This window comes from Gossypium raimondii, chromosome 12 (assembly GCF_025698545.1).
Source record: "Gossypium raimondii isolate GPD5lz chromosome 12, ASM2569854v1, whole genome shotgun sequence".
Taxonomy (NCBI): Eukaryota; Viridiplantae; Streptophyta; class Magnoliopsida; order Malvales; family Malvaceae; genus Gossypium; species Gossypium raimondii.
This window is the reverse complement of record NC_068576.1, coordinates 9397716-9460370: the sequence shown is the minus strand read 5'-3', so window position 1 is coordinate 9460370 and position 62655 is coordinate 9397716. Positions and strand designations below refer to the sequence as shown.

General features: G+C 32.7%; 5 protein-coding genes across 5 annotated transcripts; 3 read left to right on the top strand and 2 right to left on the bottom strand.

Moving 5' to 3' along the window:
• The first annotated feature begins 8742 nt into the window (after positions 1-8742).
• LOC105763177 (amino acid transporter AVT6A) lies at positions 8743-10873 on the top strand. The gene is made up of 5 exons (XM_012581305.2): positions 8743-9245; positions 9347-9499; positions 9851-10054; positions 10150-10615; positions 10716-10873. Exons 1-5 carry the CDS (start codon positions 8819-8821, stop codon positions 10840-10842), a joined length of 1377 nt encoding a protein of 458 aa, XP_012436759.1. The 5' UTR covers positions 8743-8818; the 3' UTR covers positions 10843-10873.
• A 6340-nt stretch (positions 10874-17213) lies between these two features.
• Positions 17214-17978, top strand: LOC105763179 (biogenesis of lysosome-related organelles complex 1 subunit 2). Its single transcript, XM_012581312.2, has 2 exons — positions 17214-17392; positions 17519-17978. The coding sequence occupies exons 1-2, from the start codon at positions 17297-17299 to the stop codon at positions 17783-17785; spliced, it is 363 nt and encodes a 120-aa protein (XP_012436766.1). The 5' UTR covers positions 17214-17296; the 3' UTR covers positions 17786-17978.
• A 10836-nt stretch (positions 17979-28814) lies between these two features.
• On the top strand, positions 28815-30522 carry LOC105763176 (cytochrome P450 81Q32). The gene is made up of 2 exons (XM_012581303.2): positions 28815-29742; positions 29820-30522. The coding sequence occupies exons 1-2, from the start codon at positions 28858-28860 to the stop codon at positions 30435-30437; spliced, it is 1503 nt and encodes a 500-aa protein (XP_012436757.1). The 5' UTR covers positions 28815-28857; the 3' UTR covers positions 30438-30522.
• Positions 30523-32066: 1544 nt separating this feature from the next.
• On the bottom strand, positions 32067-32882 carry LOC105763178 (probable transcription factor At5g28040). The gene has a single exon (XM_012581309.2). It carries the CDS (start codon positions 32880-32882, stop codon positions 32067-32069), a length of 816 nt encoding a protein of 271 aa, XP_012436763.2.
• Positions 32883-36429: 3547 nt separating this feature from the next.
• On the bottom strand, positions 36430-44592 carry LOC105763181 (uncharacterized). The gene is made up of 4 exons (XM_052625182.1): positions 44314-44592; positions 43559-44082; positions 36818-36953; positions 36430-36453 (listed from the first exon to the last, which is right to left on the bottom strand). Exons 1-4 carry the CDS (start codon positions 44590-44592, stop codon positions 36430-36432), a joined length of 963 nt encoding a protein of 320 aa, XP_052481142.1.
• Between the last annotated feature and the right edge of the window lie 18063 nt (positions 44593-62655).

Here is a 62655-nt window from a genome sequence, read left to right as displayed (position 1 = left end):
ATAACCCAAACAGACCAACAATGCTTTCGTCTATTAGTATATTTAGCTAATGTTCTCATACATTAAGAATTTCATTTGAAGATATTCGGCCACATATACCTCTGAAAGTAGACAAACACATAGAGTACCCAGAAGAAATCGTCGTAAACTATTCGACTATAACCATTGTACTCAACTATCTTTACAATTCAAACATTATTCTACTGTCTATCTCTGACATTACTGATTTCTCATTATCCCATCATTAACAGAAATCAATTCAGAAGAACTTCCAGTTAATATAATCTTTAGATATCACAGCTGAATATTTTGTTTCATCGAATTTAACTTCTTATTTAACAATGACTTTGCATAATCCGAATGGCCTTCAAAACAATCCACTATCTCTTCTGTACTATCTTTACTTGCTGACTCATTCTCTTATCTGATCATAGTATTAATCCTTCAATTTCGGAACTCTGTAATTCCAGACTTGTGAGCTTTTTCAATCTAAATCTTACGGATTTGATTGTAACACTTTACTAATGAAGGGGGTGAGGGTTGTAAAGCCTCAAATTTAACTTTCACATATACATGCACATAACATAAAATTTATCAATAACAAATATCATGCACTCTCATTCATACCTTTATGAATTTCAACTCATCATAAACACATTTTCACTCAAATATTTGAATGTCACACTCTGTACTATCGGAATTAGCTCGGTTGGAAAGCACATCTGTCTAAATAAACAAATTTCATCAGAGTCGGGAGATATCACACTATCACAAGTTAAATATGGCATGTATAGTTAGACTCACATAAGCTACGTTAGTCCTAGAATCGACTAAACCGTAGCTTTGATACCAATAAATGTAACACCCTTAACCCGTATCCGTCGCCGGACTAGGGTTAAGAGGCATTATCGAACAATTCACATCATTATACAAATATTTCATATACATTGATCATGTATCATTATATCACATTCATTCATAATCACATTGTCCCTTAAATAGGTCTACGAGATCTAAAACATGCTTTTAAGAAGGTTTGGGACTAAACTGGTTACACATAAAAATTTTCGAAGCTTTAAGAATTTTCTAAGTAACAGAATTCACACACCCGTGTGAACAGCCGTGTGGACGAATATAGACCATTTGCAAGGCCAATTCGCCACCCATAAGGGTCAACCCCACACAAGCACAAAATATACCATTTTTATACATAATAGACAGCTTAAACATTGTGAATTCATGCATCAAACATGCCATACCAATTCAACCATTTCATCTATTCATACACAAATTTTTGCCTAACCACAAACATACTAAATCAATATGATTTATTATTTAGCCAAACAATAATCATTTAAACCAATTTAACAAGGCATGTAAATCAATGTCTTTTAGACCTAAAATACTCTATTCCTTTTTCATTATCTCAATTGCAACCTAACCTCTCAATACCAATATAAACAAATGCATAAATACCATTATTCATCAATCGTGAATATCAATTTGCACACTTCCACTAATACATCAATAACTTTACTAAAGCTTACCACATAACCACAATCACATACCAATTATAAGGCCATCTACATATCAAACCTCACATTATAAACAAGCCAAATCTCATGGCTCAATACATTTCAAACATATAGGCACCAATAGCCAAAATCACTTATACACTTAATAAACCAACTAGCCTATACATGCCACATAACCAAAATTATAAATCTTTTAAGTACCGAAACCATAGCTGGATAGTGTGATGGGATCTCTGATGACTTCCAGCCTGAGTGAGCCTTCGAAACACTATAAACATAGAAAAAAATAACACAAAGTAAGCTATAAAGCTTAGTAAGTTCGTACGGCTAATAAACTAATATTAGCAACTAAACACATTTTAAGTAATTACATAAAGTATAACCCAATTCATATGATCTCACAATTCAATCACATAATCACCCACATAGCTATCCTTAGCTTTCATAAGTTTAATCAATTTAATTCTCATACAACATTCAATTTATACTTCCATATAGCCAAATAAGCACATTTTGGTATACAACATATCTAAACACATATCTTTCTCGTTTCATATACATGATATGGTATGAACTCACCAATTCGCTTTCATTTGGTTCTCACATAGGTTCTGTACATACCTATCTTGCTTAACTCGATCGTACTTTCATTCTCAACTTTCACTTACTTGTTGATTTCTATCACGAATACCTTTCTTTCTTTGTACCATCACTTATAACCATGTTTCATTCACTTTTCTCGTTGAACCATTTGGAATGATAAAGGATACTCGGGGATCTCGTACACATAGTACCGTAACAATGTCATATCCCAGATATGGTCTTACATGTAATCTCGTATCGATGCCAATAGCCTAGCCATGGTCTTACACGAAATCACATATCCATGCCAATGTCCCAGACATGGTCTTACACGAAGTCTCATAGCGATGCCATATCACAGATATGGTCTTACATGTAGTCTCGGTAACCCTAATATCATGACATTTGTATTTCATCTATTCCTAAAGTTCAACCGGGACTTTTACTTTGTCGAATCTCTGTCGAACATTTCCAAAGCATTGTAATCACAAATGAATTAAATATTTAAGCATTCACCATAATTATCTCAATTAAGCATTTAAACATGTATAATTTAATGCTTATTAAACATACGAACTTACCTCGTTCGCTGTAACAACGAATTAGGTCGACTAATTTGATACTTTATTTTCCCCCCGTTCTAGATCCAAATCCCGTTTATCTCAGTCTATAAAATATCAAAATTTACTTATTTAATCATCATTTCATTCAATTTAGCACAATTTACACATTTTGGAAAAATTACTTTGTTACCCCTATTATTTCACATTTTTACAATTTAGTCCTTATTAAAAAATCACAAATTAATGAAATTCCCAATAGACCCATGCTAGAAAAATTACCATAATGCCCCTAGCAGCACATAATTTTTATTTATTTCACATTTTAACCACTAACTTTACACTTTTATCAATTTAATCCCTATTTTACATTTTTACTAAAAATCACTTTATAGAACTTGTATAATTCACAACAAACTTTCATAATCTATCATCAAACATCATAACACATATGTATTCAATAATGGCAACATTCAAATACTTTAACAGTTTTGAAATCGGAGATACGGGCTAACTAGATTAAGCTGCAACGACCTCAAAAACATAGAAATTATTAAAAATCGAGTAAAAAATGAACTTACAATTAAACCTTGAGATGGCCGAATATTCAAGATCCCATGGCTGTGTTTCTTTAGCAACTTTCGGCTAGAAAAGATGAATGGAGAAGAAATTATTTTGTTTTATTTTATTTAGCCTTTAGTTACCAATTTACAAAATTAACCTTTAATAAGTTTAATAACTACTCCAAATGCCATGCTACTAACTTCCACTATCTTATTAATGGACTAATTACCAATTAAGGGTCTTTACTTTAATAATCCATAGCTATTAGACACCTTTTTCTAATAGAATGCAAGTTTTACACTTTACGCGATTTAGTCCTTTTTACCGAATTAAGCCTTTAAACGGTAAAATTTCTTTATGAAAATTTCACACAATAATTATATCATGTTTTAAACCATAATAAAATAATAAAATAAATATTTTGACTTCAAATTTGTGGTCCCAAAACCACTGTTCCTATTAACCCTAAAAACGGGTTGTTACATGTATGCCCAAATATTTTTGTTTCTATTAATATTTTTAAGGAAGGATATGAGAATGTAGTAATGAATTTTATCATTATAGATAGAAAATATTTATCTTATTTGGTACTAAAATAAACAAATATATTCTAATAGTTGATAGTACAAAATTATTTGAAAGCTCCAAAAGAGCTAATATATCAATATCTAAAAAGCACCAAGTTTGTGATGATAAAATTATATGTCATATGAATCTCATATTGGGATTGTGAATGAGAAAAAAGATTATACTTCATATGAATCAAAAGAGGATTGGGTTATTTATATTTTGAATCGAACTCGGGACCTCTCGCCTCTAAGTGAGAATCATTCCATTAGACAAAATGCTTTATATTTGAATATTTTGACATATTCTCTGAAGCGAATATTACATATAATTGTTTGAAAATTATATTTATTTATTAACTTAGTGGCATTATAGACTTCACATTGATTTAAACATTTTCGTAGTAAATGTCACAATAGTATTTATATGTGGATACAAAATAAAAGAATGAAAATAAAATTATCAATTGTCAAAATTTATATTTACATTATTAGTAAAATTGAAAAACATGTTAAAGTAAACCAAAAGTTTACTAATACAAATACATTTACTATTTACCGTGACCAGTTAGACCATCCTGGACCATATATGATGCGAAAATTAATTGAAAATTCATATGGATATTCATTAAAGAACCAGAAGATTCTTTAATTTAAAGAATTCTCATTTGTTGTTTGTTCCCAATGAAAATTGATTCTTAGAAACTCAGTAGCTAAAGTTAAGATATAATGTCTTGCATTTCTGAAATAAATATGGGCCCATTCATCCACCATGTGGATGGTTTTGATATTATATGATTTTGGTAAATACATCTACAAAATAATCACGTATGTGTTATCAACTTGCAACCTATCGTTTGCAAGATTGCTTGTTTAAATAATTAATTTTAGATCATGCAACTAAGAAAATTCATCTTGCTAATACTGATGAGTTTATATCTCAGTCTTTTATTGATTGAGTTTGAAAAACTTTTGTAAAAGTTTATTATTTATGCGCATAATGGTTTAGAGAAATTATTGATTCAACGCCTCTGGTTAATGTCTAAACCATTACTTATGAGAACAAAACTTCCTATTTCAGCATGAGATTGTATTGATTTACATGATGTACACATCAAGCAAATAAATTATAAATACTTCCAATTACAATTGATTTTTGGTCAAGAGCCAAATATTTCACATCTTACAATTTTTGGATGTGTGGTATATGTTGCAACTGCTCCAACGTAACGCACAAAGATGGGTCATAATAAAAATTGGAAATGTATATTTATATGAGTCTCCTTATAATATTTTTGAGCTATTAATTCAAGATTTAATTATGACATGAGTTGTCAGTTTTCCCAACATTAGGGGGAGAGGATGAAAAGTTGGATTAATAAAGTACTTGAAATGAATTATCAATGTCTAAGATCCTCATATAAAGCAATGTGAACCAGAAGTTGAACAGATAATTCATTTTGCAAATGAACCGCCAGATTCATTAAATCTCACATACCAACAGAAAATGCTCCAATACGAATTGATATCCTAATAGGACAAACTGTTAGTGCAAAAGAAAATAATCCATGCCTGAAGCATGGAAGACCGGTCGGTTCCAAAGATAAAAATCCTTGTAAAAGAAAAGGAGCAAACATTTAAGATGGTCATATAGTAGAGTCGGGGGTTCCTGAAGAGACCCATGACATAACTAATTATAAAACTCAAGAAGATATTTAGGTACCTAAAAGTGAAAAAGAAAATGATGAAAATAAAGAAATCTCAATAAGTTATGTCAATACGAGAAAAAGATGGAACCAAAAATAAATGTAGTTGTCGACAACAATTTTGCTTATAATGTTGTTATTGAAATAACAAAAGAAAATGAGGATCCTGAGCCTAGATCTACTGAAGAATGTAAAAATAGAAAAAATTGGCAAAAATAGAATTCAAGCAGAATTGAATTCATTTTCTAAACGTGAAGTTTTTGGACCTGTCGTCCAAACATATAAAGGTGTAAAGCTGGTAGGATATAAATTGGTATTTGTGCGAAAACGAAATGAAATTAATGAAGTCATAAGATATAAAGCTCGCCTTGTAGCACAAGGATTTTCACAAAGGCTCGACATTGATTATGAAAAGACATATTCTCTTGTGGTGGATGCAATCACGTTTAGATATCTTATTAGTCTGATAGTATGTGAAAAACTTGGCATGCATCTAATGGATGTTGTTACATACTATTTATATGGTACACTTGATAGTGAAATTTATATGAAAATCCCTAAAGGATTTAAAATCCCAAAAGGATATAGAGTTTCTCAGGAAAATTGCTCGATCAGATTAAAGTAAAGTTTATATGGATTAAAACAATCTGGACGTATGTGGTACAATTGTCTTAGTGAATAATTGTTAAAAGAATGTTACAAAAATGATCCAATTTGTCCATGTGTATTTATAAAAAGGTTTGGATCAGATTTTGTGATAATTGTTGTTTATGTTGATGATCTAAATATTATTGGAATTCCTGAAGAGCTTCAAAAGATAATAAATTGTTTAAAGAAAGAATTTGAGATGAAAGATTTTGGAAAAATAAAGTTTTATCTTGACTTACAAATCGAGGATTTAAAAGATGAAATTCATGTTCATTAATCAACTTATACGAAAAAGCTACTAACGAAATTTTACATGGATAAAACACACCCATTAATTACTTCGATGGTTGTACGATTATTAGATGTGAATAAAGGTTAATTTCGTCCTTGCAAGGATGGTGAAGAGTTTCTTGGTCCTGAAGTACTATATTTAAGTGTCATAGAGGTATTGATGTATCTTGCAAACAACACAAGACCTGATATAGCTTTCGCTATAAACTTGTTAGCAATATTTAGTTCTTCTCCAACACGTAGACATTGGAATGGAATTAAACATGTAATTAAATATTTCAGAGGGACTACTGGTATGGGGTTATTTTATTCAAATGATCCAAAATCCCTATTAGTCGGCTATGCTAGTGTTGGATACTTATCGGATCCACATAAAGGTTGATCTCAAACATGATATTTATTTACATGTGGGGGTACTGCCATATCATGACGTTCAACAAAACAAACATTAGCTGCTGCTTCTTCAAATCATACAGAAATAATTGCAATGCATGAGGCAAGTCGAGAGTGTGTTTGGCTAAGGTTATTGACCCAATATATCCATAAGATATGTAATTTGCCTTTACAGGAAAAGATGTCAACTATCTTATACGAAGATAATGCAACATGTATAGCTCAATTAAAGGGTTTGTTATATCAAAGGTGACAGAACGAAACATAGGTGATATAAATGTTCAACAAATTCATTCTAGTGCCAACTTCAATATTTGAAAGACTACTACACAAGATTGGAATGTGTCGACTTAAAGATGTAATGTAATGTTGTCACTAGGGCGAGTATAAAAACAAGTTGTACTCTTTTCCTTTAACCAAGGTTTTGTCCCATTGGGTTTTCTTGGTAAAGGTTTTTAACGAGGCAGCTTGTAATAGAAAATTATGTACTCTTTTTTCTTCATTAGGTTTTTATCCCACAGGATTTTTCCTAATAAGGTTTTAACAAGGCACATTATCTACTAATGGACATCCAAGGGAGAGTGTTATGAATATCTTATTAAATGATGTCCATCATGATCAAGATAAAATTTTGATCTACTTTAAATTCTAATAGCTATTAGAATTAGATCTCTATTTCTTTTATACTTCTTATGCCTATAAATAGAGACTTTGATGAAACATTGTAATTATCCCTTTGATCAATAAAGTACATTCTCTATTATTTCATATTTTCTTTGTTTTTATTCTCTCCATATCTCTTTATTTTATAACATAATTAAAGTTTTAAGATATTTACATAAATTTTCAAAATAGTGTTGTTCTTTTATCTTTACTTAAACGTATTCAATTATAAGAAATAAAAATATTTCATTAAATAATAAAAATATAAAAGCATGTATTTAGGTGCAACGCACGTGATACCGTAAGCTAGTATATATATAAAAGCACATGTTGATTATATTACTTTAGCTTTAAATAATAATTTATATAATTTATATAATAAACATCTTTATATATGAATATATAAAATTTTATAAATAGTATAGTTATATAGCAATATAATATAATTATATTAATTACTAATTATCTATTGACTATTAAAAAAATAAAAAATGAAGAAATTGAAGTGATAACGTATTGGCCAAAGGGTCACACTTCCCAAAAATAAAATGAAAATTTTCATGCAAACTTGGATGGAAGTAGATGAACCGATCTTCCTCATGCCTTACTCGATTACCATCCGTAATTAAGATATTAAAATTTAGCTAAGTAAACTCGCCAGTCGAATTTGTTTATGTTTTCTCCCTTCAAATTTGCATGGAAAGGTCGAGCGGCTGAAGGGTTTCCCAATGGTAGAAACAGTATCCATGCATAAGTAGCAAGAAAGTCAAAGAACGGGAGAAAGAGCTCAGCCATTACAATTGCTAATGCGCAACGGCGGAAAGTTGATAACATGCACCATCCTTCTATCGGGCTTCCTTGAAATAAAATATCCCAAATCATTCTATTATTAGTACTAGATTCTAATTTTAGATTCTGTGTCCGGTGAAATTTTGATCTTCCTTTTTTGGGGTTGTCTTCGATTTAATTCAAGGAAATATAAATTGGGTTTTTAAGCTTTTGTTGTCTGGAATTTTGTATTAATATATTTGGAAAAGGTATACCTTTAGCTGCAGAAGAGAAATCTTCTCTTTTTTTCAACCTCAAAAGGGTGCAAATTAAAGTTTAGATTTTGTTAGAGGTTAGGACTATTAATGCATTTTTAAAAGAAAAAAAGTTATCCAGGGAATTAATGTTTTGGCACCTAAAGCTTTTGTCTTTTTTGTGCGAATCAGATTCTTGGAGCGTGCTCAAGGCTGGTTTTACCCTGTAATGTGGTTGAGATTTCTATGAAAATTAGGAAATTTTGAGAGTTTTTGGTGATTTTGAAGATGACAGTTGGGGATATAACACCAAATAAAGAGAAGGGTTCAGGGAGAAGCAAACATGTTGCTGATGAGAAAGCTCCCTTGCTACCTAAACAACAAGATGAAGATGCTGTTCATGATGAATTTAATGGAGCCTCTTTTATTGGGGCAGTGTTTAACTTGTCAACAACAATTGTTGGTGCAGGGATCATGGCCTTGCCCGCTACAATGAAAGTCCTGGGACTGATTCTTGGTGTTGCTCTTATCATCTTTATGGCCTTCTTAACTGATGCCTCTATTGAGTTCTTGATAAGGTTTAGTAAGGCTGGAAAAATAACTTCTTATGGAGGTCTTATGGGGGATGCATTTGGAAAGTATGGAAAAATCATGTTGCAAATCTGTGTTTTAGTCAACAACATTGGAGTTCTCATTGTGTATATGATTATTATTGGTATGGTTTCATTTCATTCTACTTAAAATTGCATATCTGGTTGTTCTTTTACATTCAATTGAGCTATAAACTTATTATGATTCATTAATTGTTTCTTGAAGGTGATGTGCTTTCTGGAACATCATCAAGTGGAGTTCACCATGCTGGTGTCCTTGAAGGTTGGTTCGGGCAACATTGGTGGAACGGGCGTACCTTTGTTCTTCTCATCTCAACAATCGGCATCTTCTCTCCTTTGGCATGTTTTAAACGCATTGGTTAGTGGTCTTGTTGTGCTAATGTTTGCTGAATTTTATCTGTCTTGCTTGTTCTTAAGAGATATTAGAACTTAGTATGTCGACACAATTAAAGCAGAAAGCACCCAAGTTAATCGGTAAACATATTAGATGTATAACTATTTTGGTATTTTAGAGCAGCTCTACGAAGAACTTTCGTTCATTTATCATGGATGGAATTTACAAATCCTGTAAGTGTTTGTTATTTCGATTATCTCGGAGAATCAGCAGTGCTCTTTTACTTATTAAATCCAAACTCAAACATCCTGTCTTTGAATTGTATAGCTTTTATTGCATTTCACTAACTTGCTGTTGTGCATTCTCATATTTTAGACTCCTTAAGATTTTCGTCAGCATTATCAGTTGCTCTTGCTGTTGCGTTTCTTGTCATTATTCTGGCCATAGCAATTTTCAAGTTGATTAGCGGAACTGTAGTGATGCCGAGATTGCTACCGGATGTCACTGATTTGACCTCATTCTGGAAACTCTTCACTGTATTCCCTGTTCTAGTCACCGCATTTATCTGCCACTACAATGGTATGCGACTTGATTAAAGTAACTTGTTTTTCATCTGGACTTCAGTGCAGGTTAATCAGAATACTTAAGATTCATGTGTTTTTAACAATTTGCAGTTCACAATATAGCCAATGAACTCAAAAACACAACCCAGATAGGAGCAGTTGTTCGAACTTCTCTCGCTTCATGCTCAATTGTTTACATAATGACAAGTGTCTGCGGATTCCTTCTATTCGGTGATGCAACATTGGCTGATGTGCTTGCCAACTTCGATACTGACCTTGGCATTCCCTATAGCTACCTACTTAATGATGCTGTCCGTGTGAGCTATGCTGCTCACCTCATGCTTGTATTTCCCATCGTCTTTTATCCGCTTAGAATCAACATAGATGGCCTCTTCTTCCCTTCCGCCAGCCCTTTACCCCAGTCTACCACGAGGTTTGCTTTTATTACTTCCGGACTCTTGATACTTATCTTCTTGGGTGCAAATTTCATACCCAGCATCTGGGTTGCTTTCCAATTCACTGGAGCAACCGCTGCAGTTTGCCTTGGATTCATTTTTCCCGCCGCTGTAACGCTTAGGTGAGGTTTTTAATTCCATTCAGTTCATCATCTTTGGTTTTAAAGTCGATGTTACCATTATTGTTTGGTTTCCATCAAATCATACTCCATCCGGTTTCAGGGATCGCCATGTTATATCGAGAAAGGAGGACAGGATGTTAGCTATTGTCATGATTGTCCTTTCTGTGTTTTCAAATATGGTGCTCGTATATGGCAATGCCATATCTTTGTTGAAGAAGAATCAATGAGCATGAGCCCCTAAAGAGAACCCGGGTTATAGAATCATCCAACCCAGGCTTCGGTTTCTCAAGCCATTTAATTAGATCAACTTCTCCTCTCTTCAACTGTATAAAAATGTTAGATTTTTAGGGAAGTGCATGTAATTTTATATTTCATTGCACTGTATGCAATAATCATCTTGTGGAGGCTTGCAATCAAAGTTGTAAAATTATAAATATGGTAAATCTTAGACTTGTAAAATGTGAGCATCATCATACATCACTCCGAGAGTTTGGTGGTTTACATTTGATTACAAAGACAATAACTTTTTTTTATCAATTTTATTATATGTTCTGATCATATTTGATTTTTCAACACATAGCCTCTCCCTAATCCATAAATAAGAGGATATTGTACTTCAGCGTATTTGAACTCACGTCCTCCTGTATTGACAACAATAGCTATGCTAATCAAGTTAAAACTTAACCGACAAGACAATAATTATTAAATATGAAGTTTAATTAAATGTATTAAAGCAACTTGTAAAATTTTAAATATATGTGAGCTATTTTAGACCCAACAGTTTACTAAAATCTTTAAAGATAGACTTGAATAACTCATATTTGGGCATACCAAAAGATTTATCAATATTCATGAAGTTATATCAAAATATATAAAGTTTTACCAAAATTTTTAATGTTGTATCAAATCTCCAAAGGTGTTACTAAAGTTTTTAAGGTTATATCAAAATTTTTAAAATTTTCTTAGTATCTCGACTCGATGAACTCAATATTTTGTGTTTAAGGTTATATCGAAATATCTAAGATTTACCAAAATTGCTAAAGTCTTGCCAAAACTTCTAAGGTTATACCAAAATTTCTATGGGTTTACCAAATTTCTAAAGATTTCATTAATGCCCAAACTTAATCAACTAAAACATTTTGGCATACCAATATTTTTAAGAATTTACCAAAATTTCTAAGGTTATATCACAATATCTTTAGATTTTTAAAATGTAACACCCCAAACTCGGCGTAGACGTTATGGCCGAATCCAGGAGTGTCACGAAGAAGGGTTTTGAAACTAATGATCCTTCAATAAAACGTCCAAGTTTAATAAAACGTGTTCATTTATAAATTTATTATTGACCTGTAATACCCAATTATTGCCCTGGGCCCAAAACCATTTGCACATCCCAATAAACTAAATACATTAGGCCCAACATGGCCCAATTTCATTAACTCAAGCCCAAATGTAGCCTAACCCAATTAACCTAATGCTAAACTGTTTCCAGAAACCCTAAGTCTTCCCTCACACAAGACGTTCTCCACGTCAGCAAGAAATTCCAGCGCCACAGACGCCCATGTCACAAAGAACCCCACGTCGTTTTCACGTTCTTCCTACAAACAAACCACGAACCACAGCACAACGAGCAAGTGATAGGATTTTTATTTGTTTATTTAATTATTATTAGTTTTCGGTATAAAAGGGCTGATTGTAAACTGAATTTGGGGGGGGGAGACAAATTTTGTATTGAAAAAAATTAAAGAAAATAAAAAAGAAAAACAGAAAAGCAAGGATTTTGGAGGTGACGGATTTTGTTTTTTTTCTCTGTTCTTTTTACTGTTTTTTATTTTATTTTATTTTGTTTTTTTCTTTTGTTTCTTAAAACAAAAACTAAACGTAAAAGAAAGGAAGAGAGGACTTACCGTCGAGGCGCCGTCGTCGTCGTTGTGGCTGATCAGAAATGGGTCCGAAACAAAAGAGGGGAGATGGCAACGGCGCGATTGAAAAATGGCAGAGAAGAATGATTTTTAGGGTTTTAAGAGGGGCTTTTATAGGGCTTAAAACGATGTCGTTTGGGGCCTGTTTCAGTGGCCCCAAAACGGCGCCGTATAGCCAATAGCCCGTGCAACCCGACCCATTTCCATAGGATCCGCATCTTTTGTTACAAATGGACTATTTGCGCAATTAGTCCTCCTGACTTTATAGTTTGTCTAAATTAAAATTTTTATTTCTTTTAAATTTTCTGGCACATTTTATTTCTGTTTCAAATTGATCCAAATGATGCGCAGCGTTTTGGGCGGTTTGGGTAATTTGCTATTTCGGTCCTCGTTCTATTGCGCGTGTTTTAATTTGCTCCCTTTCTCGTTTTCTATTTTTGAATTCAACCTTTAAAATTTGTTTATTTTCAAATTAATCCTTAATTTGTCATTTTATGGTTTTTATTATTATTTGTTTTTTTATTAATACTGTTAAATTGTATTATTATTACTGTATTATTATTAGTATTTATTATTATGGTTATTTCAATACATATATATATATATGCATATATGTATCTTATTATATATATATGTATATATTTTAAATGTTTTTAATATATATACATATCTTATATTTTATTGTTATTTTATTTTTCTTATTTTTATATACATATATATATACGTACATATATTTATATGTTATAATATTTATATAGTTTTTCATATTTTATAATCCAAATATATATATACATTTTTTATAATATATATATACATACTCTATTCAAACCTATTATACATATATTTTCTGCATTTTTTATATATACATATATATCCATATTTTCATAATTTACTAGTATATTATGCTTATACACTTTTATTTTTATTATTTTTAAAATGTATGTACATATTTTATATAAATTTTATTATTATTTTATTTTCATGACTTTTATACATATATACGCATTGACATTTTATAATACATATGCATCTTTTATATTTCATATTCCATGCACATATACACGTATTTTCTATAATATATGTACATTTATAGTTTAAATTAAAGTATTTGTTTCATGTTGTGTGTTAAATTCTTTTTATCATACTTTTAAAATATATTTTGGTTTCATCAAAGCATTTAAAATCGTATTTTTAATTTTTTTTAAATATTTGGCATTCATGTTTTTCGAGAAGGATCGTGTCCTAACTTACTGGGCTTCGCTTCTATTCGATGAACTTAGATGGCCAAGTATTTATTTTTACAATTGTACATATTTCAAATAAAAGCTTATTCTCGGGAATTCAAAAATGTTGGGTCCTAACTTACTGGTCACGACGTTTTGTCATCTCGAAATAAGAATTTCTAAAAAATAGTGCAATATTCGATATTCAGGATTTTCGAGGAAATTGAGCCCTAACGTATTAGGTTCCGATTTTCTTTATTAATCCTAAATAACCGAGAATATTCTTTATTTAAAGTGCATAAGTATAAAAATCATTTTCGGGAACTTAATTTGTGGTGTCCTAACGTATTGGGCATGACATATTACTTTCTCGAAATGAAGATTTTCTTTAAAAGCTAAAAAGCGATATCCAAAGTTCGGGGATTTTGAGAAATTGTACCCTAACGTATTGGGTCTCGATTTCTTTATCTGACTTGAACATTTGATTATCCTTTTCAGATTTCATCATTTGAGTTTTTAAAAAAAAATCTTTTTAACCCTCGACACTAAGATATTAAATAATCAATTTGGTACCGATTTTTGGGCGTTACGAGGGTGCTAACCCTTCCTCGTGCGTAACTGACTCCCGAACCTGTTTTCTCAAAATTTGTAGACCAAAATCGTTTTTAAGGTGAGCCGATCACACCTCAATCAAGGATCGGTGGCGACTCCAATTTTTTTTTAAAGTCGACAACTAATTTTTGTTTTCAAAAAATGGTTTCGACATGACCGTTACATGTTATCCTTTAATGTTAACCAAATCATTTCGCAGCGGAAGTTGAAAAACCGTTTAAAACAAAACCACACTCGTGTTTTCAAAATCGATATTTTTTTCAAGTCGCCGCAGTTTAGAAATCATAATGCAACCAGACAAAAAAATTAAACCAAACAGTCCAAAAAGTTCAGAGATTCCAAAAATTACAAAACTCTCACGAAAGCCTAAAATTTCAATAAAACCATTAAATAATAAGCATGGAAACAGTTTCCCGTCAAGTGGTCACCGTTGAGCCTCCGTCGCACCGACTCGTCTATGTTTGTGGATTACCTGAACAGAATAGACAAATAGATGTGAGTTTTCATAAACTCAATGTTTAACCCAACAGAAATAGTCATGCAACATACACAGACTTTCACATACAGTCAGATACAAATTAGGACCTAAGTTAATGATAGATAAAGATAGTATAATCAAATAATCATAACAGATATATAGAATTCTACCCCCATCCTCTACACACCATCTCCGACCATCCCATCACATCATGTGGGGTTAAAAACACCCACCTATCCCAACACACCACATAGTGTCGATACGACACATGACAGAATAATATGCAATCAAGTTGCCAAAATATAGGTGAAAGGTTGCCGTATAGATCACTTCCTCCACATATGCAAATCCCACCCCAAACACGGATACAGAATACAGAATTAACATGCTTAACATGCTCGTATACAGATAACATATATATACTCAAACAGAACAGCCAGTCATACATATCGGTGTCTTACTCAGAGTAGACTATCGGAATATCATATCACAAAAATTAAGGTTTGGTTAGCTCTTACTGACCCTACAGTAGACCCACAGTTGATCAGATTGGCCCGTGCGACCGTAGGAAAATTTTTAAAATTTTAGGCCCACATGCCCGTATGGGCCCACACGCCCAGATTGGCCTTGCCCTTGTGGCCCACACGGCTGCACTCACACCATCACACTGTCATGTCATGTGCACGACCACACCTTCGTCAGTCACACGGCCGACCACACGCCCGTGTGGCGTCGATAGGCTCCAATTTCTGCTTTCGCTGAAGCTCGATTTTTCGTGTTAGGAGTACACACTTGGTTTGTTTTTGAACCAATCGCACCCCCGGAGTGAACAGAACCTAAAATTATCACAAAACACCCATAATCAAAATGAGTTTACAATTCCAAACGAGACCCCCCTTGAGCACAATGCAACCAAATGCAAAATCGCAACAGAAATTCATAAACAATTCAAAAACTTAACCTCGACAATAGTAGCTCAAAACTTCATAAAAATTAACATCCACGCTCGTACTTCATAAAAATTAACATCCACACTCGTATAAAGATTCAAACACAAGACCTCAAGACAAGCTAACTCTTTACCACTAGAACCAACAAACTCATTCTAATATGAGTTTACAAACGATACTATCTAAGCCCACCCAACATAAAAAAATAACAAAATTTTCCAAATGTGGGACTTGAACCCAAGACCTCATACACACACACCCAAAACACTTAACCATTGAAGCAAATAGACATTTATATCAAATTTCACAAAAACAACAATAAACTAATCGGGGCGTTACATAAAATATTAACATTTTAGATAAATTATCAAAATAGTCAATTTTGTTTGCCTCAAAGTTACATTTTAGTCACATATGTTTGAAATGTTACGTTTTAGTCACTTACGTTAACATGTTGTAACATTTTAGTCATTAAGCCGTTAATTGTCATTAACGGTGTAACGGTAAGCTGACGTGGTAAGTTAAATCATCATTTCAAACAAAAAATTTTAGGTTAAATTATACAATTGGTCCCCATATTTTTTTTTTGTTTTGAGCAATTTAATTTTTTTCTTCTATGTTCTTTTAACTTTCCTTTATTTTTCTTTATTTTCATTCTCTTCGCTTATTTCTCTATTTCCTCCATTCTCCATCTCTTTTAATGTAGTTTTTCTATATTTTTCCAATTGTTAAAACTAGATGGGAAGAAGAAAAGGAAAATAAAGAAATAAAAAAAAAATTAAATTGTTAAAAAATAAAAATACAGGACTAATTTTAACAAATGAAAACATAAAAAACTAAGTTAAAAGAGATGAAGATGGGAGGAAAACGAAAGGAGAAGCAAAAGAGAATGGAAAATAAAGAAAAATAAAGAAAGTTAAAAGAATATAAAAAAAATTAAATTACTCAAAACGAAAAAATATGAGGACCAATTGTATAATTTAACCTAAAACTTTTGTTTGAAATGATGATTTAACGTGTCATGTCATGTCAGCTTACCGTTACACCATTAATGACAATTAACGGCTATGTGACTAAAATGTTACAACACGTTAATGTAAGTGATTAAAATGTAACATTTTAAATATAAATGACTAAAATGTAATTTAAGATAAAAAAAAAAGAGAGAGACTATTTTAATAGTTTAGCCTTTCAAAATGATAGCAATTAGTTAGGATTGGATAAATAACCAAATTAAGGAAAATTAGGTTATTGGATTTGTATGAAATAAAGAAAGAAGAATAGTTATATTGAAAATAAATAATAAACCCATTTCGACATTTTTACTTGGTTTTCAATGGTTGAGATGAGTTGCTTTCTCATCGAAAGGCCCATATTATTTTGAGGTGATTAAAAGCTCAGTTTTCCTTAGAAGGCCATTCATGCTTGCTTAATATTAAATCTCATCGTTGGAGAAACCTAACGCAAAAATTACTTGGTTCCAGTCCAAGCCTGCCATGGCTGACAAAGAGCCAGAAGTCCAAGACGACCTTGCCGAGTCGCTCAACGATCTCTTTACCAGCCTCTCTTCAATGGTCAAATCAGAACTCCAGGTTTCCCTATATCTCCATTTCAAATCTCTCTAAAACTCCAAATACTTCATTATAATTCAGATACCTCGCTCCAGTTTTCAATCCTTTGAAGGCTATCCAGGTTTTGTTTAACCTTTGTTTGTGCAGGGGACTAACAATGTTTTGGAGCTATTGGAGAAGATGAATCTGAGAGTGGCTCAAGAGTACAAAGGATTTGGGGATGTGGCATCTGGGTTAAGGGTATTTGTTGAACAGTTGAAAAACAAGAGTGGGAACTTTGATGAATATGTTCAACAGATTGATGCAATAGAACAGCAAGTGACTGAGTTCGAAGCTGTGATTTCAGTTCTTGATAGATATGTTTCTTTGTTGGAATCTAAAGTTCAATCTGTTTACCAACATCCACCTCCATAAATAGATTTTTTTTTTCCTTTTCCTTTTTAAGATTAAAACCAATTGTTGGTTGAATGTAAAATGTCTGCTTTTCTTGTCTTCTGGTTTTTATTTCTTTGTTCTATGAACTTCTAAGCATTTAAAGTGTAGGCCAAAATCTGTATGCCTTTTTATCATTATATAAGTAGTCTGGTTTCAAGTTGTTCAAGGTCCATATTATGCTTTGAAATTGTGAGGTATTAATCGGGAATTCTGATTCTTGATTGATTGGCAAACCAATTTGGCAGTGGCTGGCAGCTGTATTTTCAGTTGAGTTTGGCAAATTTGGAATGACGATGAACCCAGAGATACTGGTTATTCTTCTATTATAACAGCATTTGCAGGTCTGCAGTTCAGATGGTCTACAAAGATTGTTACAACATGTGGTGTTCGTCCTCTGTATGCTAAATTTAGTGGTGCTACTAGAAGCAGACCATAATTGCTTTGATGATCAAAGGTTAGTACTGTTCATATCCACAACTGTTTTATATATCTTCCAAATATCTCTAGGTAGTGTTGAACTATTTTAATCATAACGCTTGAAAACCAATATCCAAATCCTTACAGGTATAGGATCACTTAATTTTCAACTCTACTTGAAATAGGAATTCCCATCATCATGAGAATTCATCTGATATAGAAGCAAAGACGATGGGTTTAAATGAAAATGATGTTGTCTTTTCCTTAGAGTACTTAGTAGATGTGGCAGTGGCTTTGGCTTCCATGGAAGAGAGGTTGAAGAAGGAAACAATGAGACTCAAAGAAGGATTGAAGAACATTGACAATGCTATCAAATTGTCTGATTTCTCCATGAAACCCTTAGTAATCAATGACAATATTACAACTGTCAGGGCTGTTTTCTTGCCCCCTTGAATGTCAGAATCCTAGTGAAAGTTGAGTTAAGGGCTATGGCGATTGCTTGGTGTAATAAGGAGAATTCTTGTCCATGGAGATTTTGGAAATCATTTGAAGAGCTTGGACAAATCCGTGAAACTGCTAGAGGTTGTTTATTGGCTGGAGATTTTTAGAGAGGCTAATGGCTTAGTTGATAGCTTGGCAAAAGCGGGTATTGGTCGTAATCAGATTATATATTTCCTGCTTGTAATTTGAAGGATTAGCTTCATCTTAGTATTTATGGTTCGTTTATTATTGCTTATTGTTTTTGTAACCCAAAATTTTCGGTACTGTTCTGAGATCATACACTGATTTTTTTAGGAAAATTAGAAAATGAGTCAGATTGGGAGAAATTGAAAGGAATTACTTTGATTCTGAAAATGGAGATCAAGGTAGAAAATTTGAATGTGAAAATGTGAGAACAAAATGACTAAATCGTAAAAATTAAAAGGTACGAGGATTAAACTCTAATTTAAAAAACTAGAGAAAACATGAGCTATAAATTATTATTTGGCAGGAGAATGACTAGGAACATGAATTAGTACGATAGAAATAATTTTTGGATCAAATTGGAAAAGATTGAAATGCACAAGGATCAAATTGTAGTTATTTTCATTTTACCATGTAATTTTTATCACAAGTGTTGTAATATGGGAGTAAATCTATGATTTATGGAGTTTGGATATGTAAATGCTACATTTGATGAGAACGAATAGTTAGTAGAGAAAAGGGCAAAAGTGGAATTTCTCATATAATGACATTTTGGTATGTGAAATTTATGATAGAAATATTATATGGTTGGGATTATATTTGAGTTTTTGGATGTATTTATAATATGGTGATTAAATGTGAATCACATAAGTTAATTTTGGGCCAGTTTAAGAATATTTCTCAAAAGTGTTTTGGTACAAAAATATTCCTAAATAAGCTGTTTTTTGAGGGAAAGAAAAGCTTTTTCTAAGCTAAAAATTGATCCAAAAATTTTTTTTTTCAGAAGCTGAAAATTTTACCTTCTCCATTGAAAGTGTTATTTTTCTTTTCCAAAAACACTTTTGAGAAGCATTCCTAAACTAGGCCTTTGACTTAGATCATTGACCAACTTTGACTTTGAATGGGAGAGTTCTCTCTTTTTCATTTTTCTTGCATTTTCCCTCAAAATCAACCTTATAGCTTTCAACTTTGATTCCTCACTGAAATTAGTTAGAAATAAGGGCGGACACGGAATTTTTTAGGGGAATCGAGATAAAATTATAAAATTTTAGGGTCAAAGTTAAAATTATTGTGTTAAAAATACTTAAATTAAATTATTTATTTTTAAAGGGGTCAAAATTCAAAATTTTCTATTTGACTAAAAGCTTAAAATGCTTAGATTTAATGTTTTATTTTTTGGAAGGCTTAAAAGCGAAATTATACCGTTTGGTTGAGGGGGGCAAGACCTTCCACTAGCTATGCCGCAGCTCAGAAAATCACCTCCTAAGCATGTTTACATTCTCAATCTCTCCATTAAAGTTTAGGGTTTCTATAGTATAGTGAGAGAAAGTTTGGGTTAAAGAGAGAAAGCTTTAATTAAGGTAAAAAATTAAGTATCCTTTAAGCATGTTTACATCCTCAATCTCTCCATTAAAGTTTAGGGTTTCTATAGTATAGTGAGAGAAAGCTTTAATTGAGGTAAGAAATTAAGTATCCTTCTTTCTCATCTTTGTCATTTGAGATTTGATTTTTGTTGTGGGAAAGTTATGAAAGTTTGAGTATCAATATTTTTGTTATATGTTTAGTGTTGAGAAAAAGGGAAATGGTAGAGGATGAGCTGCCAAGCTAGTGAAAAGAAAGATTTAAAGTGTTTTTTTTTATATAACACTTGACCAATAGACTATAACTTGGGGTTCAGAAAGATTCAAGGTGTTGATAAACTTAGTTTTAAACTTATAAAGTACATCCAAGAGGTAAGTACTCTTGAATTTGCTAACTTTCTTTCAATATTATTATTATTAGATCGATAATTAGTATAATAAATGGTTAAATTTAAGTTGATATTGGAATGTGAATAAACATAAGTTGGCATGTTATGATAATTAGAAAGGAAATGGTAATATTAGTGATATTGGCTTAAATGTTGAAAATGAGTTAAGAACATACAGTTGTTTGGAGACAACAATAATGGTTTATGTTTAAAATTTTCCACAATTTTCTTCTTATGCCCTGAAAAGATTATCAAGTCTAGTATTAATGTATATTAATATAAATTCAAAACTTTTATGGTAATAAAATAATTGAGTCTAGTTTTAGAAATAATAAAAGGATTATAATTTGAATTTTGCGGTTAAGATATAAATGATTTAGCTTGATGATGTATGACTAGACAACCTGGTTTGAAGAGTCGTAATATTAAATTACTTTGTATATATGAGTTGTAATAAAATGTTTATTATGAATGAACTAAACATATAAAACATGACACTAATTGTTGAGAAAAATATTTGTTTGGATGAATATGTTATAAAAGTGTAAATATGACTTGATTCTTTGATATTTGAAAACATATGAGGTAATTGACAACAAAGTATGCGAAACTTTGACACTGTAGCCTAGTAAATAAGTGAATGTGTGAAATTGTAATAAAGAAAAGAAAGATTGCTCGAGGAGCATCCATATGTGATTGTGATATGTGGTGATCAAATGTATGAATATGAGATAAGCATGATTTATGCTATATGTGAGCTGTGCAAATATTTGAATGATTAATATGTGAATTACCCTTTTGAGCTTAGTAGATTAGTTAAGATATAATTGGCATGCCATAAAAATTAATGTGGCGTCACTACACCAAAACAGGCTTTTAGCGGCGTTTTTAGTGGCGTTTGGATAAAAAACGCCGCTAAAAATCAAGTATTAGCGGCGCTTTAGAAAAAACGCCGCTAAAGATCCAGTATTAGCAGCGTTTTTAGGAAAACGCCGCTAAAAATGAGCATTAGCGGCGTTTTCCAAAAAGCGCCGCAAAAAACTGAAGCACAACGATGTCGTTTTTTGAGTTTTCAGGGCGTTAGCGGCGTTTTTGAAGAAGCGCCGCTAATGCTCGGGTCTTTAGCGGCACTTTTTAAAAAGCGCCACTAATGCTCAGGGCTTTAGCGACGTTTTTGAAAAAGTGCCGCAAAATTTTTTTTTTAAGTTTTTTGGGTACATTATTTAAAATACTATTATTTAAAATAATTTTTAAGTTTTTTGGGTACATTACTGAGTGTTTTTTAATTTACATATTAAATAATTTTGCTATCTATATCTGATTCTTGTTAATATTTGTGATTCCAGCTGGCATTGATAACCGTAAGTAGTAGATCTTCATAAGCATTGGTTAATTCACAAAAGACTTACAGTGCTTGAGTATATGAGGTTCCTATAAGTGAAATGAAAAATAGTATAACTATCTCAAAGTTTTAAGTGTCTATGACGTGTTTGATATTTATATATTAAAAATATCTTATATAATCGTAAAAGAGATAGTATTAATTTTAAAATATTGAATTAATTATCATTATAGTTTAGGGATTATTGTTTATGATTTGCGGTTTAAGAGTTGGGGTTTAAAGTTTAGGGGTTTAGGATTTTAGGGTTAGGGGTTTATGTTTTATAATTTAGGGTTTAGGGGATAAAGGTTAAAGGTTTAGGATTTAGGGTTTAGATTAATTAGTTTTTTAATTTATATATTAAATAATTTATTATATAATTGTAAAAGAGATAATATTAATTTTAATATATTAAAATTATGATTATAGTTTAAATTATTTAAGAGATAATAATTTTACTTTAAAAAAAGCCCCCTTTTAGCATAGCATAGCAAAACGGCGTAGTTTTGTTCAAAATGATTTTTTTTTTGCGGCGCTTTTATGAAAAACGCCGCTAAAGGTAAGCAATAGCGGCGTTTATATAAAAAACGTCACAAAATAATTTTACTTTAAAAAAAACCCCCTTTTAGCATAGCATAGCAAAACGGCGTAGTTTTGTTCAAAATAATTTTTTTTTGCGGCGCTTTTATGAAAAACGCCGCTAAAGGTAAGCAATAGCGGCGTTTATATAAAAAACGCCACAAAATAATTTTACTTTAAAAAAAATTTGCGCCCTTTTTTTCCCTAAATTCCCCCCTAAAACCCCTAATTTTTCCCCCTAAAATTTGTATCCTCAAAACACCCTTTAGGTGTTTCTATCCGCCAGCACGCCTTCATCATCATCGTTCCCTACTTTTGCCACTTTAAGCTCCTCTTCTTCTCAACCACCGTATTTGTTTTTCTCTTGTTTATCCGGTCGGTGTATTTTTCAGGAAAATCCAAAATTTTCCGAAAGATTTCCCGACCGACGATTATTCCATCTTTATCTTTTCGTCAAAATCTCGAAAATCAAAACAATTCCAGTGTTTTTGTTTTTGAAGCTAAAGAGTCATCTTGTTTTCCTTCTCCGATCGCTTGATTTTCTTGTAGAAATTGGAAGAAAAGTAGGAGAGTGATGGATCAAGCCGTGGAGTTGCATCGAATCTGAGCTTCGCTTTATGGAAGATTTCAAACGAGGAGCAATCTCTTCGCCAAAAAGCCATTTCTCTTGAATCTTCTATTCGCCGTGTTCGTTCTTTAATCAATTCGCTTATATCTAAAAAGCTTTTGGATCCCGAGTTCGCTCATAAGGTAAAACTCCTTAACTTTGTTTTGCATGTTCCTTTTCCTATCATTTCGTCTTTTAATTGTTTCTTTCTTTCTTTATTTTTTGGATCGAGAAACATTTCGAAGAGGATTTCTGAGAGCCACTCCATCCTAATGGATGGAGAAGCCGCCGCTTTTCTTCCCCGCCAAGCTCGTGGTATACTTTGATACTTGCTTGTTCTCTGTCTCTTTCTTTTTAAGTGATTTGATTTCAGTAGTTGGATGTAGCGATTAATTATTTGTAATTGGTATGGCGGGAAGGTTTCGAGGATGTTTCGGGACCAATCAATGTGCGAGCATCTCGTAAAGAAGTCCAGTTGAAAGTTAAGGAGGAATATAACACTACTGAGTAAGCATCACTTCTCTTTTACTCTTTTCTAATTTTTATTCGTTGATTGTCTTTTGGTTTGCATATGAATATATTCTTTAATTTAACGATAGCATGCCATTTCCTCGTATAGAAATTCACCAAATTAATAGTAGGATTTATCAAATTCATGAGTTGTTTGTGAATTTTATTAGACACAAAATTGGGAATTTTGAAAATTGAAGTATTTATGTATGCTTACTCTATATTGTCTTCCTTCAACAGATAGGACCGCTTTTCTGCTTTCTTCTTTTCCGTTAACTTTGCTTATTTTAAAATCTTGGATTTGGGAAGGATGCTTGCCTGCATTTCCAGTTCAATTGTACGAGGTATTATAAAGGTTACTTAGATTTGGTTCACTTGTTGCTGATTTAAGGCGAGTTATATTTCGTGAATTAATCTTTGAATGTATGATATGTAATTGTCGTGCATGGTTGTTGTTCCTTTACACTGGTTTGGCTATGCGAGAGAACATATTGCGAGCAAATGGAAGTGATATTCGTCCATGGTAATTGCACCTTTTTTTTCTCAAATGTTTTCGAAAGCAAACTTGTACATGTTTATTTTGTTGTGTTGTTCCCGAAAGCGGGCGTAACTGGAGAGTTAGTTAGAGGGAGGTAGATTTTCAGTATGATAATGTGATAATGTGAAGTTGATGTTTCTTTAAGTTTTGATGGGTGGAATCGATCCTTTTGGTTGTTTCTCAGAGGACATTGAAAGGAAATGGTGCGTATGTTAAATTCTCCTTTGGTTACCCCATCATCACAACTGAGTTTATGTATTGGTTGTAACTTGTAACCATTTTCTTATGTTGTAGATGGCTTATCTGTATGTTATCCCTAACTTAGTTAAAAAAAAAAGAACACTCTCTTATTGCACATTTCTTATGTTGGCTATGTTGCCGGATTTGCGTGAGAGACCATGGAGATTTGGCTTGCTTGTGATTATATACAAGCATTTTACTCCAATGGCATCTTATTTATCCATGAAAGCTTTATGTGGATCATCTGAAATTGTTCAAATCCTTTATGTGGATCATCTGAAATTGTTCAAATCCATTTAATCTTGTGGATCTTCTTTTTGCGGCTTACAACAGCCTGTGAGAACAATTATTGCCCAGGTTATGGAATGTGTATATGTTAGTTGATTATCAATTCTAGAACGTATAGATTTTCATTCTTGATGTTCGTCTGTAGTTTGTTTGTGTGCATAGTATTTTATTTGATAACATTGTTGTGATATAATTTCTTAAAGGAATAAGGTAAACATCATGCTACTGATTAAATTTTTTCAAGTATAGATACTCCTGCATCAAAAACTCTTTCTTGGCACTTATCCTCAGAAACCAAGTCTACTTTGAAAGGTTAGTTTGGCTTAAAAATTCTATGTTGAATGGATATTTTCCTTTGAGTGTAACTCTTCTAATGTTCAGCTGAGAGAAAGAAGTTATTAGCGTTGCTTTTATAAATCACTTCTGGACTGTTGTGTGATCACATGTTTTGATGATTGATGTTAATATATATATATATATATATGGTTTTGCTCTATGAAAATCCTTTTGTTTTCACATGTTGCCATGCTAAACTAGTAGCACTTTTATCTTAATTTTGCAGTCACTACTCAGAGGTAGGTTCTTGCATGAAAGACACATTGAAGAGGAGAGACCACCTTCGATGGCGATGAGGAATTAAATCAATTAAGTCACTACTCGAAGTAAAATATCCATTAGCTGTTACTTTATCGAATGTGTTATATTTCCTAAACAATGTCTAATTTGAGTTTATAGAATCAAAAAACTCATGTAGTAAACAATGGATTTTCAAGTTTATTACTGTACATTTTGAACTTGTGCATTTTTTTTTTGCAATCTATTTGAACTTGTAACTTTGCTATTTAAATATTAACATGTTTTTTCAATATTTGACTAAAAAAATTAATTTATTATATGATTAAATACTTTTTGACTAAAAGTATATATTTAATACTAACTAATTTTTTATATTAATAATGTTTGATTTTAATATTTAATATTTTTAATTTTTTTAAAAAGTTAGCGGCGTTTGTAATCAAAGCGTCGCTTAAAGGTCTTGAGCTTTTGTGGCGTTTGTAATCAAAGCGTCGTTAAAGGTTGTGATTTATAGCGGCGTTTGTGAGAAAGCGTCGCTAAAGGTCTTGATCTTTAGCGGCGTTTTTGGGTAACGCGCCGCTAAAGATTATGTTCTTTAGTGGCGTTTGATGGTAAAGCGCCGCTAAAGACCATGTTCTTTAGCGGCGTTTGTGGGTAAAGCGCCACTAAAGATCATGTTCTTTAGCGGCGTTTTTATCATAAACGCCGCAAAAGTTAGCGACGTTGTCAACAGTGGGGTTTTTTGCGGCGCTAGGCCTAAAAAAACGCTGCCAAAAGCCTGTTTTGGTGTAGTGCGTGATTTTAATGAAGATATGTTATGAATGGAGATATGATGCCTTATGATAGAACACCTCGATGCAACTTAGGCCCTTATATGTTTGGTGTGTTAGGCAGTTAGTGCAATATGTGTGGTGTGATCAATTGAAATCTCGAATATCTAAGTCTCATCTTACTCAAGTTACAAAGGGCTATGAAGTTGATCATGATAATATGTTAATTTGATATGTAAGTAATAAGTGATGAACTTAATTCATAAAAAAGTTCAACTATAAGCTCATAAGTACATTGAAATATGAATTAATTTGTTAAATGATTATATTTGATAAAGATTAAGTGATTTAGCAAACATGTCAAATAATTCAGATTTGGTTATAAGTGAGCTTGTATGCTAATCAAGACGACAATAACAAGTATGTGAGATAACAAAGAAAATTTTAATTCCAAAGAAGTTAAGCTTTGTGAAATGAAAATGAATTTATTTATGGAAATCAGTATAGATCGGAAATGAAATTTAAATTAATATAGTATAAGTCGAATACTCACTAATTGAACAATAAGGGCTAACTAAGCAAGTCATTTCAATAAGTGGTACGAAAATGTGTAATGAATTATACTTGAGTGTTGAGTCCTATTATGAATTTAGTATGAAGTCGGCATAATTAAAACTCAATCATATGTTTGTATAAGACTCAACACTATTGTGAATAAGGTAAGATATGAAATTTGAATGTGTTTCCTAAACTTTTTAAACTTGACGCGTTAGCTAGTTTATTACCCAATTTAAGTGATTTTAAATAGCCGGAGGAAAGATAAAATAAAATATATAAAACTTGAAACTTTTAAAAAGTGTAAAAATAAATAGCCCTTAAAACTAGTATGAAGGATGGAAATGTAAATGTCATTCTACTTTTTCAATCCATTGAAAGAATTCATTTTAGAATTTTTTAAAAATATTTTTATAACTTTTTCGTAACTTTACTAATTTTTTAAAAATTGTATATATATATTTTAAATTTTATATGGTTTCTATAATTTTCTAATTTTTATAATTTTGATAATATGTTATTTACATTTTTATTTTTTATAAATAGTTCTACATTGAATTTTCTATTTTTAAATTATTTTTAAAATTTTTATAGATAATAAGGGTAAAATTGATTGAAAGTATAAAAAGTAAAATTATTCCTATACCAACTAAAAAATGCCACCGTTAGCCACTTAACGATCAACGATTGGGTAATGAAAAAACAATTTGAAAAATATTAGTGACCAAAATATAATTTTTAAAATTAAATGATGAAAACAAAAATTTACCTAGAATTGAAAAACTAGTTTTTTTTTTTAATCCATCACTTATATTCAACTCAAACTTAAACTAGATGTTATGTAAAAAAAACTTAACAAGAATTAGGGATGGCAACAATGTGGGGTAAGTTTTTGCTCGTCCTAACTCAAAATTTGACCAATCCATCCCGACCCTGACTTAACCTCAACTCTGAAGAAAATAAAATCCGTCCCAAACTCAAAATTTAATAAAAGATTAGACTTCGCCTCGACCCGAATTTAATTTAATTATTTTGAACCAAATAAGATTATTATTATTTAGTTTGAACTTAAAACTTAGTGTATTTATTTATTTTTATTTATATATTTGTTTATTGAAAACAAAAATTTAATATATGTATTAATGTATATATTAAGGGTATTTTTATAAATATCTCAAGGTAGAACGGACTCAAATCCCGACCTGAATATTTTTTTAATTTCACTAAACCCAACTCGCTCCCAACCCAATTTTCCGAAAAAAAATCTGACCCTAAAAGATCGGGTTGAGTCCATGAAAAAGAAGAAGCACAAATGGAGACGGAACTCAATTATTTCAAGTGCATGCATGAGGCTGAAGGAGAGGCATGTTTGACCTACCTTTTATTATATTTTAAATTACATTTTAGTTTTATTGAAAAATATACATGTTGGATTGTTTTTAAAATGCTTTTGGGGTCAAATATAATTTATATATTCAAATCGAATTTTACAAATAATTAATATTAATTACTTTAAAATATTCAAAATTTGTATTTCATAATCAAAATTTTAATAATGAGTTACAATAAATTATTTTTATATTTTATTGAAATATTGTAATATAATAAATTTAAATACTATTTAAATGCATTTTTTTAGTTTACAACATCACGACTAAAATGAATATTTTAGCTCTTAAAAGGTTTTTTTGTCAACAATACTAAATATTTAGATTTTAAATCAAACTTTTCAAAAGCAATGCTAAACTAGCCCTAAATGTACAATTTTACGCATAATACAAAGACAAATAACAGAATTTAACCAACCAAATTTAATTGTTACCTAAAATTTCAAAAACCAAAAAGTATAGGTCTAAAATTTAGCAATTCGAAGGACTGAAATTCATCAAATTCATGCATTATATCTTAATTTCCCTAACAAAATTTCTTAACTTCGACTCGTAGATAAGTAATGCAAAACATGGTATGACCCTAAAAGATCAAACTTTCTAGTGCATTTGAAAAATCAAACATTTGACCCATTGAAAAGGAGGTCAAATTTGGAAACTAGAGTTAATTGTTTGGACGACACTTATATGTAAGCCCTATATATAAACATTTTAGGTGTTTCAATAAAAAGAAGAAAAAAAAACCCATCAAAAGTAAAGCCAAAAAGAATGGAAGAATCAATAACTCTCTACTCATTTCTTTCTCTTATATTTTTCATCATTTGTTTAAACTTGTTTCTTCGATCAAGAAGACGCCGTAAAAACCTCCCCCCAAGCCCACCGTCACTCCCCATTGTTGGCCACCTTCACCTCCTAAAACCACCCATCCATCGTTTGCACCACACTTTCTCCCAAAAATATGGTCCGATCTTCTCTCTCAAGCTTGGTTCCCGGCTCATGGTCGTGGTGTCGTCCTCGACCGCAGCCGAGGAATGTTTGATCAAGAATGATATCATTTTCGCAAACCGACCCAAGTTCATCATCGCCAAGCACTTAGGCTACAATTACACTACACTTATCTCCTCGTCTTACGGTGATCATTGGCGCAACTTACGTCGAATTGGTGCCACCGAGATCTTCTCTTCGGGTCGCTTAAACGCCTCCGTAAACGTTCGGAAAGACGAAACCAGGCGGTTGATGCTAAGACTGTCGACTGATTCGCGTCAGGACTTCGTCAAAGTGGAGCTGAAACCCATGCTTTCCGACTTGACGTTTAACAACATAATGAGGATGTTGGCGGGAAAACGGTACTACGGGGATGAAGTGACGAATGAAGAAGAAGCCAGGGAGTTTAGGGAGCTTATGGTGGAGGTAGCTAAGAACAGTGGAACGGGAAATCCAGCAGATTACTTGCCTGTGTTGAACTGGTTTGGTCTAGGGTTTGAAGGAAAGCTGAAAAAGCTTGGAAAAAGATTGGATGGATTTTTGCAAAAGTTGGTTGACGACCATCGAAGTAATAAACTGAAGAATAATAGTATGATTGATCATCTCCTTTCCATGCAAGAATCTGATCCTCTTTACTACACTGATGAAATTATCAAGGGGTTCATAATGGTTAGTTTCAGTCTTTCTACTCTGATCAATACTTTGTAAGTATGATGAAATTAAGAATATTGCTGTGTCGTGTGCAGGTGATCCTATTTGCAGGAACTGATACATCATCAGTGACAATGGAGTGGGCAATGGCCAATTTGTTAAATCACCCGCAAGTGCTGAAGAAAGCTAGAGATGAAATAGACAATTTAATTGGTGAAGAAAAGCTGATTGAAGAATCAGATGTTCCCAAACTGCATTACCTTCAAAGTATAATATATGAGACACTTAGGTTATACCCTGCAGCGCCTCTTTTGGTCCCACACATGCCATCCACTGATTGCAGCATAGGAGGATACGACGTGCCAAGTGGCACAATTGTGTTGGTGAACGCATGGGCCATCCATCGAGACCCGAACGTATGGGATGATCCAACAAGCTTTAAGCCTGAGAGATTTGATGGTAATAGTGAGAAAATAGAGCATTCTCAGAAGCTCTTGCCGTTTGGGTTGGGTAGGAGGTCGTGTCCAGGGGCCAATCTAGCTCAACGAACGGTGGGTCTGGCTTTAGGATCATTGATTCAGTGCTTTGAATGGGAAAGAATTGAGGGGAAGGAAATTGATATGAGCGAAGGTAGAGGGACCATCATGCCTAAACTTCACCCTTTCGAAGCTTTGTGTAAAGCTCGCCCCATCGTCGATAAGCTTTTCTATTAACATTTTTTCTTTTTATATTTAAATACTTTGTACTTTACTAAGTGATTTTTTGGAATGAGATTGTCAATGAAGTTATTTTACAACATTTGTTATGCATTAAAAGGTATTGATTAAAATATCAGAAAAGTTACATTATCATGTTTAATTCATTGATTACTTTACTAATAATGTAATGATAATTTACAAATTTACCTTTATTAAATAAAAGATAATATTCATGTACTTAATCTCGTTTTCTCAGCGGACAGGGCAAAATGGTTGATGCATTCATTCGTGCATCATTCAAGAGGCAATATGATGTGTGCCTGCATGTTCTTCAAGCACCATATCTCATTGCTCAAATCAGTCACTACATTACATGCCATGCCAGTATTTCGGCCTAAAACTCAAATTTGGCATGATCAGATTGAGGCTTTTAAAACATAACATGCATGATGATCAAAGCAATTGAAAGGGTTGTTTCAAAAAATAGGAACAGCACTAAGAATCTTCATCCTGCAATATTTATAACTACTGTGATTCTTAAATTTCACTTCAGTGCCAGAAAACACTTCTAATAATTGAGAGTTCAGTGTATGTACTATCACTCACACACAAAAAGAAAAAAAGCAAACATCTTCAACTTCAACATGCAATTCCAATTGAAATTGATGTTATAATTTCAGAAGTTCAGAGAATTGTGGAACAGAAAAGTAACGATGTGGAGATATATAATTAAATCAAACAAAATAACAATGTGGAAAAGGTGAGAGGCAAATATAAAGACTGATTAGTTTCTGCAAGATGCAAGATGACTTCTCTAAACAGTTTGAAATTCATTTTTCGAAGCCGAGAATACTGTGTTGCCGGATGAAGCAAACAAAACTCAATTGATTTTGTTCCTAAAACACAACGTGTTGCTCAAAATGTTATCTAACCAAGGAAGAATAATGCACAGGACAAATGAACCTAAAATGATTAAGATCTTATCTAATTGCTCTAACTACTAAGACTGACAAAGTACTCTGCAATTACCCATCCAATGTTACTCTCTAAGAACCTTGGGTTATTAAACATAAAATGCTCCATAACTCCAATAGAATCTACTCAAAGCATTCTAGCAAATCTCCACAATAAAACATTATATTTTCAATTATCCAAGTTAAACTTTTAGTCGTTGCTATGAAACAATCTATTCACCCCTTTTAATATTTAATAAGTCATCCTCAGATTCCTCATAACAATAGCATTTGAACTCAAAGAAACTTCATTAACATTAGAAGCTCACAGTATAATATATCAGATTTTTTATCAACAAAAACTCCAATATGAAAGAACATTGAAACCTGAACCAACCTGAAAATTTATCTGCTATGATGAGCAACAGCAAGAAAAGTTTATCATCCCAACTGATGAGCAATAACCACCAGTTTTATCAACAATAACTACTGAAGTCGAGGGAAATCCATGAACATTTGAAGCTCACAAGTATACCATGTGAAAGAAAAAATCAGACTTTTATAAAAAAAAAAAAAGCACTCCAATACGGAAGAACATCGAAACATAAACCAACCTGAAAATTTATCTACAAGGGCTAGAATGTACAAATTTTTATCATCTCACTTATTCGACCAGTTCTAGAAGAAAAACTCATCGCCTAGTCAAAGAATTCTCGATAACCAGCCTCAGCCGCCTACCCAACACGTCAAACTCAGAAACCCTTTGCTCCTTCCACTTCCTCTCCGTTGTATCCATGCACACCACACCCTGCTTCATGAACATCACCCGAACCTCCTTGATACACTCATCGAACGCATTCAACACGCTTTTCGCCAACACCCCATCAATTGTCTCGCCACTAATAACCTCATCCCTTCCCGCGGCAAAATCATAATGCAAACTAACCCCGTTAATCTTCACTTCCCCATCATCATCAATTGTGTCACAATCATCAAAACCATTCCCAGCAACGCCATTAAACCCGGAACTGTTCTTACCAAAAGGGGAAGAGGAAGCAAACTCGGGGCTCCAAAGCCTTTTAGAAAGATCAAACAGAGCTCGATCATGAAGAGAGAGAGAAGAAGGGTTCAAGCCTCGAGCCAGCCTAGAGGAAACGACCCTGAACTTTTTCCTAAGTCTCCTAAGCTTTTCGGAGAGTTGGGACTTGGTATAAGGTTGAGACATGGAGTGGGAAAAGGAGGAGTAGAAAAGAGGGAGGTCTTTGGGGAAAGAGAGATGATGGGATCGGAGAAGGGCTTGGAGGAAACGGATCTCGTCGGGCTCTGACCAGATCCGTTGGAATTTGAAAGGAGGGGTTTGGGGTTGGGGTTTGGGTTTGGGGGGAGGAAGAATGATGGGTTGGTATTCAAGTTTTGGGGTGAAGAACTGGGGGTGGTGAGGGGATTTACGCTTGATGGGGAGTTTGGAGGCAGAGGGTTTTGAGGGGTGGGGTTGGCTGGAATCCATGGCTAGTCTTTTTTTTCTTTTCTCTTGGGGGGGTTAGGTTTTTTAGGACTTGGGATGGAAGGTGTGTTGGGGTTGAAGGTGAACACCAGAGCGAGGGTGAGGCTCAGCTCCCATCAACAAACCCAATAACCACTCAAAGGGTTAATGCTTAATTAGAAAACTATCACCTGGCACAATTTTTCTTTTTTAATATTTTTTATTAAAATATTAAGATTTTTTTAATTTATTTTTAAAAAATTATGCCACATGAAAAGGTTTTTTTTTTTCCTAGCAGTGTTTTGTACAATAATTTACAACTTCAAGCACGAAAATAATAATAATAAAATAGCAAAGGGTAAAGCTTTAGAGCTAAATCTACCTTTTAACCCCAATTAAAACAAATCTTATGTATTAATTTGATATTATGCTTGTTGAAGCAAAATCTGATTTGAAATATCACCTTTTAAATTTATTTATATTTATAAATTCCATTTTAATTTAATATTTAATGATTTTATTTGTTTATTTATTAGTTTTTGTGTGATATAAATCGCATCATATATAAATAATGTAATATATTATATATTTTGAATAGATAATGAAATTGGAGGAAAATTTAGAAATTAGAATTTGGCTATGGACTAGAATGGAGTTGGAGTAAAACATGAGGGAGGGAGTGTGAAATTAGACCATAAGTTAAAATGATTAATGGAGAGTTAAGTTATGGAAATGACTACTAATGCCCTTGAATGAGCTAGAAGAATGGATTAATTGAGGAGGTTAGCATTTTGGATTATGAAAAAACAGGAAATTATGAGGTTAATTGATAACCATTGCTTTGCCGTTGGAACTGGTCAAGTTGCATGCAAATGTGGCAATATTGTGTGATCTATTGAAACAAGAGTAATTAGGTGAAGGAAGGTGATTTAAATTTTTTTTTTTATCATTCATGTCTTTTTTATAATTTATATTCAGATTTGTAGTTGCCCTTACAAAAATATAATTTTTAATATTCGAAGTTGTGCGAGAGTGCAATGTGTCTTATTATTATCATACCAAAACATAAGAAGTTATAAAAGAATTAAACTACATAATTACGTTTAAGTTTTCTTTTGTCACCTAATTTTCAAAACTTTCAAAATGATCACCCAATTAATCAAAATTTTATTTTTGTCAATTTCCTTAAGTGTTATTAAGTGTTCAATTGAAGGGTGAGTGACAGTTCAAAAATTGGAATAATAACAAATTTAGCTCGAACTTTTATATATTATGGCAATTTAGTCATTATTTTTAAAAATTAACCTTCAATGTTTACATATTGTTTGAATTTAGTCCTAACTCTAAAATATTCAAATATATATAAAATTTTCAAAAATAATAATCTTAAAGAATATATAAAAATAGAATCAAGATCTAGCTATTTTTTAAATATATATTTAAATTTAATATATATTGAAAATATTTATGTATTTTTTTTATTTTTTTAGAATTAGGACCAAATTGAGACAATATATAAATTCTGTGTCACATCTCAAAAATAGGGTTAATAGAATCAGGGTTTGTGAAACCGAGGGTGGTCAGGCCTGATTTATAAGGTTATCATTGTGCGTGTGTTAAACAAGAAAGTTACTAGCTTAATGGTTACGTGTTAGTGAATTTGTCTTTGAAACCCAAGTTTAAATCCCTCCATTTGCATTAGTTTTAAACCCAAGCAAGTGTCACGCCTCGTTTTAAGAATAAATGTTGTAAGAATCTAAATAAAATTAAGTATTTGGGCTAGCGATTAAGTAATGTAAATATCTCTAGAGATTCTAGGTTCAATCTCTCTTTCTCTTGTTTTATTATTTTCGGCAAACTAGGGTAAAGTCACACCTCAAAATAAATATATACAGTTAAGAAATAAGATTAAGCGAGAAATGAAAGATTTAGAGCATCTATCCTAGGGTCTCAAGTTCAAAACCTTCCGTCCTTTTATAATTTCGTAAATTTTCGACAAAAACAGGCAAAAACATATATACAATTAACTGTCTAAAATAAGTAAGAAATGAGCTACAAGTTCAATGGTTAAACATTAGTACCCCTCCCTAAAGATTCAAGGTTCAAGTCTTTTCCCTATCATTATTTCTAATTTTTTGGCAAACCCCTAATTCTAACTATAACACCCCTAACCCATATCCATCACCAAAATAGGGTTACGGAGCATTACTGGAATATACAGATCAAATACAGACATTTCATATTATTTAAAATTCATGTCAGAAATTATTCATAAAGTCCCTTATATGAGCCCTCGAGACCCAAAACATGCATTAGAAACAAGTTGGGACTAAACTGGGTACTCAGAGAAATTTTCGCAAAATTTCAAAATTTTTCCAAGGTGCAGGGGACACACGCCCGTGTGGTCAGGCCGTATGGGCATTCAAAATAGGGCACACGGCCATGTCCAGCCCGTGTCTGTACCCGTGTAACTCTCTGACTTGGGTTACACAGCCAAGCCACACGCTTGTGTGCTAGGCCGTGTGAACATCAGTAAATAACTGCAAGGGTCACACGGCCAAGCCACACGCCCGTGTGCTAGGCCGTGTGATCAATTCTGAGCATTCTGTTTTGAATTTTAAAGATGCAGGGGACACACGGCCAAATCACACGCTCGTGTCTCTACTCGTGTGGACAAAAATAGGCTATTTCCAAGGCCACTTTTCTCACCCAAATTGTCTTCCACCTACATCAACACTTTAACACATTCATAACGCAATACCAATCATTCAAATCAAGTTAAAACCAAGTTTAGTACATATTATAACATCCTATATATCCAAGTATTCAATTTCCCCTAATTGAACCATTTCACATGCATGCATATCTTATCAATTATACTAACTCAAATCAATTAATAATGAGCCTATATAATTTTCATCATTTAACTAATTGAAAGACTCATCAAACACATTAAGACCATATATAAACTCATCAAAACATGTCATTCACAAGCCATTCCATTGGCTAGTTACAACCAAACATTTACATTGCCATCATTGGTCATATTTAGCCTATACATGTCATTATAACCAAAATTAGTTTACTATATATATACCGAAAAGTCTGAGGGATAGTGTGATGTGACTCCGAATAGCTTCCAACCTTTATGAGCTTCCGAGTACTATAAAATAGAGGAAATAAAACAGAGTAAGCATTTAATGCTTAGTAAGTTCATATAACAAGAAATTTACTTACCAATCATTTTCATTTAAATAAGCATACAAAATACATCCAAACAATTTGGCTAATAGCCTAAACACCCAACTTCATAAAACATGTTAGTCATTTCTTTCACATGAATATAAAGAATTATGTATGAGCTCATCAACATCAAATTCCCATGTATTTCGTGTATATACAGATTGTAATACCCTATTTTTGCCCGGGTCAAAAGGGCCCAAATTACAAACGGGCCTATGTGGCCCAAATCAAACAGAGGCCCAAAACCAAACCCCAAATCCAGTGGCCCAAACAATCAGAAACCCTAGGGTTTCTAGGATGAACTTGCGCCGCAACCAGGATCTTTGCACTAGCCGCCTCCCCGAATCTTCATCTGCACACAAAAAAGGAAGCAAAACAGTAATGGAAAGAAATCAAAGGATTGAGAATCAAATCAATGTAATGGAAAGAAATCAAAAGATTGAGAATCAAATCAATGTAAACAAGATTTTATTTCTATATTTTTTATTATGGCTATATAAAGCCATTGAGGATACATTATTGGGGGATCCAATTTTGAAAAAAATCAATAAAGAAAAAAATGATTAACAGTTAAAAAAAGAAGGTGATTTACCATTTTTTCTTTTTCTCTGCGTTTCTCTACTGTGTTCTTTTATTTTTTTTATTTTATTATTGTTATTATTATTATTTTTCTCCTTGGCAAAACAAAAAAGAGTAAAAGAGGGGAATATACTTACCTGCGTAGAGGAAGACGAAACCTTGTTTGCTGCCAAATTGGAACCGGAGGGGAGATTCGGGTTCGCCGAAGTGGTTGTGGCGGCTAGGGAGTTTGGGTTAAAGAAAACCCTGGCAGAGAGTTTCCCTCTCTGCTTTCTATTCTTTAAAAAAAAAGAAATGAAATGTTTTTAGAAAATTTTTTATTTTTAATAATAATAGCAAAACAGCGCCGTATCACTCCATGACCCGCGCGTGTGACCCGACCCGGGGAGGATCCACGTGCTTTTAAGCGGAGGGGTAAATTTCTCTTTTAGCCCCTCTGCCTTTAATATTTTTACAATTAAGTTTCTTTTATTCTTAAAATTTATCCCTTTAATTTTTCTTCGGTTTCAATTTAATCCTATTTGAACGACGCCGTTTTGGAGGAGAAAGGGGTAATTTCCTTTCCAGCCCCTCTGAATTATTAGCGTATTCAATAGGTTCCTCCAGTTTCCGTTTATTCGTGGATTGGCCCCAGATTTCAATTTCTAATTCAAATTAGTCTTCTTTTTGTTATTTTTAGGAATTAATTAATTTAAACGGTGTAATTATTATATTTATTTCTATAATTTATATACATAATCATTATTATTTTCATAATCTATATATACACGTGCACATTTATTTCAAAATTAAATATATACATATATCCATATATTTATTTTCTTATTATTTTTGCAAATGTCTTAATGCGCATTTATATATATTCTTTACATTTTAAATATTCCTAGTTTTACATAGATTTTTTATTATAATTTGTATATACATATTATTTTATAAATTTTATAATCCATATTCGTACCTTATGTATGTCTTTTATTTTTCATAATTTCAATAGATATATTATTTACATACTTTATATCCTTTATTTTTCTACTTTATAATTTTGCTTATGTCCCTCACTTGTTTATTTATTTGTGTTTGCATTTATATTCTAAAAGAATGCTTTACGTTGCTCATTTATTTAATATTTTTACATTTTCATTGTTTTTTTATTTATATTAATTTCGTTTATTTACCATTTATATATTATTTCTATACAATTGTAGCATTTGTTATTGTGACATTTATACATACATTCAAGATAACGTTACATCATCTTTTACTCAATTTTAAAAATAGAAAATTTTCAAAATAGAGATAATACTCGTATTTAGGATTTTCAAGAAAATTGAGCCCTAACATATTGGGTTCCGATTTTCTTCATTAAATCTAACGATCGAGCATTTCTCTTTAATCAAAAAAATAAGAACTCATTATTGGGAATTCAACATGTTGTGTCCTAACGTATTGGATGTGACGCATTGATTTCTCGAAATGAAGATTTTTCTCTAAAAAATAATAAAGGAAATATTCCAAGTTTGGGATTTTGGAGGAATTGTGCCCTAACGTATTGGGCCGCGATTTCTTAAATCTTGAATAAATGGATATTCTTTTAAATTTTTATTACACTAGTATTCTGGCCTAATTCATTTTTGAGGAAATTACAATGCCATGCCCTAACGCATTGGGTGTGACATTTTCTTTCTCTGAAATGATAAGGGTCTTAATACGTAACATTTTTAAGTTTTTTTTTGCTAAGGATTATATTTTTCAAAATTTCGACATTAAGACATTAATTAATTAACTAGGTACCAATTTTTGGGCGCTATGAGGGTGCTAATCCTTCCTCATACGTAACCGACTCCCGGACCCGTTTTTCTAAAATTCGTAGACCAAAGTCGTTTTTAAGTGACCCAATCACACATTAACAAAAGATTGGTGGCGACTCCCAATTTTTATTTATTATTTTTTTAAAAGTCAACAACCTAAAATTTTTTGTTTTCAAAAAAATGGTTTCGACACAGATAACGTTTCACTTTGAATTCATATATTTTCTCATATCAGGATTTTGCCCGTTGAATCATTTAAAATATCTATGGATACCCGGTTAGTACACACGAAGTGTACAAATCTGAGATTCGTCAGTTCATATTCGGGAATGTTCATATGAGCACATAAATGGGAAGCTCTTTTGAGCCATATAACGAAAAGCTCATGTGTGCCATGTAATGGGAAGCTCCGGAGAGCCATTAACGGGAAGCTCATACGAGCTAATATCGGGAAGGTTCAAGCGAGCCAATATCGGGAAGCTGCGGAGAGCCATTAACGGGAAGCTCACAAAGAGCCTTTAATTGGGTAGCTCCGAAGAGCCATATATCGATACGCTCATAAGAGCTACAGTGTGTCCACAACACATGCAGGATCAGAACCGATCAGGATGCTTCGAAAAGCTATTAACGGGAAGCTCGCAAGAACCATATAATGAGAAGCTCATGAGAGCTAATAACGGGACGCTCTTTCGAGCTGTAGTGTGTCTACAATACATTCAAGACCATAACCAATCGGGAACCCTGTATCCATCGAATTTCATTTAATCAAACGAGACTTATTACTTGTCGGATATATTTTGATGCGTGTTTAATTTTCATTCATGTCAATTACACAATTTAATTCACATACACAACATTCAATTCAAACAAAAAATATATAAATATACAATTTAGTTACACAAACTTACCTTGACAAGTGTTCGTGAATTGTAATATACTAATCTGATACTTTTTCTTTTCCTCGATCCAATTTCGTATTTGGTCTATCCAAATCTATACGAGTAATTAGCTCAATTTAATACAATTCATATTCAATTTAATCCAATTCACATCTTAGGAAAAATTACTATTTTGCCCCTATACTTTTATTTAATCATGATTTCATCCCTAGCTCGAAAAATAAAATTCATGCAATTAATCCTTATTCCAAGCCTAGCCGATTTTTACATGTAACATTAACAGCCCATGTATTTCATAAAATTTAGATTTTTTCCATGAATTTTACATCTTTACAATTTAGTCCCTAAATCATAATTTCATCAAAATTCCATTTACAAAAGTTGTTTATCTATCAACAACCTTTCATTTTCTACCATAAAACTTCACAGTTCATGCATACTTATCCATGGCAAAACCCTATTACTTTGATAACTTTACAAATTAATGCCCAAGACAGCTAAATTAAGCTTTTACGATCTCAAAAACATAAAAATTATTAAAAACGATACTTGAATACTCACCTAATTGAACCAAATAAGCTTGCTACATTCAAGCTCTTCTAACTAGGGTTTCCATGTAAAATAATTTGGGAAAGATGATAATATGATGATATTTTCATTATTTTATTACTTATCATCTTTAATTATTTTTACTTTTCAATTTAGTCATTTTCTTTATTTAATTTTCCATGGATGAATCATCATACTTATCTACTAACTTCTCTTAATGGTCTATTTGATACTTATAGCTACTAGAACTCAACTTTTGCATTTCATGCAATTTGGTCATTTTATCAATTAAATATGTAATAGGTAAAAATTTTCTTAACGAAATTTTTATAAGATATTCCTATAATATGGTAGACCATGAAATAATGTTAAAATAATTTTTCTTACGGACTCAGATTTTTGGTCCCGAAACTACTGTTCTGATTTCACTAAAAACGGGTTGTTACAACTCTCCTCCCTTAAAGAATTTTTGTTCTCGAAAATCTTACTAGTAAAGAGGTTTGGATATTGCTTTCTTATAGTTTACTCTGAGTATTATAAAACAGAGGAAATAAAATAGAGTAAGCATTTAATGCTTAGTAAGTTCGTATAACAGGAAATTTACTTACCAATCATTTTCATTTAAATAAGCATACAAAATACATCCAAGAAATTTGGCTAATAGCCTAAACACACAACTTCATCAAACATGTTAGTCATTTATTTCACATGAATATCAAGAATTATGTATGAGCTCAACAACATCAAATTCTCATGCTTTCTCATATCAGGATTTTGCCCGTTGAATTATTTAAAATATTGATGGATACTAGTACACACGAAGTGTAAAAATCTAAGATTCGTAAATTCATATTCGGGAATGCTTATGTGAGCACATAAACGGGAAGCTCTTTCGAGCCATATAACGGAAAGCTCATGTGAGCCATGTAACGAGAAGCTCTAAATAGCTATTAACGGGAAGCTCATACAAGCCAATATCGGGAAGGCTCAAGCGACCCAATATCGGGAAGCTGCGGAGAGGCTCACAAAGAGCCTTTAATCGGGTAACTCCAAAGAGCCATATATTGGGGCGCTCATAAGAGCTGCGGTGTGTCCATAACACATGCAGGATCACAACCGATCGCGATGCTCCGTAGAGCTATTAACGGGAAGCTCGCAAGAACCATATAACGGGAAGCTCATGAGACCTAATAACGGGATGCTCTTTCGAGCTGTGGTGTGTCCGCAATACATGCAAGACCACAACCAATCGGGAACCTTGTATCCATCGAATTTTATTTAATCAAACGAGACTTATTACTTGTCGGATATGTTTTGATGTGTGTTCAATTTTCATTCATGTCAATTACACAATTTAATTCACATACACAACATTCAATTCTGTAACACCCCAAACCTGGCCTAGACGTTATGGCCAAATCCGGAGATGTCACAAGGTAAGGTTTTGAAAACAGAGTCATTTCGTCAAATCATTCAAGTTTCATAGTTCATATTCGTTTATAACTATTTTCGAAAGTGGTATTCAATTTATTTACTTACTAAAACATAATTTACAGCGAAAGTCTTAAACCGTAATATTTTGGAAATCCAGTAGTGTTTTTAGAAAAACCTTTGTTTTCGTAAAACCGGGTTTTCCATCATACATTGGAACGAAAGAGTAAAAAACTGCATCCAAAAACAAAAATAAAAACCAATGGTTCGGAGAGTCCCAAAAATTACAAACTCTCAAATAAAACCAGAATTATAAATAAAAAATGTAATTTACTAAGTAAAACGGTTCTTGATCAAGTAGTCACCGCTGAGCCTCTGTCGCACTGACCCGTTTAACTCTACGGATTACCTAAATAGAACAAACAAATAGATTTGAGTTTTCGTAAACCCAGTGTGTAACCTAATAGAAATAGACATGCAAGACATATAATAAACTTATACACAGCCAGATACAGATTCAGCTTCGGACCTAAGCCCTTTACAAATTCAGAAAATAAAGCAGGTATGCAGATCAGAAATACAGAATCCTACCCCCATCCTCTACACACCAACTCCAACCATCCCATCACACCATGTGGGGTTAAAAACACTCACCTATCCCTATACACCATATCGAGCCATTACGGCACATGTTAGATAAAATGCAGCCAAACTGCCAGAATATAGGTGATGATCGCCATATAGAACACTTCCTCTACATATACCAATCTCACCGCAATCAAATATATATAATCAGAGTTATCATGCTCACATGCTCACATACGGATAGTAGATATATAAATACATCAGACTAATCAGACATGCATAACAGTAATAACATATTCAGAACAGAATATTAGACTAACAAATCACATAGTTTTAGGATTTGGTTAGCCCTTACTGACCCTGCGGTAGACCCACAATCGATCAGAACGACCCGTGCGACCCTAGGGAAAATTTCAAAAATATGGGCCCACAAGCTCATATGGCCCACACGCCCAAATTGACTCTGCCCGTCTGGGTCACACGCCCAACTTGACCTAGCTCGTGTGACCCACACGACCACACTCACACCACCATATAGCCGTGTCTTACATACGACCATGCCTTCGTCGACCACACGATCGTGTCTCGCACACGGCCAGCCAAACGGCCAGGCACACGCCGGTGTGGCATCAACAGAATGGTTTTTTGGCTTTTGTCGAAGCTCATTTTTCTACGTTTTGGGTACACACCTGGTATGATTCTAATGCAAAAACACTCCCGAGGTCCCTAAAACCTAAGAAAAACATCCAAATACCAATTTAGTAGTCAATTTACGAATCGGTAGAAAACCTAAAATAACACTCAAGACTTATCGATAACACGAACAGACCCTAGCACGATTTAGACTACCGGAGTAAACCTTCACCACTCACCATCTTCATTTACACCACGAATTAACAGAAATCAATCTCCTAATTACTCACCATTTTACCAAAACAACAGATATAACCCTAACCAGCGTTAGAAAACAGAAGTTACAAAGTACCCAAAACTTCACTTAACAATCGAATAGAGAATGAAAGAATTTTCAAAACGCAAGGTCTTGACAACAATTTAACAGAATAGGAAAAAGAACAAAATACAGAGAAAAAGGTAGAAGAACTTACGTCAAACTTTTCTTTGGAAAAGAGAGAAAATTCTGAATAGAAGAAAATAAGAATAAAAGATATTCCAAATATCACTTATTTTTCTCCCACTAACCCACTACTCATAACTCTCTCAGAATTTCAGTTCAACCGAAACTATAATAGTCAACCGAGCAAAAATTAATACCCACACTCGCATAGGGATTCGAATACAAGACCTCTAACACAACACACCCTCTTACCATTAGGACCAGCAGGCTCATTCTGATATGGATTAACAGAAAATTTTATAAAAGCCCACTGAACAAAGGTAAGACTTGGATCAAAAATAAAAAAATTAACAAATTTAGTACTTGAACCCAAGACCTTATAAATACCCCCAGAACACTTAACCATTAAAGGAGATACACATTTGTGTCAGATATTTACAGAAATAAAAATAAATTTAGGGCGTTACAACTCTACCTTCCTAAAAGAAATTTTGACCTCAAAATTTACCTGATCAAAAAAGATGAGGTTACAGCTGACGCATCGAGTCCTCAGGTTCCCACGTGGCTTCCTTAGTGCTATGATTCGTCCACAGAACCTTCACTAACGGAATGGGCTTCCTCCTCAGAACCTTAATATCACAATCTAGAATCTGAACTGACTCTTCCTCAAAGGTCAAGTCCGGTCTAACCTCGATATTGTCAATAGAGACAACATGAGATGGGTCAAACCAGTATCGCCTCAACATCGAGACATGAAACACATCGTGGATACAATCTAACTCTGAAGGTAACTCCAACTGATAAGTAACCGGTCCCACATACTTTTGAATCCGATATGGCACAGTAAACCTAGGGCTCAACTTGCCATTACAACCGAATCTCAGAACATTCTTCCACGGAGAAACCTTAAGAAAAACGAAGTAACCCACAGAGTACTCAATATCTCTCATCTTCAGATCCACATATAACTTTTTTCTATCAAAAGGAGCCTTCAGACGATCCCAAATTAGTCTAACCTTATAATCGGTATCAAAAACCAACTCAGGACCCAAAATCTGATGCTCACCCAACTAAGTCAAACATAGCGGAGTACGACACTTAGGACCACACAAAGTCTCGTAAGGTGCCATCTGGATGCTAGACTAGAAACTATTATTGGAGGCGAACTCAGCTAGCGGCAGATAATCCTCCCAACTACCTCGAAAATCAATCACACATCTCTGAAGCATATTCTCTAGTATCTGAATCACCCTCTCAGATTGACCATCGGTCTGAGGATGGAATACAGTACTGAATTCTAATCTCGAACCAAGAGCCTCATGTAGTTTCTTCCAGAACCAAGAAGTGAAGTGAGAATCTCTATCAGAAATAATCGAAATGGGAACCACATACAGTCTTACAATATTAGAGATATAGAGCTTCTCTAACTTCTGCAAAGAGTAGTCCATCTGAATCAGATTAAAATGAGCAGACTTGGTCAATCGATCTACGATAACCCAAATAGAATCTTTCTTAGTGGGTGTCAAGGGCAACCCACTAACGAAGCCTTCGTCACTCACTTCCATTTCCATAAAGGAATCTTAATCGGTTGGAGCAAACCCGAAGGCAACTAGTGCTTAGCCTTAACCTGCTGACACGTCAGACAACAAGTAATAAAATTTGTTGATCACGAAGATCCCGATACAACTTATTACCACTGGGATGCATAGCATAAAGGCTACTATGCTCCTCCCTTAGAATCGATTGCCTCAGATCAGAATCATTCGGCACACAAATTCGACCTCGAAAACACAGAATCCCATCTTTATTCAGCCTAAAATTTGAAGTACTGCCACTCTCAATCTGTCGGAACCGCAAACTCAGAGACTTATCCCCTAACTGCTTATCCCGAATTTGATCAATCCAAGTCGGCTTAACTTGCAACTCGGCTAACAAACTCCTATCATCAAACAGACTAAGATAAGCGAACATCGTTCTCAAATCAGTCATCGCTGTACGACTAAGAGTATTGGCCACCACATTGGCCTTACCAGGATGATACTCTATCGTGCAGTCGTAATCTTTGAGCAGCTCAATCCACCGACACTACCTAAGGTTCAACTCCTTCTGAGTAAGAAGGTACTTGATGTTCTTGTGATCAATGTAGATAATACACCTCTCACTATACAGATTGTGCCTCTAGATTTTTAACGCAAAAACCACCGTAACCAACTCGAGATCCTATGTCGGATAATTTCCTTCGTGCGGCTTAAGCTGACGGGATGCATAAGCCACAACTTTTCTATCTTGTATCAATACACATCCCAAACAGACGTGCGACATATCACTGTAGACCACAAATTCTTTACCAGATTCAGGTTGTATTAGAACAGGAGCCTGAGTCAGGATAGAATTGAGCTTCTCGAAACTCGATTGTTATGCACTAGTCTAGACAAAAAGAACCCCGTTGCGCTGAAGCTTAGTCAAAGGTGTTGCAATCAGAGAGAACCCCTCGACAAATCACCGATAATAACCCGCGAGACCCAGAAAACTACAGATTTCAGATACGTTCTTAGGCTGTTTCCAATCAAGTACTGCCTCAATCTTTCTAGGATAAATTCAGATCCCCTTAGCAGAAACCACATGACCCAGAAAAGTTACCTCACGCAACCAAAACTCACACTTGTTGAGCTTAGCATAAAGTTATTTTTCTCGGAGTATCTGAAGTACTACTCTAAGATGCTCATCATGCTCATCATCAGTCTTAGAGTAAACTAAAATATCATCGATGAAGATCACGGTGAATTGATCTAGATATGGCTAAAAAACTCAGTTCATTAGATCCATGAATATCGTCGGAGCATTCGTCAAACCAAAATGCATAAGTAGGAACTCGTAATATCCACAACGAGTCCAAAATGCAGTATGATGAGCATCAACATCCTTAAATCTGAGCTGATGGTACCCAGATCGGAGAACAATTTTAGAAAACACTGAAGCTCCTCGAAATTGATCAAACAGATCGTCGATCCTCAAAAGTGGATACTTGTTCTTCACAGTCAATTTATTCAACTATCGATAATCAATACACATCCTCGTGGTCCCATCCTTCTTCTTAACAAACAAAACCGGTGCCCCCCACGAAGACACACTAGGATGGATGAAACCACGATCCAGAAGCTCTTGAAATTGAGCCTTAAGCTCTACAAGCTTCTTCGGTGTCATACACTATGGAGCGATAGACACTGAAGTTGTACCTAGTAGAAGCTCAATGCCGAACTCAATTTCTCGATTCAGATGTAAAGCCAGTAACTCAGAAAAGACATCCGGAGAATTTCTCATTGCTCTAATATCCCCGATAGAAGAGTTCCTAGAAACAAAAACACTGACGTAAGCCAAATACGCCTCACTCCCTTTTCGAAATAGTTTATCAGCCACAAGAGCGAAGATCACATTGGAAAAATAATCTCGAAGCTCGCTGATCACAACCACTTCTTTATCATCCCCAGTTCTCAGAACAACTCTCTTAGTCGCGTAATCTAAGCTAACTCGATGCTCAACCAACCGGTCCATACCTAGAATTAAGTCAAACTCCCCAAACAGAAGCTCCATCAAATTTGCTAGAAATATAGGTCTTTGCACCACTAATGAAACATTCCTATAAAGTTTACTAACCCAAACAGACTGCCCAAACGGACTCAGTACAGTAACCTCACTAGAAGTACTTTCAACAGAAATCTCCAGGTTTTCAGAAGCGGAACTAGCTGCATAAGAGTGTGTAGAACCTATGTCTATCAGAATAGTATAAGGTATATCAAAAATAAAGAACGTAACCGTGATATCATCAGGAGCATCTCTATCCTCTGAGTGTCGAACAACATAAACCAGTGCAGGCTTCTTGCCTCAGTCTGACTAGCACCTCTCCTTGGTTCTCTCTGCCCTCGGCCGATACCGTTACCACCCCTAGCCGGTCCAACTCCCCTAGGTGGCTGCTGAACAACCCTCTGAGGTTGTACAAAACTCGGTCCCCAAACTTGTATCTGATCAGCCCATTGCGAACACTCTCTGGTACGGTGCTCTAAAGATCCACACCTCAAACAAGCCTCTAACCTCCTCTAACACTCGCTCGAATGACGCCTACCACAATCCCTATATGTCTGAATCCAGTAGGGGCAACAGGAACCCCCACTCTAATCGGCCTATTAGGTCTGGCCCATTTCTTAGGTCTCTAAATAGAACTAAAGGGCTCTAAATCTCTCTTATTCTTACCTCTCTCTTTGTCTCTATTATGGCGCTTCACACGCTTAATCTCTTCGGCGATCTTCGTCTTATCTACCAGAATAACAAACTCACGCTCCTTCTGCGGAGCTATCAGAACCCTTAAGCTATTCTTCAGATCGATCTCAAAGAGAACATACTTCTTATACTTGGACCGGAGTCGTTCAATTACCAACCCACGACCCCTAGATCCAAAATAGGTTCCACCAACCCTCTCCAATACCCTCAACATGGCTTGGGACAGTGCGTCATCCCCAGTCGAACGACTTTAAGGCACGGTCTCAGTAGCAGGTGAAATTGGCATCTCACTTATGTCTAAATTTGGCATACTACCCAAAGAGGAAGACTCAGCTCGAGCCCCCCTACGGCCTCTACTACGGCCACGAATACCACATCTACGAATTCCACATGCGCTCATCGTAAATTTCAAATTTTATCTACATTATAAAATTTTATGTATCAGTTCCAGTATTTATTAACAGATATTTTATGCAAAAGTTATCAGAAGTTCAGAAATGTTTTCAGAGGTTTCAGTCTCTAACTATTTCAGTACAGTTTCAGAAAGTACTATCTATAGTGTTTTCAGAATATACTATCTAAGTTCAGAAATACATACAGGATCAACGCTGAAGACTCAGTGTACCGTATACTTTCTCAAAATTACTCAAACTATTTGAAAATTAGTTCTTTTTAAAACAAAGTTTTTGGAACCCAAAATTTTACAGCCCGAATTTTGCAACCAAACTCTGATACCACTAAATGTAACACCCCAAACCCGGCCTAAACGTTATGGCCGAATCCGGAGATGTCACAAGGTAAGGTTTTGAAAACAGAGTCGTTTCGTCAAATCATTCAAGTTTCATAGTTCATATTCGTTTATAACTATTTTCGAAAGTGTTATTCAATTAATTTACTTACTAAAACATAATTTACAGCGAAAGTCTTAAAACTGTAATATTTTAGAAATATAGTTCATGTTTTCAGAAAATAACTTTTCTTTTTGTAAAATCGTGTTTTCCATCATGCATCGCAACGAAGAGTCAAAAACCGCATCCAAAAACCAAAATAAAAAGCAATGGTCTAGAGAGTCCCAAAAATTACAAACTCTCAAATAAAACTAGAATTATAAATAAAAAATGTAATTTACTAAGTAAAACAGTTCTTGATCAAGTAGTCACCGCTGAGCCTCTGTCGCACCGACCCGTCTAAGTCTGCAGATTACCTGAATAGAACAGACAAACAGATGTGAGTTTTCGTAAACTCAGTGTATAACCCAAAAAAAAATAGACATGCAATACGTACAGTAAACTCATACACAATCGGATACAGATTCAACTGCGGACCTAAGCCATTTACAGATTCAGATAACAATGCAGATATGCAGATCAGAACTACAGAATCCTACCCCCATCCTCTACACACCAACTCCGACCATCCCATCACACCATGTGGGGTTAAAAACAACCACTCACCTCTACACACCATTTCGAGCCATTACAGTACATGTCAGATAAAGTGCAGCCAAGCTGCCAGAATATAAGCGATGATTACCATACAAAACACTTCCTGCACATATACCAATCCCACCCCAATTAGATATATATATATAATCAGAGTTATCATGCTCACATGCTCATATACAGATATCAGATGTATAAATACATCATACTAATCAGATATGTATAACAGTATCATATTCAGAACAAAATATCAGACTAACAAATCACTTAGTTTTAGGGTTTGGTTAGCCCTTACCGACCCTACGATAGACCCACAATCGATCAGAACGACCCGTGTGACCCTAGGGAAAACTTCAGAAATATGGACCCTGTAACACCCCTAACCCGTATCCGTCGACAAATTAGGGTTACGAGGCATTACCGAACAAAACACAACTCAATACAGACATTTAGTAGAATTCAATAATTTAACATTTATATGCAAATTGTTTGAATACAGGTTTAAATCAACTATTTCCAAATCAAAATATAAACATTGTTTATATATATAAAAATTTAAATATATTAATCTTAGTCAAATTTTAAGTAAGTATAATTATAAATTCTACTTTAACCTTTTTTGTAAAAAAAAACATAACATTTCAATCCAGTTAAACCATAAGAAAATAAGTTATTTTCGTATGGCTATTAATTATATATACAGTACATCAAAGTACGACTTCCAAAACATTATCTAGCCTATACATGCCATAAGTTAAAATTTAAACATTTCAATACCGAGACAGTAGATAGAGCGATGATCTTTACTGACGATCCCCGAGTTTGCAGCTTGGTTTTTATCTATAAAACAATTGGACGAAAACAAACAAAGTAAGCTTTTATAGCTTAGTAAGTCTATAGCATATCTAAAATACATATAAAAGAATCATATAATTCCTTAAGTAAATTTATTGAGATCACAAATATCAAATATAATTACTATTCAAACATTGCTATCTTAAGTCATTTTGTTTAAATCTAAAAGAATGTATATTTAACAAATACACATAAACGAACATATGTATATACATTATATGCATATAATCAAGTTACAAACATAATCATTAATCGCATATCTTGATTGTTAGTGTACTTATCGTTTGCACTTCATCAAATGCATTTATATATATGATTTTCAAATACATATGCCAAAAGCATATATTTATACTTATCAACTACAAGTGCCGAATGCACATATATACTTATAATCCACATATGCGAATGCATACATATATATATCCAACAATTTCATGACAACCAATATATGTACATACTCACTAATCACAAAGATCCGAACGTTTATATGCTCATCAAATACATTGAAACAAATGTTCATATATTTATCCATTACATATAACCAAAATCATATATATATATATATATATATATATATATATACCCAATGCATATAATCACTTAATTTAAACAGATTCACTGGCACTTCACCTGCTAGGCTTATAGCCTGATTCAGATCACCGACCCTTAGCCTGCTAGACGTAAAGTCCAAAACATTTCACCAGCAATTAATCTGATTGGTACTAAGCTTTAAAAAAAATCTCAATTCACAGAAGTTGTATCTCATATTTGTATATAGAATCCACATAAAATTCAGCTCAATAATTTATAAACTATATCTTTAAATACCATAGATGTATAAAGTTCAAACATCAATTCCAGCTCAATAATTTAATTATACATGAAACCTATATATATATAAAACTTAATGCATTAATCTACTACTAATATCATATATTCGATCATCTTTTAATAATCCAACTAATAATTTCATACTTTCAATGCTATTCAAGAACTTTACATGAATATATACTTGTATATTAGCATAATCGAACCTCATGTAACCTTGTATAATTGTCATACCTAAATTCACTATAAAATCATATACATGTATGTATACCGATCATTCAAATATAACATATATATATATAATTACCAACTCACATATACAAATATAAGTTACATATCTTAATCAAATCTAAGAGTTTATACATATATATATTTATATACATATATTAGGACCTAATATACATATATATGTATATATCATACTTACCTTGGATTAAAACCAAGAATTTATACATATACAACATTCATACTTCCACTAAATTCAAAACTATATATATATATACATATGTATATATATTCGATCATTATGTATATAATTATAAATATATATATACATATTCATACCTTTATCTAAATTCAAGGTTTACTCATGCTATTACATATATTTTGAATCTATCATATACATGTATAATTTCTTACCTAACTTCATTACAAGAGATTTTCATATATATACATGCCTATCCGAATCTCACCTTTACTTATATAAAATTTAAACCTATAATTTAACTCATGAACTTATACAAGATTATACTTGTATATTCGAAACTATCAAATACTTATATAAAATTTATACTTATACTTCAAATTATAAACATTTAATTACAGCTCATCAAGTATTCAATCGATATGCATGTATAAATATTGATTTAATAACTTTTAAATTGCTAATAGACTTACCTCGGACGGTGAAAAGTCGAAATCAGACGATTAATCGACAACTTTAGTTTTTCCCCGATCCAATTCCGTTTTCTTCGGTTTTTGATCTAAATATATTCAAAATAAGCTAGTTTAAATACAATTACATTCAATTTAATCCAAAAACACTTAAATGGGTAAATTACCATTTTTCCCTAACATTTACACTTTTTACAATTTAGTCCCTATTGGATAAAACACAAAATACACAAAATTTGTTCACACCATACAAAGGCTGAATGTACCTATTGTTTATACAAGTCCTCACATTTCATTTATTTCACATTTTAGTCCCTCAAAAATTTAATTTCACATTTTAACCCTAATTACTCAATTTCACCAAAAATTCAAAGACAAAACATATTAATCTTTCACCCATCTTTCATATTTCCTCATCAACTATCGAAAAGCTTAAACATTCATCAATGGCATATCTCAAAATCACCGTCAAATTCTAAAATTAAAGCATGGGTCTTGTAGTACACAAAGCAACGGTCTTAAAAACGTAAAAATTATCAAAAACCGAAACAAAACTAACCTTAATCAAGCTATGAAAGTGCCGAACTTTAGAAAGCCATAGTTGGGTTCTTCATGCTTAACATTCGACTAAGAAAAGATGAAAACATTCATCTTTTCATCATTTATTTTTAATTATAATGTTTAATTTAACAATTGACTAAATTAACCTTATTATAATAAATATATATAACATACATATTAAGGTCAATTATGTCATATGCCACCCACTATCTACTTTATGGTCTTATTGCATCATAAATCTTCCCATTTAAAAAGACAACAACAATTAGGTGCTTTTATATTTAACCCCTAAATTTTCATTTTATGCGATTAAGCCCTTTTATTAAATCGGACACTTAAACGACGAAATTAAAACACGAAAATTAACACAATCAAATTCACACATAATAAACACACAAAATAATATTAAAATATTTTTCTAACTCGGATTTGTGGTCCCGAAACCACTATATCCGATTAGGGTCAATATTGGGCTGTTACAGACCAACACGCCCAGATTGGCCCTGCCAGTGTGGCCCACACGGCCTGGCCCAAAACCCACACGCCCAACTTGGCATAGCTTGTGTGGACCACACGGCCACACCCACACCACCACACGACTGTGTCTTGCGCACGACCCTACCTTCGTCGACCACAAATGTAATAATTTAGGCTGTAGTAAACCTACTTCTTTTCTTTTGTTAGAAAAGTTTTTGACTATATAACCTTTTTTAACACCTAAAAGATATTTATGGATTTTTTTTTAGGTTTTTTAGAAGTTTTTCTTCTAACACACTTTTATTATTATAACTAGAAAATTTTTATTTCCTAGTTTTCATTTAACTAGTTTATACTTCTTATCTTTCTTTTATACCTATGATGAGTATTAGGACGTATTGTTTTATATCCTAATAAAGTTTTACTAAATGATTTTCTGTAGGGACACCCAAAGATCTTTTAAAACAATTAACCTTTATTCTAAAAATAGAATTTTGTGGTTATACTGATAAAAAAGATCAAGCTAGTATATCTAATTATATGTTAACTAAAATTAAGTTATGTGATATAAGATATTTAGAAGAATCTTCTAAAAAATTTCTTCATGAATATCAGAAATTAAATACTGAAAATATAGAATTTTGGAAAAACTAATATTTTCATAAGTTACCACCTCCGTAACCACACAGCCAGGCACACGCTCGTGTGGCGTCGACAGAATAGTTTTTGGCTTTTGCTGAAGCTCGATTTTCTGCATTTCGGGTACACAGCTGGTACGATTCTGATGCAAAAACACTTCCGAGGTCCTTGAAACCTAAGAAAAGCATCCAAATGCCAATTTAGCAGTCAATTAACAAATAGGTAGAAAACTCGAAATAACGCTCAAGACTTACAGATAACACGAACATACCTAGCTTAATTTAGACTGCCGAAGTAATCCTTCACCGCTCACCACCTTCACCTACACCACGAATTAACAGAAATCAATCTCCTAACTACTCTCCATTCTGTCGAAACAACAGATATAACCCTAACCAACGTTAGAAAACAAAAGTTACAGAATACCCAAAACTTCACTTACCAATCGAACAAAGAGCGACAGAATTCTCAAAATGCAAGGATTCGATAGTAGTTTAACAGAATAGAAAAAAAGAATGAATACAGAGAAAAAATGAAAAAAATTGACGTCAAACTTTTCTTTGGAAGAGAGAGAAAATCCTGAACCGAAGAAAATAAAAATAAAAAAATTCCAAATATCCCTTATTTTTCTCCCACTAACCCACTACTCATAACTCGCTCAGAATTTCAGTTCAACCGAAACTCTAATAGTCAACTGAGCAAAAATTAATACCTATGCTCGCACAAGAATTCAAACACAAGACCTCCAACACAACACACCCCCTTATCACTCAAACCAGCAAGCTCATTTTGTTTTGGATTAACAAACAAATTTATAAAAGCCCACTCAACAAGGGTAATGCTTGAATCAAAAATAACAAATTTAATACTTGAACCCAAGACCTTATACACACCCCAGAACACTTAACCACTGAAGCAGATACGCATTTGTGTAAAATATTTAAAAAAATAGAAATAAATTATTCAGGGCGTTACAAATTCAAAAAAAATATAAATATATAATTTAGTTACACGAACTTACCTTGACAAGTGTTTGTGAATTGTAATATATTAATTTGATACTTTTTCTTTTCCTCGATCCAATTCCGTATTTGGTCTATCCGGAACTATATGAGTAAATTTAGCTCAATTTAATACAATTCATATTCAATTTAATCAAATTCACATCTTAGGCAAAATTACTTTTATTTAATCACGATTTCGTCTCTAGGCTCGGAAAATGAAATTCATGCAATTTAATCCTTATTCCAAGCCTAGCCAATTTTTACATGTAACATTAACAGCCCATGTATTTCATAAAATTTAGAATTTTTCCATGAATTTTACATATTTACAATTTAGTCCCTAAATCACAATTTCATCAAAATTCCCTTCATAAAAGTTGTTTATCTATCAACAACCTTTCATTTTCTACCATAAAACTTCATAATTCATGCATACTCATCTATGAAAAAACCATAGTACTTGAATACTCACCTAATTGAACCAAATAAGCTTGCTAAATTAAGCTTTTATGATCTCGAAAACATAAAAATTATTAAAAACGGGACTTGAATACTCACCTAATTGAACCAAATAAGCTTGCTACCTTCAAGCTATTCTAACTAGGGTTTCCATGTAAAATAATTTGGGAAAGATGATAATATGATGATATTTTCGTTATTTTATTACTTATCATCTTTAATTATTTTTACTTTCCAATTTGTCCTTTTCTTTATTTAATTTCCATGGATGAATCATCGTACTTATCTACTAACTTCTCTTAATGGTCTATTTGTCATATAAGGACCTCAAATTATAAATTCCATAGCTATTTAATACTTATAGCTACTAGAACTCAACTTTTGCATTTCATGCAATTTGGTCATTTTATCAATTAAATATGTAATCGGTAAAATTTTTATACGATATTCCTATCATACAGTAGACCATGAAATAATGTTAAAATAATTTTTCTTACAAACTCTGATTTGTGGTCCCGAAATCGCTGTTTTGATTTCACTGTTACACTAACCCTAACTGTCGCCCCCTTTTCCTAATTTGGGTAAATTACATGTGCTACCCTTAGTGTTTACAAACCAAATTTAACCAATTCTTTCCTAATTATAATTCATATTTCTCCTTTCTTCAAAATTCTAATAGAATTATATTTCCACCATCTTTTTCTCTTCTTTTCTTAATAAGATTTTCATATTGTCCCCTTTCAAATCCCAACAAAATTTGCTCTCCATATTTCTTTTTCTTCTCTTTCCTTTTCTTTACACCATAATTTCATCCTATTATTGTTAATTATTTTTCTTTCCCCAACCAAATTGTTCGCCAGTTCGTTGATTTCTACTGTTATTTAGATTGTTATCAAATAGCTTCCATTAACTTTGCCAAAGATCAGTAAGTGCATTCGTTTCAATGATTAGATCTCAAATTACCGTAAAATCATTATCTCATATTAATATTTCAATTAAATTAATCAATTTCTTTGGATCTTGCCAAATCCTTGATGATCTTCTCAAATCTTGACACTAATCGTTAATTGTGTGTATTAGCCATTGAAGGACCGAATCCAGAAGAATCGAATCAAAATCGATTGTGATGAATGTTAATCGGAACCATGGGGAAAGGTGTGTGTTCTTTACCAAGTGAATATAGGCAAACTGCGGTGTAGCAAAAGATGCTACGATAAAATTCAATAATTGATAAATATTTTACGAAACAAAAACTCAATTGTTTATAAATTAAATCAAATATAAACAAACATATTTAAATTTTAACTCTATGAGGGTCTAATTGTGAAATCCAAATATATAATTGGATGGAATTACAGAATTTTTAGGTTTTAAAGTCAATATAGAAAATCCATAGTTGGTATCGATACTGAAGCGACACATTGCTGAAAAATCAATACCAAAATTCAATTCTATTTTTCTTTCAAAATAAGGGTATCAATAATTATTATATGGTATTGATATTTTATGAAAAAGTATCGATACACAAATAAAAATCGATACCATTTTGGCTTTCTGTTTGTTTTAAACTGTTCATATGGTCAAGTATTGATACTAAAAGCCAAAATATCGATACCTAACTCAAAAATGGTAAAATATCATCCGTAAAAGTTCATTTCAAGCCAAATTCACCTATCAAATAAGAGTCAATGATATGGCCTATTCAAGCACTTAAATGACTAAGCAATTACCACAATTTTTATGCAAAAACAATAAGTAATTCACTTAAATTTTCATTTTCTCATACATGTTATACCATTAACAACAATGTCTCCAATATATCAACTACCAAAACTACATACCAAAGGCAAAACAGACCTATCCATTATCAAATGTTACCTACCAAATTAGCCATACATATTTCAAACACCTCAAAAGATACCAAACCAAAACAATGTTTAATAACAAGTGTACCAAACATTACCATACCAAAATAATATAAACATGAAACATAGTTTATCAGTTCACAACCATAAAAGCTTAATTATAAGTCAACTAGAATGTTAACTTTAACAACATCAAACCCTATATGCATGCCACAAACCAAAATGAATCAAAAACAAAAGCTACCGAAAAGAGTCTGGATAGTGTGAGGAATGAAATTGATCCGTCTGACCTGTTCCTCAAAATGTTAACTACAGAAAACAAAACAAAACAGGTAAGCTTATGAAACTTAGTAAGTCCATAGTTAAAATTCAATATAACTTACCATAACTTATAATTGATCACTAATTAAACTTAAATCATTAAATTCCTGACAACCATTTCCAAACTCATATATCATTAGTACCAAAATATTCAATCATGTAATTCAATATACACAATGGCTCAAACCAAAGCAGTCCATGCTTCCATACATAAACATATATACACAAACATATCATTATACGTAAATCCACCTCAAAAAGTAATTTAACATTTAAATGTAAAATTTCATGGCCTGCAAACAGAGACACCAAATTGCAATCCCGTACAAGCGCGTGTACTAATCCTATTGGCATGCCAGTCGTATCTTAATCGTTTACTATGTTCAACTTAGTATTATACCTAAATTCATAATATCAATAAATCAACCATTCAAAGGCACTTCTTATTTCTGTACACATACTATTAATCTGTTATATTCACTTTGGTATTGTGCAACCACAAGATTTACCACTACCAAATATTCATTTTCCATTTGTACTTAATTACAATATTTAATAATTTACAAGTAAACAATGAAATTTCACATTTATTATGTTTAACTAACAATTAATATATATAGCCATAAAGAAATACACATATACATATTATTACACTATAAACTTACCTAAATTATGCTTTCGTTCGACTCGTAAAGACTAATCCGTAACTTTCTCTTTTCCCAAATTAATCTCCGTACAATTCAATTCTTGATCATGCAAGGACAAAGAAAAAAATTGACCGAAGTTTGAATGTTCTTCTATGGAGCATTCAATTTCAAAAAAAGATGAATAAAGATGATGATGATTTGTTATATATTTTTTACTATTATTATATGTTCTATTATAATCATTTAAATTTAATGTATAAAATGTATAAAATTTATCTACTAACTGTCCCACTATATAAAAATGGTAAATTTACCATCTAAATCCTTCCACTTATATTAATTAAACCTTTTAATCATTATAATTCCATAGCATTTAAGTTTTACGACTTTAAGGATTTAGTCCTTTTTAATTAATTTACTAATCAAACAATAAAATTTCTGAATCAAACCTTCACATACCTAAATAACAATAAAATTTCTGAATCAAACCTTCACATACCTAAATAATAACTCTGTAAATATTTGAGCTTGGTTTACAGAAATAAGGTCCCGATACCTCATTTTTCGAAACCACTTGACTTTTGGGACAACCACTTATACTTAACCATTTATTCATTTAGTTAAAATTCATCAAATAAAAATTTAAATTCCAATTATAATTCACTCACATAATTTAAATACTAATTATTACGGACTTGTTGGATTTGTGGTCCTGAAACCACTGAAAAATGGGCTACTACACACGATCACACACGCGGGCGTATGGACCATACGAGTGGACCACACGGCCACCACACGATCATGTACTACTTTTTTTTTGGAAATGTGGCCATATTGTAGTAAACATGTAATTGTTTTGTATTCATTTGAACAAATAAATAAAGCCAATTTCACATGTAATTGTTTTGTAAACATTTCACTATTATGTCTTTTGTATTTCTGTCTTTTATATTTTGCATGCATAGCGAAATTGTGACGAACAAATATTAGCTCATTGATTGTCTAAGTTCAAACTGAATATAAGTGGCGTTGAAAGAACATTTGCATTGCGAGAAAGACAACTTGCTTTAGAAGATAATCTAAATGAGTCTGTAATCACGTAAAAGAATCAAAGTGAGCATTTGATTCAAATACTAAGACGGATTATTATGTCGTCTACAACTCCAATTGGGGAGATGGCTAGTCTTGGCTATCGGGGTAGTTGACTCCACAAGTAGAGACATAGATGTATTCATTGGTAGAGTGATACATTAGATTGGATCCAAGATGAATTAATGCTGAATTCGTTTGTAAATTAATTCACTTGTAACATTCATAGTGTGATTTACCTAAATCTTGAGTTAGTCACTGACCATGTGTATGCAACTCATGTGCTTTGATATAAGTGGAGGCTTATGCTTTAAAGATGTTCAAGCCCGTAGTTGGTATGTTGGGTACATGACTTGTGTATTGCATGGCTTTACTAGCAACAATAGAATTCATAGCTCAATTAAAGAGTTAAGGATATCCTCTCATTGGTAGTATATGGATTGATAAATATGAAACGTGGCCACAGGTTGCTTGTTCTCAAATGAGCAATTTATCACAATCATTTGTTGACAGTGATCATATTATTCATTAAGACGACACAATGGTGACAATGAGATAAAATAGGATTGTATTCAATAAAGGAATTTAACTCAAAGGAATCAAGGATATCATATAAGGGTAACACACATATAATGAGGTCATTGGACAAAACAGTTGGATGAATTATTTTCGTAAAGAGTATACAATAAGGAGTTTTTAATCATGGTACTTATTGTAGACTGACTCCATGATTAAGTAATTGTGAATTATCGGAACGATACTTCTAGACATAATTGCGATTACTAGAGCCTAATTGTATACATCCAATTGATCCTTCCGCTAGCTCAACAAAAACTCGATCAGACTGCATTTGAATCAAAAGAAAATTCTATAATTTTGGAATAAGTTAATTGAGTCAATTTATTCGATGTATAATTAAATTAGATGGTCGTTAGAATTGTTCAACTAGAGAATTTGATTAAAGAATTTTATTGAAAAATTAATTTGAAAAATCTAAGTGATTTTTGAAAAAAAATTAATTTTGATAAAGTAAAATTAAATAAATCAAATTATTTAAAATTAAAATGATATTTTTGGAAATTAATTTTCAAGTCAAACAAATTGGCTCAATGGATAATTGAATTTGAGAATTGGACCTAAGATCGTAAATTGAGCCTCAGAGCCCAAAATTGAGACCAAGACCCAAAAACTGGTCGAATCAAGCTTGGTATGTGAAACTAAACCGATGCTCCAACCGGTGGCTAGACCGAACCGATCGGGTGTTCACTGACCCAGACTGAACCGACTTAGGGTGTTGTAAAGTGTCGCACCTGCATCACCGAACACGGCGATGCCGATGGCTATGACAACGGTGTCCCAATGGTCGATGGCGGTTGGTCTTCAGTGGTTGAGTAGTGGAAGAGTTGCACTCCTACTGGGACTCTACTAGAGAATTTGATTTTAGATTAATCATTCAAAAAATAATATTATTTTAAAAGTTTAATATTAAATTAAATTTAATAATTGTCTTCATAGTATTTTATTAATTTAATATGAAAGTGATTATCTTAATATTAAATTTTAATTTAATGTTTATATTTTAGATAAATATTTTATTATTTTAATAAGATTTAATATTAAATTTAATCTAATATTTATCAAGTGATTAAGTTTAATCATAGTTGAACTATCTAAACTCTCCTTATATAAAGAAAGTATTGAGTTATTATTTGATGCACACTTGAATTCAAGAAAAGTTTTAGAGAAAATTTTCTAAAGAGATTATTTCAGAAAATTTCTAGAGATATTTTTTGGATTTACAACTTGACCCAAAAGTTTAGAGTAATTACGAAATTACCCCACTGGTAATTTTTGTGAAAAATTTTCTAATTCGAAACAAGCCCACACTCGGCAGACGTGAGCTTGAGGATAGTGGAGAAGACTACTCGGTCGAAGCATTCATTCTAGACGAATAAAAAATGTACAATTTTGATTAAGTGTTTATTACTTTAGATATCACAACCAAGATCTTGTTTTGGAAAAATTGTTGAAACTCTAGTTTTTCCGTAAAATTTATTTTCCGCTACGTTTTCCAAACCCCCTTTTTCCAATAGTTTCATTAGGGTCCTTCGTTTCACACACGACTAAGAACCTTCCACACAACCTGCCACACGATCGTGCCTCTACTGGAGGTTTACTTTAGCATTTTTCCACATGGTCACAGTCTACTACACAGCCTGACCACATGACCATGTAACTCTTCCACACGACCTTTAGCATCTCACATGGTTGTGTGACCTCTGTTTTACAGTTTTGCCTAGAAATTATGAATTTTTCTGTTTCGTCCCTCTATAGGCCCTGAACTATTTTTAGAGTTTTATTACTCTCAATGGAATCCCTATTATGTGTAATTGAAATCTATGATTTGAGTGATTGAATTATTACTATTATATGCATGATATGTCAATACTACATGTAATAGCCCGATTTTCAGTAGTGTCGAAAACAGTGGTTCGAGACCACCAAATTCGGTGATTAAGCTCGTAAATTTTATTATTTAATATTTACGAGTCAAATATGGCTTTAAAATGATTTTTTGAATTAATAACTTATGCTTATAATGACTTATTAGGTTCGAGTTATAAAACCCTTGTTAAGTAATTTTGGAAAATGAGGTATCGGGACCTCGTTTCTATAAACCGAGCCGTAAATATTTTTATAAATATTTACGGAGTGTCATTAAGGTGGTATTAAAGTTTTATTGAAAAATTTTAATGTTTTGATAGTGAATTAAGAGTAATTAAGTGTAAGGACTTAATTGCATAAGAGTGAAAGTTGAGTGATAGATTAAAGAAAAATTAAAGAGACTAAAGAAACAATTATGCCATTGCTTCTTTATGAGACGCATAAGGTAGATTTTTGCTGAATTTATTATATATGTTATAAAATAAACCTTAAGTGTTAAGTATATATATATTATATTATATAATAATATATTAATATATAATAAAACAAAAAAATAAAATAAAAGAATTAAAAAGAAACAAAGCAAAAAAACGACACAGAAGGAAAAAGAAAGAAAGAAAGAAAGAAAACGAAAAGGGAGAAAGAATGATACGAAGGCCTTAGGGGTTTCAAAGTTCCAAGTTCAATTGGTTAGTCAATTTAGTCCCCTTTTTTTTTGTAATTCTTATGTTTTGGAGATTGTTAAAATTAGGTCCAACTAAACATTACCGTTGTTTTTTATTTTGTTAAAGATTTTGGATGTTTCCATTGATGAATCTATATGATTTTTATGTTAAATGATGAATTTGAGATATTATTTGTTAATTAAAAGTATTTTGTTAAGTGATTTTGATGAATTTTTCGATTAAGGATTAAGTTGTTAAGTTAGTAAAAATACAAGGGTTTGTTGTGAAATTATTGCAAAAATGGGCTGTATTGAATGCCATGAATATTCAGCTAGCATGGGTTTGCATTAAAAATGGTTAATTTGCATGTTTTGGGTTTAGGGACTAAATTGAATAAAAGTAAAACTTTAGGGGAAATTTTGTAAAAACTTAAAAATAACCAAATTGCATGGAGTAAATTTTTTTATCGTCTAAATTAATATATTAAATGAAATTATTAATTTAGATCAAGATCGGGTGGAAAATCGAGGAAAATAGAAAATTTCCAAAATGCCCCTAAATTTTGGTATTTCTGCAATTTAGTATATTTATATGTTTGAATTGAATGTTGTATATGTGAATTGTGTAAATGTCATATATATGAAATTGATTACATATCCGATAATGCCCGACAAATATTAAGTCCCATTTGAATAAATAAAATTCGATGGATACAGGGTTCCCGAATTGGTTGTGGTCTTGCATGTGTTGCGGACACACCACAACTTGAAAGAGCGTCCCATTATTATCTCTTATGAGCTTCACGTTATATTTTTCTTACGAGCTTCCCATTAATAGCTCTTCGGAGCATCCCAATTTCGTTGTGGTCCTACATGTGTTGTGGACACACCGTAGCTCTTATGAGCATCCCGATATATGGCTCTTCGGAGCTTCACGATTAAAGGCTCTTTCATGAGCTTCCCGATTAATGGCTCTCCGGAGCTTCCCATTATTGGCTCGCTTAAACCTTCTGGATATTGGCTTGTATAAGCTTCCGGTTAAATGGCTCTTCGGAGCTTCCCGTTACATGGCTCACTTGAGCTTCCCAGTATATGGCTCAAAAGAGCTTCCCGATTACATGCTCTCATGGACATACCTGTATATGAATTGGCGGATTACAGAA

Excerpts from the sequence above, each read along its gene's own strand:
- LOC105763177 (XM_012581305.2), top strand. The coding sequence starts at position 8,819 with ATGACAGTTGGGGATATAACACCAAATAAAGAGAAGGGTTCAGGGAGA. Across the intron at positions 9,500-9,850 it reads GGCATGTTTTAAACGCATTG|ACTCCTTAAGATTTTCGTCA; the intron begins GTTAGTGGTCTT and ends CTCATATTTTAG. Across the intron at positions 10,616-10,715 it reads CCCGCCGCTGTAACGCTTAG|GGATCGCCATGTTATATCGA; the intron begins GTGAGGTTTTTA and ends ATCCGGTTTCAG.
- LOC105763179 (XM_012581312.2), top strand. The coding sequence starts at position 17,297 with ATGGCTGACAAAGAGCCAGAAGTCCAAGACGACCTTGCCGAGTCGCTC. Across the intron at positions 17,393-17,518 it reads TGGTCAAATCAGAACTCCAG|GGGACTAACAATGTTTTGGA; the intron begins GTTTCCCTATAT and ends TTGTTTGTGCAG.
- LOC105763176 (XM_012581303.2), top strand. The coding sequence starts at position 28,858 with ATGGAAGAATCAATAACTCTCTACTCATTTCTTTCTCTTATATTTTTC. Across the intron at positions 29,743-29,819 it reads TTATCAAGGGGTTCATAATG|GTGATCCTATTTGCAGGAAC; the intron begins GTTAGTTTCAGT and ends TGTCGTGTGCAG.
- LOC105763178 (XM_012581309.2), bottom strand. The coding sequence starts at position 32,882 with ATGGATTCCAGCCAACCCCACCCCTCAAAACCCTCTGCCTCCAAACTC.
- LOC105763181 (XM_052625182.1), bottom strand. The coding sequence starts at position 44,592 with ATGGAAGTGAGTGACGAAGGCTTCGTTAGTGGGTTGCCCTTGACACCC. Across the intron at positions 44,083-44,313 it reads CGAGATTAGAATTCAGTACT|ATTTTGGGTCCTGAGTTGGT; the intron begins GTATTCCATCCT and ends GGTGAGCATCAG. Across the intron at positions 36,954-43,558 it reads GAGGACTCGATGCGTCAGCT|AAAGCAGAGAGGGAAACTCT; the intron begins GTAACCTCATCT and ends TTTAAAGAATAG.